Below are 71,838 nucleotides of genomic sequence, written 5' to 3'. Positions count from 1 at the left end.
CATACAAATTGAGGAAGTTGGAACATACGACTTAGACCGTAAAAAAATCAAATTAATATCAAACAAATCATTCAGATATTACAACCTATAGTCATCGATTATCTTTCACCACATTTGTCTATATTTAATATTTTATACTAGTTTTGATTTTGTTTTTTAAAATAATATTTAGCTTACAACTTGTTTTCGAACATTCCTGGAAAATATGAAACTGTCGTCTTCCTTACCAAAAATCCTCGCAACAGGAATAAACGTTTTTATAAGTAACTCTCAGATCATAACAATTAAAACATATTATGAAAAATCGACTATATTTAAATGTGGCGAAAGATAATCGTTGTAATATTTGAATGATTTGTTTGAAATTAAATTGATTTTTTTACGGTCTAAGTCGTATGTTGCAATTTACTCAATTTGTATGGACGCCATGTTATTCGGTATGAGACGTCTTTAACAATTTTCTCCTTATAGACGCAACAGATGGAAGTAAGATTAGAGGCGATCAAAAGCGTTTTTTTATCGCATTAAGCCTATAACCCCTTTCATTTTTCGCGAACACTCCCTTTAATGACTAAGTATTATTTTTAGTAAATCCCTTAAAAGTAAAGATTTTAATGGGAAATCTATAAAGCAAAGATTTCTGATAAAATCTTTCTAAAAATTCTAGAAAAAGTAAAATTTGACCTCCTCTTAGTTTTATAGTAGATATTTCGCTTGCTAGAGTATAGGGTAGGATCACTCCTAAAATATATTTAGCTCATGAATAATTATTTACAATTTACTATTTGAACAGAATATCTATAGAATTTAAAAAAACTAAATCCTTTTTCTAGTTCAAACCAGATTAGTTTGACCCTATATCTAGGGAAGGAGATTTAGACAATGACACACAGATTTAGATGGAGTTAGAACTTTAGCAGTTGCTACAAATGTTTATTTTCGAATCCCTATACTTTTTTAACCTAATGGCGTCAATCTCGGATTATTTAAATCTCACAAAATTCTTATTTTGAAATATAAAATTGCTATGACATCAGATTCAGTTCATTTTCTGTTTTTCTTGACTATGTCCCAACTCTTAAAAGATTTATGATGCATCAAGCAATAATTGTTATCAGTTTGAAAAAATAGTATATCTTTTAGACAACAATTATCAAAAAAAAAAACATTTAAAAGTTTAATGTAGCGTTATTAATAGCATAAAAATTTCGGTAATGGGTATATGTTTCCAAATATTTATTTATTATTCAAATTCTATGCTAGCTTTTTTTAAGTTGTGGCAACATTTTTACGGAAAAGGAAAAATAAATCATTTTAAATAATATTGTTGGCCAGTGCAAAAAAGAAAACTTTAAATCTGAAAAATATCTCAGGTTATCCTGTGGGGCCTCTTAAAAATGCAAAAAAAAACTTAGATTTTTAAACCGTTCATCTCCGCTTAAAAACATGATATTACCTACACCAGCTGAGAAACCATTGATTAACCAGCCGACAAGAAGAATTGAGTAGGAATACCCAAACAACATGATTATACAAGATCCAATATGCAGGACGTGAGCCAGGATCAATCCACGCTTCCTAATCAAATATTATTATACAAGATCCAATAAGCAGGACATTGGCCAGGATCAATCCACGCTTCCTAATCAAATATTATTATACAAGATCCAATATGGCCAGGATCAATCCACGCTTCCTAATCAAATATTATTATACAAGATCCAATATTCAGGACGTGGGCCAGGATCAATCCTCGCTTCCTAATCAAATATCATTATACAAGATCCAATATGCAGGACGTGGGCCAGGATCAATCCTCACTTCCTAATCAAATATTATTATACAAGATCCAGTATGCAGGACGTGAGCCAGGATCAATCCACGCTTCCTGATCAAATATTATTATGCAAGATCCAATATGCAGGACGTGAGCCAGGATCAATTATAGCTTCCTAATCAAACATGATTTTACAAGATCCAATATGGAGAATATGGGCCGGGATCAATTATAGCTTCTTAATCAAACATGATTTTACAAGATCAAATATGGAGGACATGGGCAGGGATCAATTATAGCTTCCTAATCAAACATGATTTTACAAGATCCAATATGGAGAATATGGGATCAATTATAGCTTCTTAATCAAACATGATTTTACAAGATCAAATATGGAGGACATGGGCAGGGATCAATCTGTGCTTCCTGATCAAACATGATTATGACCTTTGTGTTAAAAGAAAAAATTTTATTTTAAGGTTGAATTTGATGGCTAAGCCAGATGATGGCTTTGATATTTAAAACAAACTAAAAACATGAACGTATATTTGTTCTTTTTCCATCCAAGAACAACCATTAGTTATTTACTAACGAGGAAGCATTATAATAAATCGAAAAATAGAAAAATATGAAATAGATTTTTATTCAACAAGGGCAAAGCCATGGCAAAACTGAAAACACTGATTACAATTAACAGACTTTTGACAACCTAAACGTATATAATTGAACTTAAATTTCTGTTTTTTGCTAAAATTTTGCTCAAACGTTACTTGAATTAAAAAAAAGATTTAAAGTTGAGAAACCCACCTTATGTTTCACAAATATGATCCAAAAAAATTATTTTTTACTAAATAAGGGCAATCTTTAATTTAAAAATAAATTACCTTCCTAACCATTCACTAAGAGGACTACTCACAAGAGCTCCCACCAGTATCATCAAAACATTCAAGCTAAAAAACAGAAAAGAAACCGTTGAAAAGATAGTTAAGTATTTACACTTTCTCGATTTTTGGCCCATTTTTTGCTTCTTTTGTTGCTATTTGGCCTTGATTTGATAGAAAACTTTCATGAGACAAAACATTACCCGTATAGAATAACAATATACATTTCATAATAAACATTACTTGACGTAAATATTAAAACATTACCAGTATAGGATACCAATAAACATTTCATAATAAATATTACTTGACGTAAATATTAAAANCTTTGGTTAAAGGAACTATAAGCGTAATTTCAAGTGACCCTCCAGGCACAGATGACAATGCCCGATTTACAACGGTACCCTCAACAGCTTTGTCAGCTCAAGTATCAATTAGATTTGCATGTTTTTGCAAAAGAGACTTGCACATTTCTTGCTCGAGTCAGAAAAGCCGCATTTTTGCTCAAATATAGGTTTGAAGGGTTTCGTTACGAATTGGGCATTGTTGTTTTTGCATAGAGGGAATTTTCAAATTACTCTTAAGATAAAAATTGACAAAAATCTTTTTCTACAAAAAAAAATGTAATGTATAATAAGAATTTGCTGGTTTCAAATGATTTTGAAATATTACCTAATATACCATGTTATTTGATCCTCTGTCATAAGAATATATCCAAAACTTCCAGTCTGAAAACAAAATCTTTTCGAAACTTATTGCTTTTTTAATTTTCTTGATTTTTTTTGTAAAAACCATAGATAAAGATAGATTGCGCATAAGACGTCATTTTTCATCTTTAAAGATATAAATTTACAGAGATGTTTTAAAGATATTCCTATTATATAGATTAACTAGGTCGGTTGTGAACATTGGCTGTTCTTATGTCATTGAGTGCTTGTGGTGTACATGAGTTCTGTAGAGAGAAATTTATGTTAGTTTAGTCCTTCTCATGTCCTTCTTCAGTTCTCGTCAATTTGATATATTGCTCAGTGAAATATTGTTGTTCAAATAGTTTCATTCCCGAAATTATTTTACACTCTATTATGAAATCCATTAAAACACCAAACCACCCCGCTTATTATTAAAGTACACTTTGACCCCTAGAAGTATGAGTTCGGGGACTGTACAATTCTTGGTGATTTTGCGTACATAAGCTAGCTATGTTTATTTATTTATCTATGGTAAGAACAAATAAAGGAATTGAGTCTTTGCCTTTTATCTTTTTAATCCAATGTCATAGACCTTAGAAATTTCAAACTCTGAATTCTTTTGAATTAAAAATACGAAAAAGGGATTAGAAAATTTGAGTTTGTGGAGAAGACTCGATTCCTTTGAAAACTCGAGAAAACTACAAAAAATGTTTATCTGTGCCAAAAGTTAGTGAAAAATTATAACGCTATTTTTTAATTATGCTCATTATAGAAACATTAATTCAGTTTTAAAGTCCAATAAACTTTTAAATAACATGACCGCTGATAAAACCACATCGAACTATAGGCAAAAGGGGAAGATCAAATGATTTGAGCCTTTGCCACAAACTCTGATATTTTAATCTCTATATCTTTGCAACCCAATGTCGTAAACCTTTGTTATTTCAAACTATTGATTGTGTTAGATCAATTAATCATAGTTTTAAATATTAAAGGTTTACATAATTGGATTGAAAAGATAGGTTATAGAAGTTTTGAGCTTGTGACAAAGACTCAATTCCTTTATGAGACCTTAGTGTTACGACTTTGTGGCCTCGTAGCTCCTAGTTTTGATTTTACGTACACGCATGAGAAAAGAACATGTATTCGCGGGGTCACATATTATTCATTCAAAACATATTTGCGCATTAGAGCTCTTTAATAAATTCAATAAAAGAATGAAGAAAAATCTTATAAAATATAAAATTTCAATTTCACTCGGAATTTACTTTAGTTTGACGTGAAATGATGGGTTTATTTATAAACAAAATGTCATGAAAATAATTCAATGATTTGGCGAGCAATAGCTTTGCTTTTTTAAATGGACAAAAAAATACCTGATGATATGGCATGGTGACGCCAGCGTAGACAAAACAGAATCCCAAAAGGAAATTGTGAATACATAAAACTGAAGTTGTGACATATAGTCCAGTATTCTTGGCAGTCGTCTGCAGGTATTGGATACTTTCCATCTTAAACTGATAAGTTCTGAAAATATTAGAAAATCAAATTAATAGGAAAGCTGACAAAAAGCCAAGAAGAAATTCTGAGTTGAAGCATTTTACGAAGTGTCTTCTTTATAAACCAAAAATAATTCATTAAATGGTTTGACACAATCTAAAAATTGGTGAAAAAACTTTTTGAATATCTGTTAAATATTAAAATAAATATTGATAAAAGTCATATTTTATTCTTGATAAAAATTTGAATACATTTTGCTTTATTCAATATCTACACTAGAGACTGGAAAATCTAAAAACTTAAAACTATTTTTTCAAAGGATTCGTACTGCAAAAATAATTTGCATTCTTTGCATCCACATAATTTCTTAATATTGGCTCACGCAATAGGTTCAATTGGTAGAAATATGATTTTTTTGTTTCTGTGACTATGTGCAAGATATAAACTATTGATAAAACCTTACTCTATGGATAGGATTATTATTGAAACTAAATCTTGACAATGTAATAACGGAAATATGCGCAAAAAATGTTGAAAAACTTAGAAATACTCTTTTTGTCGACTTTTTAAAGATCCTACTATTTGTTTGCCCAAGCTTGTCATTCGAGACCTTTAGATTTTTATCGGAATGCCCCTTTCCATCTTAGAAGGAATTTCAAATTTTAGGAATCATAAAATTTAATAAATGACCACCATAATTTGCAAATAAGTTTTTTTCATTCATTCGTGCCGACCAGTCTCGATTACCCAGTGTTTTTCCTTTTCATCTTTAGAAATTATGTATTTTTTAAAGTAAAAGTTGAATCAACCTGAAGGTTCTAGTTCTCTGTGGAAACTGAAGATACTGAAGTTAAAATGAAATGAATTCAGCTCTGCTTAGTCTGTACTGAATCTATTAACATTCTTATCCTTTTATTCGACACCAAAGAAACAATTCAGAGTTTTTTAAGAGAATGCTCATAGATTATTAAACAAAACTCATAATGTTATTGGGTGATCTTTCGAACATAGACATGTAAAAATAATTAAAATTCAAGAATGATTTACAAGCAAAACATCAACTTTATAATAATGTTTTTATATAACATTTTTAATTCTTTAACATGAATTTCTGATTTTAGCGAGATAGAAACTTTAGGTTAGAATAGAGTTAAGCTGCTTTGCTGAGTTTAAAATCTTTAGCTGAAATTTGATAAAATTCTAATAATTGTATGTATGTTTTTGCGGGATTTTGAAAAAATAGGAATAAAGACGACAGTTAGCTTCAAATAGACCATAAAGTGTGCGCTAATTTGAAGTTCGAGCCCCGTATATTAGTTGTCGAACGAATGGGCTGACATTTTATTAAGGGAACCCATGGTAACCCAGGGGGTAACATAAGCTAAAAAAAAATAAGAAATATTTTTTTCTAAATCTATTTTTTTCTACAAAAACCTTTTTTTAAAATTTACTTGTCACTGGTCACAGAACTTTGACCAATAAGAGACAGGTCACATGCAACGGAATAGGTTAAATTCCTATGGGATACACTCTTGGACAAGGGTAAGTAAAAAGGTAGAAATGAACTTTGAAAATTTTGTTATTTTTTATTTTTCCATTGAAAGGTTATATCCTAGCTAATGTGATTATCAAGTCGAAAAAGTCCCTAAATCGATCTGTTTCTTACCTTCTGCTCTTGAAAAAATATGTATTTTTAGACGATTTTCGCCTCAAAATTGAAATAAAAATTTCACTCGAAAAATCATTTTCTTAGTTCCCAAAACCCTTATTTCAATAAGTTGATGACCATATTAATCATCCTTCATAGTTTGCCTCCTTTTTGGCACTTCTTGTTCTATATTGATTTTGGGGTAGTAAGAAGCTTTACATCCGACTTAGAACAAGTTTCCATTCGTCTATTAAAATAATATGTTATTAAAAACAATTAAAAAAATTGAAGACGAAAAGAAGACGTCAATCATTCCAGAATTACTCAGTTGATTCATCATAAACACTCCCTTTATAAAGCTTAACTGCAGTACGGAATATTCTGGATAGTACACAGTTGATTCATAAACACTCCCTTTATAAAGCTGCAGTACAGAATATTCTGGATAGTACACAGTTGATTCATAAACACTCCCTTTATAAAGCTGCAGTACGGAATAAAGTATTTGCTGATGTTTCAAAAAGAATTCAATATCACATAATTAATTCATCAAGTTCTTTAGTTTCAAAATACAGGGTGGATAAGTAAAAATGTTATTTTAGTTTCATAATACAGGGTGGATAAATAAACATGTAAGTTTAGTTTCATAGTACAGGGTGGATCGATAAACATGTTATTTTAGTTTCATAATACAGGGTGAACCAATAAACATGCAAGTTTAGTTTCATAATACAGGGTGGATCGATAAACATGTTATTTTAGTTTCATAATACAGGGTGAACCAATAAACATGCAAGTTTATTTTCATAATACAGGGTGGATCGATAAGCATGTTATGTTAGTTTCATAATACAGGGTGCACCAATTATGAATTTGATTTTGTAACATATGGTGCACCAGAACAGGTCAAACAAGTTTTATTTTTGAGGATTTTTTCACTCAAAAATCATTTTTTTAGCTCACAAAACCCTTATTTCAATATATTTCATGGCCATATTAATCATCCTTCATATTTTGTAATGCATTAACAAGTATTAAATTTGGTCCGTCAATATATTTATAATTCTGAAGATGGTATTTTTTTTACACTGTGTGATCCGAAACGTCGGAAAGTGGGGTCAAAATGTTAAGCTAATAAACATCTTAAAGTTAATAATTAAAATGAAGAAGCCAATTTAGATAATTGTATGAAGTAGTTTGGCTACGTTGACTAAGTTGATCCTCTTTTCAAGAACTTGAACCATCCTCTCAAGAGAATCGGTCACGTCCCACCAGTGAATATCCGAGCTGGGTCAACCATTGCAGTCCTACTTTGGACTGTACCGCCAATTTACAATTTCTAAAGCTGGAGAGGAGTGTGCAGTAAATGTAAATATACTACCTCTTTTTACTCCTTAAATTTGTCCCTGATCAATTAATACATTTTTCGATAAAAAAATCTATGTTACGTAACGTTTTAGATTTAATTTAGTTTACAATTGTTCAAGTGTTTTTTTGAGAAGGCGGGGGCTCAGACTTGTTGGAAGGGAGGGGGGCTCAGACTTTTTTCCTTTTAAATGATTTATTGAAGTTTGAAAGTAAGTTAAGTTTGTACAGAATAAAAATTAGATAAAAAGTACAGATTAACGGAGAATAATTATCCTGTATCAGTCTAAATATATATTGTGTGCACACTAGCATAATATTATTTTTTATTTACATACTTGCATCATAATTACTTAGTGACATAGTTACAAATTTACAAAATTTAAAAGTTACATCATATGACAATTACAATTTTCAACTTTTTTTTTTGTTTTTTAGCCGCTTTAACTTTAATTGTTTAAGTGCAAAACGAGCACGAAAATTATTTACGTAAATTCTGTTAATTTTCTGGATGCGGCCTCCTGGACCCCTTTCAACGATCAAAACTTTATGCAATGATTCCTGAATATAGATTTACATTAAAGTAATAATTTTTGCTCATTTATTATAAATATTTATGTGTTCGAGGTTTCGTGATATAAACATTTATATCTTTGTTAATTCCCACAGAAAGCCCTATTGGAGTTCGACACATTAAGTTAATTTCATCTTTGAAGCAAGATAGATTCGAAGTCACGAAATCACAAGTCTTTTTAACGGATTCAAAATGATAAAAATACTAGCTGTGGATAAATGGATAAAAAGATTCGGTGTTGCAGAATTTCGCTTTATCATTCAAAAGTTACGACCTTATACCTTATATATTTTAAAAATCTACACTCTACACCATTTATATTAAAATCAGCAAACAAATATTTACAGTTAAAAGGAGAAGGAAGGAAGGAGAGTAAGGGAGGGATTGAGAGCAGAGAAGTGTAGGGATTAAGGGATTGAGAGCAGAGAAGTGTAGGGATTAAGGGATTGAGAGCAGAGAAGTGTAGGGATTAAGGGATTGAGAGCAGAGAAGTGTAGGGATTAAGGGATTGAGAGCAGAGAAGTGTAGGGATTAAGGGATTGAGAGCAGAGAAGTGTAGGGATTAAGGGATTGAGAGCAGAGAAGTGTAGGGATTAAGGGATTGAGAGCAGAGAAGTGTAGGGATTAAGGGATTGAGAGCAGAGAAGTGTAGGGATTAAGGGATTGAGAGCAGAGAAGTGTAGGGATTAAGGGATTGAGAGCAGAGAAGTGTAGGGATTAAGGGATTGAGAGCAGAGAAGTGTAGGGATTAAGGGATTGAGAGCAGAGAAGTGTAGGGATTAAGGGATTGAGAGCAGAGAAGTGTAGGGATTAAGGGATTGAGAGCAGAGAAGTGTAGGGATTAAGGGATTGAGAGCAGAGAAGTGTAGGGATTAAGGGATTGAGAGCAGAGAAGTGTAGGGATTAAGGGATTGAGGGATTAAGGAAAGAGAAGAAAGGAATGAAGACAGTAGGAAAAGGTGGGATCGGACAAGGGTGTAATGCAAGGAAAGTTAATTGCGGTCGTGTATACTCTGCGTACATATTGAAACCAGTTCTCTTTTGGCGGAATTTGTAAACAAGAATAGATGCATCAGTGTTCGTTTAGTATACGAGGAGGTTAAAAACATTAAATTTTGATAATTCACATAATAGTTTCCTAGGACCAGAATATTTCATTGATTTTTTTATGTGAAAGATGGATCCCATGTCAGGCTTTGACATCCGTCTTGTGTTTACATTACCGCCCAGAGACAGTACACTGCAGTACAAAAGATGTGTACACATCTGAAATAACTTTCCTTGCATTACATCATTGGGATCGGGGGGGAAGGGGGAGGAGAAGAGGCAGGAAGAAATAGAGGGAGTAGAATCAAAAGAAGAGGTAAAGAGTTCAAAGAGTTGAAAGAGTTGGGGGGGAATAGGAAAATGGGAGGGGGGAAATGGCAACATAATTATAGTGAAAAATACTTATTACGCTTAATTTTAGATCAAATCATAGTTTTCATTTTATTTAATGAAATAAAATGCACTTTTGTTAAAAATAATGGAGGACTTCACCAAGATGTACAAAAAAACCATGGAAAATTACTGTACGGATTTTTAAATTTCTACAATTTATCATGTTATGTTCAAATTCCAAACATCAATTTATGTCAACATTGTAAAGAAAGCCGGGGTTTTAAAGAGAAAGCAATGAAGAAGAAAGCATGGTTTAGCCCCAGCTTTTCTATAATTCTAACAGAACAGTCTACCTCAGTACTGTTCTAGCTGTGACCCAGAACAATCCAGATAAAAGCAACATTTTCTAGGAATTAGAGAATTTTTTTAAAGTTTGTTAAAATCCAAGTTTTGAGCGAGAGAACTAATCTAAATTATAAAATCAATAAAAGGCCGCAGCCTCAATAGCTCTGAGTAGGCCTAGAGTAGGGGTTTAGTAGAGACGAGAGCAGCTGACAGGACGGGTTTAGGAGAGATCAATATCCGGGTCTAATATACAATACGGCAACGGTTCTAGTCCAGGAACCGTAGGTTTCATGTAAACGGGGGAACGAGCTCCTTTTCCAGGAGAAGCGTCTTGGCAATTGAGAATCAGGTGTGATTGTTTCTATCATGCATTGTCTCATTTAATTAGATTTTATTTTTACATTTTTACGTTCTTTGGTGAACAATATGGCTACCATTATTACGTATATATTGTATATATTTTATTAGTTTGGTAATATTCTCTAAGTTCTACAAAGGCTTTGAGTCTTTGCCACAAACTCATATTTTCTAATCCCTATTTCTTTGCAACCAAATGCCGTAGACCTTAGATATTTCAAAATATGAATTCTGGTAGATAAAATAATCTAAGTTTGAAAAATCAAAGGTTTGTACCATCAATTCGCTAAGATATAGGGATTAGAAAATTTGAGTTTGTGACAAAGATTCAATTCCTATGGGATATATTTAAAAAGTAATAATAAAATTTTAACTTTGACAGAAATAACATGTGAAACATGTCAATATTATGAAAACAGTTTTATTCCATTGTATTTTTAAAATTCAAAGTTTAGTTAATCTTATAAGTTCCTTTTCGTAGTATTTATTTCACGGCACACTATATTTATAGGGATATATTATGTTTATTTATACTTGTACAAAATCAGAACAATCTAACAGCGTGCAGTTGAATGTTTATTCGTATTCCTATCTGATAAAGATTAATTAAGGGATCCCAACATTTTATAAAAATTGACAAATCTAAACAAAAATATTTGCAAAAAAAGATTTTTAAAAATCTTCGCGTTGTTTTGAAAATCCTCCAAAATATAAGATAAACAAACATTTATTTGGAAGAAACGTAAAGATGTCAAGGTTTGTCAAGATGTATGGTTTCTGTTTTCGTTTCCTTTAATTTGGACGAAACATCCGGATCTGAGATTAAACACTCTGTTCACGTCAAATCTACTTTTACCAGGGATTTCTTTAAAGACTTTATATTTCTTAAAGGGACTATAAGCGTAATTTATCGTGACTCTCCATGCAAAGATGGCAATGACCGACTTACTGCGATACCATTTAAACCTTTGACTGTTGATCGAGAGAACAGAGATGAGAACTCTGTGTGCATATCTCTCAAATAATATTATAAAAGTCCGTTAATAATAAGTCAACTTAATAGTTAATATCTGCGACTTCTAGCCATGTGTAACTAATTTATTAATTTTATATTATATTATATATTTAAAAACTAAGTGATTAACTGTTGTTAATCAGACAACCCACTCTACAAATGTAGGAACACTTGAAATTACGCCTATACAGACCCATGAAAGGGAGTGTTAGCTGTAAATAATTAGGGGGTATAGTGAACAGGTTGATACTTGTTCATTACATAATTAGATCGCCGATCGTATACTAATAAGTGGAGCTACGAGGTCACAAAGTTGAACCTTAGATTTACCTTTTTCTACTGTCTAGTTTTCAGTTTGCCTTTTCCTTGTTTAAAGATATATTAATGTAAGACTTTATCCAGAGGACCGAAAAATTCAAAATGTTTTATATCAGGTATAAATAATAATTGAATATTAGATATTTAAATCCACCAGGAATAAGTTTTTAATAAATGAATGTTCATATAAACATCAAGAAGCAATAATATTGCTATATTCATATTCGTATGTGCGAACATTCCCTTTAACAGGAATCTCTTAAGATTTAAACAACTGTAGAATATTAAAGATTATCGTTTTTTTACCATTATAGAAAATAACAACATGAATTGATAATTTACAGTTTTTATATATAATTTTTCTCTATCTATAAAATCTTTTACCTGTTACTCTCAATCTGAGGTGTAAGGAATTTAGTCTTTTCCCAAAATCTGATACCTATATCTTTGCAACCTGGTAATGTAAACCTTTGATATTTCAAACTGGATATAACAGAATAACAGAGTTTCTGGCACAAAGACTTTACCCTGACAAGGAACCAACCAACAATTTTGTGACTCATTTTTTCAATTCCTTTTATTTTTTTCGTCTTAAAAGTAGTGTCGGTCTAGACATGGTAGTTAATCAGCTCAACTACCATGTATAGCCAGACACTACCTTTAAATGGATATCGATACAGATACGGATACTGGATACCAGGACCACTTTTTAACTTGTTTTATTCTCTCAGGATGCCGTGGTTAACGAGCTGTTGCTGTGGATTCAGCGTGAAAAGTGGAACCAAAGCTGTTGCTATTCTCAGTCTGGTAAGTAGCCCCGCAACCCCCCTCCCCCACTTATAAACAGTCTGGTAACTAGCCCCCTTCCTCACCTATATAGCCTGGTAAGTAGCCCCGGAAACCCCCTCCCCTCCTTCCCCAACTATATTCAGTCTGGTAAGTAGCCCCCCACCGCACCTATATAAAGTCTGGTAAGTAGTACCCCCTCCCATCCCCCCATATTATTCATTTTATATTCCATGAAATAACGTTAAATTGACGTACTTTCTGTCTTAAATCAGGAAAAATGGTTGAAAAATAGTTTGTTTTTGATTTGTTTTATCATCACGTGTTTCTCTCTAAATTTCTAATCCTGACAAGGATTATAGAAGGAACTCACAACGATCCAGACTACTGCATCAATTTTCAAGACTGGGTGGCTTTGATTTTTCCTTATTACCTTACTTGTTTTTTTTGTATAGTCATATTCTCTACTTCACCGGTCATATCCTGTACTGCACAGGTCATATCCTGTACTTCACCGGTCATATTCTGTACTGTAAAGGTCATACCCTGTACTGGACAGATCATATCCTGTACTTCACCGGTCATATACTGTACTTCACCGGTCATATCCTGTACTGCACAGGTCATTTCCTGTACTTCACCGGTCATATTCTGTACTGTACAGGTCATACCCTGTACTGGACAGATCATATACTGTACTGCACAGGTCATATCCTCTATTGAACTGGTCATATCCTGTACTACACCGGTCATAATCTGTACTGCTCTCTTGGAAAAATACAGTAGTATTTTTCCAATTAATCCTTTCAAACTTAAGCTAGAAACATGTGCAATTTTAAAATGTATATGTCAAGGACCACAAAAATGTATAAGTGAGTTGGTGAGGGAAAACCGAAGGCCAAGGCGTGGCGACAGTTTAAATTTGAGGCGGTCTAAATATTTGGTGAATAACTTTCCGAGTTGTCTAGATAGCAGTGTACTATCTTATTATGTAAAGTTTTGCCTGGTTAAATAATACTTTTTTACTCCAGGTATATTCTGTGTTTGGTTTACTAGCGGTCGGAACATACAACTATGGCAAGGAAATGCTTCATAGGGAATCTTTAGGGATTAACCAGCACAGACGACCTACTGGATATCTAGAGATCCAGGTAGGCAATCATAATGATAAAAATACTTGTAATAATAATAATAATAATAATAATAACAATAATAATAATAATAATAATAATAATGATAATAATAATAATAATAATAATAATAATAATGATAATAATAATAATAATAATAATAATAATAATGATAATATGAGATTATTCGAGATTATTCGAGATTATTCGAGATTATTCGAGATTATTCGAGATTATTCGAGATTATTCGAGATTATTCGAGATTATTCGAGATGCTTTCTGGAGATTCTTCAAGAACAATTTGCCGGGTGTGTTTTTAATCTAGCTTTTGTTGATAATGTTTACTAATATCTTGTCATAAATTTAATTTGTCTGCTTTATTAGTCTGACCCTCTCCCATTTTTTTCAGTTTTCTTGAGAAAAATTCCCTGAATTTTTACTTTGTTAAAACATTGTCCTCACAATATGTCCAACAAATCATTAACATTCTTGAAACTAAAACTTTTAACACTGTTCTCGGGTTTAAAATATGCCGGGCTTCAAGCAGTAATAATCAATCAATGTTGAGCTCTGAGAATTTCTCACTTTCTTTAGATTTATGACAAACATTATAGCCCTTGGGACCACAATATTTTCCTTCCTCATCCTGATTTAATTCATAACACACTTTATTGTCCCAGCTGGTTTTGAACCGGGACAATAAAGTGGATTTCAAATCTTGAACCACTTTATTGTCCTGGCTGACCACTTTATTGTCCTGACTGACCACTTTATTGTCCTGGTTAACCACTTTATTGCCCTGGCTGACCACTTTCTTGTCCTGATTTAAGCATTAATTTTTCCATTTCTAATTAAACGAATGTGAGTGTGGAAATTTATAAATAATAATAAATAGATTTGTATGTATTGACTAGTGAAGTTTTTATGTCTCGATAAATTGGACAGAAAAGTCTGCAATGTGTTTCCATTTAAACTTCAAACATGTTTCTAAAGAAAAACTCATTCCAGATAAAAACTTTTTATCTCACTTTGATCAAAATAAAGTTTATTGATTCTTTTTGTTTTAACTATAAATTTTGCCGCTAGGGGTTGAAGAGCTGATGACCTTGTACGCTGTATCTGTGTCAGTCAACTTCCTTGTCTCACTTTCTCTTCTTCTTGGAGTTAAACTGGTAATATTTACTTTTCCTAAACTTATCCTGAACCTAACATAAACCTGTCTTAAACTTGTTGTAAACTTATTCTAAAGTTGTTTTGAACTTACCCAAAACCTATCATAACCTTATTCTAAACTTATCCCTAACTTATCCTAAACTTATCCTGAACCCAGCACAAACCTGTATTTTTAACTTATCCTAAACTTATCCTTATCTTATCATAAACTTATTCTAAACTTATCCTTAACTTATCCTAAACTTATCATAAACTTATCCTAAAGTTACCCTATGCCAATCCTAAACTTTTTCTAAACTTATCATTAACTTATCCTAAACTTATTCTAAACTTATTTTGAACATTTCATAAACTTATCCTAAACTGCAACTAAATATGTCATTTTTTATCCTAAACTTATCCTAAGCTTATTTTAAACTTATCCTAACCTTTTTTAAAACTTATTTTAAACTTATCTTAAACTTATCCTAAACTTATTTTAAACTTATTTTAAACTTATCTTATGCTTTTCCTAAACTTATCCAAAACTTATTCTAAACTGATCCTAAACTTATCCTAAACTTATCCTAATTAAGCCTATTCTAAACTTATCCTTAACTTATCCTTCAGCTATCCAAAACTTATCCAAATCTAGACTCAATTATGTCCAAACTGAAATTCCAAGAATTGACAACAAAATATCGAATCTAAATAAAAAAATATTTCTACCAATATTTTGAGAGATTTTTTATGTTTACATATCAATAAATCTTTATAATAAATCAATCCATTCAAACTATTTTTTTCCGTCGTCTAGAAAAAAACGTTGTAAAAGCTGTTACATATTAAGTAAAGAGAGGAATACTCATCAACTTAACGGTAACATTGCAGCTGATGCTTCAATTTTGTTGTGTAATTTTAAGAATCATTTCTCATAAACGTTTTAGAAAATAAAACGTTAAAAACTTACAAATATGTTTAAAACTGAACGAAATTTCGTTTTCGACAAATCTCGGTTAATTCCTTACTTTTTTCTGCTATACAAATCTTCAAGATGCTTTCCAGAATTTATAAAATTCTACTTTAATTGTATAAAAGATAACGGTCTACTCGAGATGTACTTTATTTTCCGTTCTTTATAGCACAAATATCTTAATACGCAGCACCGTAGGATGAAAATTGGAAAACCTTAAACACTTGTTAAAATTAATTATATTTTAAATATCTCCATTCAAATATTTCAAGTTTTGGAAATCAAATTAAGCGCAGTAATTTTATAGAAGAATACAGATCAAAATAATAGAATAGAAATGGTCTTCTTTCAAAGAGACTTAAGCGTAATATACTTATACTACTATACTATAAAGAGACTTAAGTGACCCTTAGTAAAAAATGGCTTAATACCCAATTCACAACGGTATCCTTGAAACCTTCATGTTGATCCATATTTAAGAAGAAATTGTCATATGTATGCGCGTGTTTAATTCCTATATATTTTCCTGCAGTAGAAATGTGAAAGTCCCTTTAGAAGAGAAACTACCATGGAAAGCAAACAGTTTTTAAAATTACGAACATTGATATATAATTTATACTTGATCAGACAACGCTATAAGGGTACCGTTGTAAATAGAACATTGCCATCTTTGCATGAAGGATTACCGAACATTACGCTTACAGTCCCTTAAAAACCGAGTTTTACCCCAGGAAAAGTTCTTTTTGTTGAAAAAAAATGTAAATCATTACTGAGTGACCGGCTCAAATTATAAAAGTTTTCGATCTCTCAAGCTGTTCTCAAGCTAGGTCGAAAACAATGAGGATTATATTGTTAGCGAACGGTCCCTTTAATATCAAATAATCTAGGAGAAAAAGCTGCTTCTGGTCCCCTGGGTGGTTTGGACAGCTTTAAACCTTGTAATATCTCAAGCAGTAGTTCTCTACGCTCCTGATAGAGTAAGTATCTATTTTTAAGACTAAAAAATGAATAATTAAAAAAAGTACCCCTGCCCCCCCCCCCCCGCGATTAGATTTAAAAAGTAAAATACAAATGAAGAATGAAAAACCTTCCTCTGGAAGGGAATTTTACAAACATATTTTTAAGTTTTCATTTTCTAGACAACTTCGACGATCCCAGACATCTTCTCTACGGCCATCATGGTGTACTGCATGCTTTGCGTGATCTCTTACTACCAAGTTCTATCCGACCCTCCACCCCATCCTGCCACCCTACTCCTAGATGAGACGGAGAACACCTATCCAACCAGCTTCTCCGCTGACAGGGACTGTGGTAGTTTCCCTAGCTGTCAATCCATTCATCCGCCTCGCAGTCCTCCGCTCAGGGTTGCGCTGCCACCCACTCCGCCGCCAGCCTACTCCTCTGACAACCCTCCAATTTATGATCCGCCTCCGCCATATCCTGGTTCACCAGAGGAGAAAACTATTATGGACGGGTAATTGTTATATTCCACTCAGAACAAATCTTTTTAATACAATTCGATTTGAAAACCGACAAATCCATATCATGAAAACTAGCAGAAAACTCAAAATTGGACAGAATAAGTTTTTGCATTTCCCCTCCCTAGTACTTTTCTAAAGAGTAGAGGCTAGAGAGTTCAAATCAGTCTTTGCCACAAACTCAAATATTTTAAATCCATTTAAATTCTCAATATAATAATGTTAAACTTTGATATTTCAAACTTAGATTATATGGTTTAACAGAATTCAAAGTTTAAAATATCTAAGGTTTCACCATTGGGTTGCAAAGGTAGATATTAGAAACTCCGAGTTTGTGGCAAAGACTCAATTCCGTTATCTATTGAATACCCAGTAAAGTACTGTAAACAGTTTATTCCCAAGTAAAGTACTGTAAACAGTTAATTCCCAAGTAAAGTACTGTAAACAGTTCATTCCCCAGTAAAGTACTGTAAACAGTTCATTCCCCAGTAAAGTACTGTAAACAGTTCATTCCCCAGTAAAGTACTGCAAACATATAATTCCCCAGTAAAGCACTGCAAACAGTTAATTTCCCAGTAAAGTACTGTAAACAGCTAATTCCCCAGTAAAGTACTGTAAACAGTTAATTCCCCAGTAAAGTACTGTAAACAGTTAATTCCTCAGTAAAGTACTGTAAGCAGTTAATTTCCCAGTAAAGTACTGTAAGCAGTTAATTCCTCAGTAAAGTACTGTAAACAGTTAATTACCCAGTAAAGTACTGTAAACAGTTAATTACCCAGTAAAGTACTGTAAACAGCTAATTCCCCAGTAAAGTACTGTAAACAGTTAATTACCCAGTAAAGTACTGTAAGCAGTTATCATGATTGCCAGGGAATAAAGAGAGATCTGAGTTATTGACAATAAAAACTTAATGACAAAAATGTGATAAGCTCTGAGTGAAATTATACAATTATTTTTCCTTTACAATTGTTCAAGTCTAGAAGATTTCGCCATCAAAGGGCATTTATATCACATATTAAAGTCCATCAGTTTTGTAGATACCAAGTAGAGGTGTAGTCAGGGGGGCTATGGGGGCTAAGCCCCCATTGGACCAGTGAAATCTATGGATTTCAGAGAGTTTTCAGGCCCCAACGGGTGCTGAGCCCCCCATGAAAAGAAAGAAGCCCCCCCTGGACGCAAATTCCTGACTACGCCCCTGATAACAAGAATAGAACAGTGAGAACCCGAAAAAGGGGAATTTTCGTCCTCTCCTTTTTTCTTTTAACCATTAAATGTTTTGGAAACTACTTCTAATCAATATTTAATTTTAATTTATGTTTATTGATAAGTTTTCTTTGATTTTCTTGATTTATTTTCTTCATTAATTATCAGCTATAGAAGTCAATGTACTCAAAATGATTGTTTAGGTTTGAAGCTGATGAAATCCTTGAAGTGAACACTGAAGCTGATCCAGAGCTAGGATCTACTCAGCTTAACCCCGACCCTGAGCAGGGTCTGATCAGGATAACGGAGCAGGAAACTGAAACTAGGGCTCCCCTCAACCAGGTCCCGGAGAAAAACTGAATCACTTTTAGGGTCGTATTGTAGATAATTCAGTAAACACGAAAACAGAGATACGAGGATGTAGGAAATAAAAATAAAGAAGTATGAATAGAGGATACAAGGACATGGATACAAGGATACAAGATTACAAGAATACAAGGATACAAGGATGCAAGGATACAAAATTACAAAGATAAAAGGATATACAAGGATAAAGGATACAAGGATTAAAAACGAAATCTAATAATGGTTCAAAAATAGACACAAAAAAATGAAGCAAATGTACATTTAATATAATTACTTAAGGGTGTTAAGGGATGTAGTTATAACAAAACTAGAAAAAGGGGACATGAGGAATTTCGAATGAAGTGATTCAAAGATACAAAAGGATCTACTGATTATAAAGAATCCATTAGTTCAAGGATACAAGGATGTAATCATTCAAGATACAAGGGTTTCAAGTAATTACAAGAACGAGTCTTATCTTTAAGATTGAAACTATATTCTATATTCATATGTAGGTATAGCGCACTCAATTTAATGGATTTCTCCTTATGATCCACAATTTAAGGAATTTCTCCTTTTGCCCCAAAATTTAATGGTTTTCTCCTTATGCTCCACAATTTAATGGTTTTCTCCTTATGCTCCACAATTTAATGGTTTTCTCCTCATGCTTCACAATTTAATGGTTTTCTCCTTATGCTCCACAATTTAATGGTTTTCTCCTTATGCTCTACAATTTAATGGTTTTCTCCTTATGCTTCACAATTTTATGGTTTTCTCCTTATGCTCCATAATTTACTGGTTTTCTCCTTATTATCCACAATTAAATGGTTTTCTCCTTATGCTCCACAATTTAATGGTTTTCTCCTTATGCTCCACAATTTTATGGTTTTCTCGATCCTTTTGCAACACAACTTAATGGTAATCTCCCTATGCTCCATAATTTACTGGTTTTCTCCTTATTATCCACAATTAAATGGTTTTCTCCTTATGCTCCTCAATATGATGGTTTTCTCCTCAAACTCCAACCTTTATGGTTCATATCTTACGCTCCCCAATTTTATTGCTTTCTCCTCCTGCTCCATCCACAATTTAATGGTTTTCTCCTTATGCTCAACAATTTAACGATTTTCTCTTTACGCTCCACAATGTTATTGCTTTCTCCTCAAGCTCCACAGTTTAATGGTTTTCTCCTTACGCTTTACAATTTAATATGTTTCTCCTTATGCTCCACAATAAAAATGTTTTCTGGTTTTCTTCTTATGCTCCAAATTTTAATGGTTTTCTCCTTATGCTCCACATTTTAATGGTTTTCTCCTTATGCTCCACAATTTAATGATTTTCTCCTTATGCTCCACAATTTAATAGGTTTCTCCTCATGCTTCACAATTTAATAGTTTTCTCCTTATGCTCCACAATTAAATGGTCTATATCGATAAAAAAGTAAAGTAAAATCTTCGTTATTATTTTAACTCTTTGATTTCTGAAACTCTCACGTTAAAATAAATTGTAAAGACCAATTTATATTTAGATCATATTTTTTGTCAAATGATATATTTGTGATGGTAATATTATCTGTCAACGCACACATTTATATTCAATTTTGCGCATTTTCACCCTTTCATCTTTAAATATCTCATAGTTTAGCAATTTATCTCTTGAATCTCAAACTTACAAAGTATATAATTCAAAAGACAAAATATTCACCTTTTTGTAAATTACGATTGGTGAACATATGATCAGTTTATAAATATATAAAATGTGAAAATTGAAACTGTTAAACATTACAGTGTATGTATATAAAAACAATGTCGAAACTTAAATTCACTACGAAGTCTAAAACACTGAATGTAAATTTGAGAAAAATTCTTTACATGTTGTCTGACCGATATTTGTTCAAGTACTTGGTCGATCATAGAGATCTAAATATGCAGATCTGCAGTAAACTTTACAGACTATAATGTACTAAACCTACTTGGCCTCATCAGTTTTGTCAAATCTGTTTAAATATTAATCAGCATTTCTGCCCGTTTTTTAAGTTGTTAACATTACTTAAACAATTAACTAACTAAATGATCTTTAACCATTTTCTTTTTTAGTCTCACGTAGGCATTTCTTTCAAATTTTGAAAAACAGAATTTAAAAAAAATTCTAAATCAACTTTTTCTTGACCCCTTGCTCAGTGCTCATGGCATTCCTAAAATTAATCTATCATCAAATCATTTAAAAATCTAAATCTTTTCAATAAAATTGTTTTTACGTAATTTGTTTTTGAATATTGTCAAGTAAAACATTGCCTGGACTTGAAATCAATCTTCCCTTCTGATTAAACCAATTTATCAACTTAATTTTATGTAACTGATTTGTGTTTTGTCATTATTAACAAATATTTCTATATTTTTAATTGTTAATTTCGACAAATAAAATAATGAATGAAGAAAAAATGTGTAAAATATTATTTTTAGAAAGCTTATAGTTGACGGAGTAGATAGACCATGGAGAGGGAATCTTTTTTCGAGTCACCTTAACACGGACTGAAAAACATGCTCTGCAGATAACTCCCTAAATTAGGAATAAGGTTATTGAAAAGTCGTCTTTGCTCAATATTGTGATTGTCTTGGCTTCTCTTCGTTTAAAGAGTTACGAGACGATTTTACATTTCTAAACATTTACGTCTACGTTTCCTTTAAAGGGACTGAAAGCTTAATTTTAAGTAATCCTTAATTTTAAGTAATGTTAAACCTGCAGGATTACCCACAAAGGATGAGACTGTAAAGACGACCTGGAACTCTTAAAATTTGACGACTCTGAGGTTGAATGAAAATTTCTGTCTTGAATCTTTTAATATCTTATGAAATGATTTGGAAAAAGAAAAACAAGTTTACAGTTGCTGGGAATCCCCGAATGTAAACAAACAGACAGATAGTATGGATTCAGTACAGTCAACTCTGAAGTCTCATCCTTTGTGGTTAACCCTGTAATTTAAAATTGTACGCTTAGTAAGTTTGCTTTAATTCCATAATGCAAAATTTTTACTCGGACCAAAGATATCAACCAAAACGATTTTCAAATGATTGTTAAAATTGTTTTGAATGCGTAAAAACGGCTTTAAAAACGGTGTCTATCCCGCTGGCCAAATTATCCCTAGACTATGTTATTTTTATAGTGCACTTCATAGACAAATATTGAAATAATAAACACAGGGAAAAAATGGATAAACTGGTTATTTTTTCTTTTTTCCTTTTTTTCTCAATTAATTCATATATAACTTAATAAAATATAAGATTAATCTAATATTAATATCACATACAAATATTTTTTATTCTCCAATTATGAAGAACAGCCCAATAAACGTTATATTGATACTTCTGCAGGATGTCATTAATTTTTATATCTATAATAATCTATTTTTGTTTCATCTTCCTCTCAATTAACTTTTACAATATATTCCTTTCTCTTAGTATAATTTGAGGTTGTGTTTCTGACCTAAATGAAACCGACTGAAGGTATATCCGACATAATTTTCAAATATTTAAAAAAAATGTGAGAAGTTTTCACTCCCTGCGCGTTTTTACGTAATTAAATCGAATTCCAATTATTCATAGAATATACCTTAGCTAAAACATATTTCAAAGATCAATACAATTTTAGTTCTCAAACACATAAAGTCAGAAAACTCTTAGGTCAGAAAACTCTTAGGTCAGGAAACTCTCAGGTCAGAAAACCCTTAGGTCAGAAAATAAATAGATCAGTTTCCTAAGTATTGTTTCTAACAAAGTAACATTTTCAGTGAGACACACTACAATTCAGAATTTAAATTCCAAAACTTTAATAAACCGTTCAAGTTTTTATGAAAGTAAAACACAAATTTTTAATGAGAGTAGTCTATTTAGTCTAAACATCTTGTTCATTTCGTGTAAACATCTTGATTTAAGTAGTTAGTCTCGTCAATACAATGAAGACGACTTTTTATTTAAGTTTAGATTGTTAACAAGTTTTTTTTAATTAAAAGTTTACAAGTAATTACGAGAAGCTTTTTCACTTGACAGCTTCTCTTGAATTCTACGTTGATGTGTATCCATGCTGTTTAACAGCTTGATATATATCAAAATCGAAATCGAAAGTCGTCTTCATTGTATTGGTATAATCGCCTCGTGTAAACATCCTGATTTAACTAGTTTCGTCTAAACATCTTGATTTAGGTAATTTGTTCCTTCTAAACATTTTGGTTAGGTAGTTTGTCTTGTCTAAACACATTGATTCAAGTAGTTTCGTTTAAACATCTTGATTTAAGTGGCTTATTCCGTCTAAATATCTTGATTTCTGTAGTTTATTTCGTGTAAACATCTTGATTTAAGTAGTTTGTTTCGTCTAAACATCTTTATTTAAGTAGTTTGTTTCGTATTTTGTTTTAAACATCTTGTTTATTTCGTGTAAAAACCTTGATTTAAGTATTTTAATTAGACTAAACATTTTGATATCACTAGTTTTGTCTAAACTTCTTGATTCAGGTATTTTGTTCAGTTCAAACATTTTGATTTAGTTAATTTTGGCAAAAAGTCATGATAAAGGAAGTTTGTTTCGTCAAAACATTTTGATTTAGATAATGTTTTTTTGTTTCTATACATATTGATATAAGTAGTTTGTTTTGTCTAAACATTTTGATTTGAGTATTTTGCTTCGTCTAAACATCTTAATTTATATTTGTATCTTTTCTATACATCTTGGTTCAGGTAGCTTGTTCTGTCTAAACACCTTGATTTACGTAGTTTCGTCTAAACATCCTGATTCAAGTCATTGGGTGGAAACATCTTGATTTAAGTATTTATTTCGTCTAAACATCTGGATTTTAGTAGTATCGTCTAAACTTCTTGATTTAGGTAATTTATTTAGTTTTAAACATCTTGTTTATTTCGTGTAGACATCTTGATTTAAGTAGTATGTCCCGCCTAAACCTCTTGATGAAAGTATTTTTCTTCGTCTAAAAATCTTGATTTATTATTTTTCTTCGTCTAAAAATCTTGATTTATTATTTTCTTCGTCTAAAAAGCTTGATATATGTAGTTTCTTTCGTCCGGATATTAACAGTCCACATTTAGTCAACCTAAAGAAAGATAACTGTCACACAAAGCCTTCATTTTGCATCGAAATATTTTTTAATGAGTTTAATTCAATTTCTTCGGTTTCAAACTGAGGTGCATAGTGCACTAGGAAATTTTTATTTCATGCTTAGGTTTAACTTTTTTACCTTTTTTGGTAGAATAATGCTCGAGAATGAGACGAGGAAGACGACTGAGAGAAAGAGAACGTTTGAAGTGACCCCCGCCAAACCAAATATGAAAGGATAGCTGCTCTGTATATATCCAAACCCGTTCAACTGACTTTCTAAATTCAGAAGAAAATGAAGAAAAATTATGGTTTTTTAAGTTATAAGTTTTCCTTTTTTATCAAAAAGTACCTATTTCAATCTCCACAGAGTGAATCTGAAAAGAAACATTAAAGTCGAAAAACTTTTTATTGAATTACCCTTTAACATGTCTATTCTTTCGCCCAAAATAAAATAAAAAAAAAATTTTTGGTAAAATTTACCATGAGAAATTTGGATTGGAACTCGACAGACAGTTCCTTGATTGGATCAGAATATTCCTCAGAGAAACTTTCGGTTAACATGATACTTTTCCGGTTAACCAGTTCCCTGAACACAACTTTCCGTTAGCAGAGATGAAATTTAAAGAATTTGAGCCGCGGTTTAAATCCGCCAAAACCCGGTTTAAATTTAGCGCCGGCTTAAATCTTGAAACATTTGATACAATTTTAAGTGGAACCAACCATATTTAAGCCGCGGCTTAAATTTAAACCGCCGCTCAAATTCATTAAATTCGGCCACTGGATACTTTTCCGGTTAACCAGTTCCCTGAACATAACTTTCCGTTAGCAGGATACTTTTCCTGTTTACCAGTTCCCTGAACACAACTTTCCGTTAGCAGGATACTTTTCCGGTTAACCAGTTCCCTGAACACAACTTTCTGTTAGCAGGATACTTTTCCGGTTTACCAGTTCCCTGAACACAACTTTCCGTTAGCAGGATACTTTTCCGGTTTACCAGTTCCCTGTACACAATTTTCCGTTAGTGGAATAATATCCGTAAGAAGAATACTTTTCCGGTTTACCAGTTCCCTGAACACAATTTTCCGATAATGGAATATTTTCCGTTAGCAGGATTTTCCGGTTTACTAGTTCCTTAAAAAAAAACAATTTTAAGTTAGCAAGATATTCCTCAGAGAAATGTACTGTACTTAGCAGAATACTTTTCCGGTTAACCAGATCCCTGAAAACAACTTTCCGTTAGTAGAATACTATGCCGTTATTAGAATACTTTCCGTCAACAGGATACTTTTCCGATTTACATTAGCAGGAAACTAAATACCGGTATCCCTAATAACATCTTTTCGTCATAAGTATATATTCTGCTAGAAGAACATTTTTCTGTTTCACCAGATCCATGAAAACAACTTTCCGTTTGTTGGACACTTTTCCGGTTAATTAGATCCCTGAAAACAGCTTTCCGTTAAAATGATACTTTCCGACAGTAGGATATATTCCGTTCCAATTTACCAGGTCCATGAATACAAACTTCCCTTTCCAGGATACTTTCCATGAGCAGGATACCTTTCCGGTTTACCAGCTCCTTAAGTACAGGGTGTCCCACATAACATTACAGTTGAAAGATGGCTTGTATAATAATAAAACATAATCTTTTACTCATATGATTAGTAAAAAATACCATAAATTTCCCCATTTTCCTCTGGCTTTCCCAAAAAAGGACTTTTTTTGTGCTTTTAATATTATTATTGAAATAAAGAGTGTCGTTTTGATTTTCAATTTGAAATCAAAATTGTATTCTTTAGATGTGAACATATGTTAACTAACTGTACGATGGACGAGAATTTATTAATACTACATATAAAAAATATTTTTACCTTATACATAGATAGTCAGTATAAATATTGTAGGATTTCTACCTGTTATACTACGGGTAGTAAATCGGCTTATTTTTAGTTTAATTTACATAGTTATTCATATGCAAACTGCAAACATGTAATATTTGTGAAGTAAACATATACAATACATATATAATTATATTCGTACCTTGATTCCCAGAAATTAAATATGTTCTCCGGGTGCCAGAATTCACTGAAATTACATTCATTAGACCGGATACACATCTACATAATACGGCCTTCGACTGTTTTAAAGAAGCCTTACAAATATATGTTTTAAACGTCTTTTAAATAAAATAGATTTGTTAAAAATCCTTTTAAAATCATTAGTAATTATTTTAGTTCAGTTTTGTGATGTATTAATTTTATTGAGTACATTATATATATTTTAATGAGTCTAGGGCTCCAACAAATTTTATTTAATGAAAACTTGAGTTGATCGATGGAAAATGTGAACAATCTATGGCAATCACTTACAAAGGTTACCAACCTTAAAGCAAAGACTACTTTAAGTCCAATCAGCGTAATGAGAAACCATTATTTAAAAGTTTAGTCTCGGGTTTTTATCTCTTACTGACCCGTTTTGTAGAAGTAAATAATGGGTTTAAAATTAGACACAACTCTTAAGAAAAATAAGTTTTAACATATCTCAAGAATCAAACCTTAGTTTAGTGTCAATGACAGTTTAGTCTTGAGAATAATAAATTGAGCTTTTTCCTCTTAAATTTTCTAACCCCTACATCTTTGCAACCCGATTTCGAAGACATTAGATATTTTAAACTATGAATTCTTTTAGATAAATAATCTTCGTTTGAAATATCAAAAGTTAAACACCATCAGGTTGCAAAGATAAAGAGATTAAAAAATTTGAGTTTTGGGAAAAAAATAATTCTTTTCCTCCGATTTTTCAAATGGCGGCCTATTAATTATTTTAAAGATTAATGTTTTTAACCTTCCAAGAAGAAGAGAGGACTTGCAGGTGATGGTTTTCAACTTATCCGCCCTAGTTCGAGCTCGAAAACATAACAAGAACATCGCGTCATCCTTAATATATATAAATATATAGATATCCGTCCTAGTTCGGGCTCGGAAACATAACAAGAACATCGCGTCATCCTTAATATATATAACATATAGATATCCGTCCTAGTTCGAGTTCGGAAACATAACAAGAACATCGCGTCATCCTTAATATATATATATATAAAAATATATAGATATCCGTCCTAGTTCGAGCTCGGAAACATTACAAGAACATCGCGTCATCCTTAATATATATAAACATATAGATATCCGTCCTTATTCGAGCTCGGAAACATATCAAGAGCATCGCGTCATCCTTAAAGGGACTGTAAGCAAAAGTGAGGAGGAGCATACCCCGATTCACAACGGTACCCTTTCAACCTTTAATATTTAAGGAATATTAATTAATAAATACTTTCTAGATTTTCTAGAAGCTGCAGAAATGGATTTTCAAGAAATGAACGTGACGTCATTCGCGTTGAGACACCCCCCGATTTTACGGCTTTTAACGGCATTCAAAATATTAAAACTGAGGCAATAAGTTTCTGCAAGATTTTAAAAAATTGAATTTTATTATATATACTGGAACATATTTACTACATTTTATGTATGTATATCGGTATACCATGGAACTACAAACCAGCTCGATCAGAAAATCTTAACTCAGGACAAATATTTTTTAAAGAAGGTTTAATTTGCTTGGTCCGAGGTAACAGCTTTTGTAAAGAATTGTTCAGATATAGCATGAACACCATACGAAGACCATTATTTCTTCTGACCGCAGCTTTTTTCGTCTAAGCGTTGCTTCTGTGTTTTCAAATGTATTATTTTATGCAAAATTTATTTTTCCAAATTTAGGCAATGTCATTATATTCAATGTGGTTTAATTGTATTTTAAATGCATTTAAAAAAAAAAAAATTTAAAAAAATTATCTACAACTAAAAGTTTACATTTTTTAGTAGAGAACATAATAATTGGTTTTAACTTGCCTGAGGGATTGTAAAGCAAAGATTTGCATGAATTGTTTTAAGTCTATACTGTACATACCTTCAAAAGATGTTCTTCTTTAAACAAAAAGCAGGATAACATAGTTAAATCCATTATAAACAACATGGCGTGGCTTAAAATTCTAATATTATAATTTAAAGTACTTTAAAAAAAAACGTAAACAATGCAGGACAAAAGAAAGGTGTGGTCGGAAGAAATAATGGTGAGTTGTGACGTAATTTGTGGTCGAACAAATCTGTGATAACAACATTAGAAAACTTTGAATGCTAATATCTCCATTTTTGAAGAGAAGATTAAATCAAACAACTTATCTTAAAAAAGGGGGGGGTGAAAATTCGTCTCGTCATTGCACCCCTCTCTTTGGAGAAAGGGGGTGCACTTGTCCCCTTGCACCACCCCTGGTTACGGGCCTGCCGGACGGAAATAGTTAAATCCATATTGACCTTCAAAATATACAGACAAAAGTTCCTCCCACTTAATATTTGAAAACTAAAAAAGTTGTTGAGTTTAATCTGTCTAAAGGAGTATGCGAAAACTACGCGCAAGTGCAACTTTTTAAATTTAAAAACAAACACTGAACCTGGTATTTAGGTAGAACTATATCCACTGAAACCTTGTATTTCAATCCTCGATTCAGTTCTATCTTCTCCGCATCCATATCTAAACTATTCAGCTTTATTCCTCTATTAATCTTCTCCGCATCCATATCTAAACTATTCAGCTTTATTCCTCTATTAATCTTCTCAGCATCCATATCTAAACTTTAGACGTTATTTTTCTATCTTGAAATATCTATGGTTGCAAAGATATTATACAATTGCTTTGACCTCAATCTTTTCTTTTTGAGAACATGCATACAAACCAAGATAAAAGCAACCTTGTCCAAACCAAAATAAACATTGCAGAGTTTAGTCAAAGAATTAGTTTTACCAAATAGATAACGTTTATTTAAACTCCATGACTAAATCTGATGAACTATGTACTCTGGGTACAGACTAAGTTTGAGGGTTTTCTACAACTTTTCAAAGTTTTCTGACTTTTTTTACTTAGGACTTCTTAATTCTTAATTCTTAAGATTTTGTGATCCAAGAGTTTGCTTTGATTAGGTTTTTAACGGGTTAAAACTCGGGCATCAGATTATAGATCAAAACGAAAAATTATTCGTATTTTTTTCTTTGTCCGACCTACGGATTTTTGTAAAATCAGAGTTTTAGAGAATAAAATTTTTAAATTCAATTATCTAGATTTCTTTTTTAGCAAATGTTTTTTTTTGGGGTTTTGCATCTTAGCGGATAGTTAATTTCTAAAGTTGAATTTTGTAACTCACCTTGCATTAGGGAATGAACAAACTCCGGGTGTTTCTGGACAGCTTTGAAACATTAAATTCATCTCCTTGGAATATTTGTGATGTGGAGAGTAGGCCTGGAATATTAATAGTTTTCCACTCAAGCATAAAGGAATTAAGTCTTTGTAACAAACTCTGATTTGCTAATACCTATATTTTTTCCACCTGATGGTGTAAACCATAGATATTTCAAACTTAGATTTTTTCATCTAACAGAATTTATAGTTTGAAATATCTAAGGTCAACGGCATTGGATTACAAAGCTATAGAGATTAGAAAATCATAGTTTGTGACAAAGACTCAATTCCTTTATGCTTAAATAATTTGATCCTCCTGAGGTCAAACCTCTTGTAATTTAAATCTCTCAATAAAATACCTAGTCTGTTCCCCTTCCGGTTCCCGTCGGCTTAAGTTAAGATTCCATATACATGAATATATACATGAATATATGTAAGAATTTTGACTACTGAGGATCGACATGAAGCGTGAAACATTATGTTTAGTATAATTCTTTTTAATAAAATGTGAAGTTTAAAAACAGAAATATATAAATATATAAATATATATATATATGTAATAGATTTAGACTGCTATGACAAATTGCATCAATTTTCAAGACTGGGTCGACTTTAAAGTGTCGCAACACCTTGGCCTTTGATTCTACCCCACTAAATCAATAATAGTACTTTTGTAGTCGTGTTTTAGCTTTATTTTTTTAAAAAGAAGTTTTCAAAATTCTAATTGATATTTGCGTTAGAGCTTGCAACCATGAATCACTGTGATATATATTCCTAGAATTTAACTTTAAATCCTTTAATCATACATTACACTAGGGATGCCAAGTCGATGTGGCTGAGCGCTATCTCAACCAATATGTTTAGACTCTAAGCTAATAAAACTCCTGAACACCATGAAGACCCACAGTGATCCAAAGTTTGCGAGCCTTAACGAAAACAAATATGAAAATTTCCCCAATTACTTCTTAAAGGGACCGTTCACTTATTTGGGTAATTTCAGGGTCAACTAAACAGCCTATTCGCTCTTGATTGGTAATAGTCTTACTTTTCAAAGACAACTGTGGCCGGAGAAAAAGCCGATTTTTCGTTCAGAATTTGAGCGGAAAGGGACGGTCCCTCTCTATTGACACTATTTGATGTTTTTTTAAGTAACAGCAGCCCAATAACATTTAAATTTATTATATTTTAATGTCATTATGTGTTCGTTATTATGTACTAAAATATGAAAACTTTTGATATTTGAGTTAGCAAGAAATGAACGTTTTTCGTATTAAAACATGTAAAATGTGTATACAAAGACGACGTCTCTACGACAATCAACTAATCATCAATCGTATTTTGGTTCGTAGATTTTGTAGATTTTGTTCCAGCATGTGCACAACTTTTCATTTGTCATGCCGCGTTCAATTCAGCTTTTTACACAGGCAATGCAAAATTTAATGCGATAAAATAGTGTTATTTTAGAAATAGAAAGTTAAAAAACAAAAAAAAATAAAAAAAAAATGACATTTGCAATTAACGATTAGATACTACAGTTTAATTTTATATTCGAAATTTATTTTGATCCACAACATACTGAAAAAAAACATCAAAAAGTGTCTGAGAGGGACCGTCCCTTTCCGCTCAAATTCTGAACGAAAAGTCGGCTTTTTCTCCGGCCACAGTTGTCTTTGAAAAGTAAGACTATTACCAATCAACAGCGAATAGACTGTTTAGTTTACCCTAAAAATACCCAAATAAGTGAACGTTCCCTTTAAAAACTAATGTTAAAACGAGTGCACCATATAGTTCTAAAATATGCATGTAAAGGCTAAAAATAGATAAATGGGAGTAAGTGAGGTAAAACCGAATACCAAAACACTTCAAAGCCAGCCCAGTCTTGAAAATTGATGCAACTTTTGATAGCTGTCTGGGTCCATTGAACTATACATATATATATTTCTTGTCTGGGTCTATATATATACCATGAGTATACCTGAAAGAAGACTGAATATGAAATTATTGAGAGAAGGAGCAGCATCATCATTGTCAGATGGAACATCTAAACAAAACATTTTATGCACTTTTTACATATTGCGTCTTATTCTTTAAAGGATCTGTAAGCATAATTTCAAGTGAACCTCCATGCAAAGATGGCTATTCACGATACACAACGGTACCCTTGAAACCTTTATCTGAGCAATAATGAGGAAGATATTGTTGTTTTTCTAGGTTTAAAAAGTGCTAAATTCTTAAAATCCAAGTATGTTTTCCTGCATTAAAAATGCACTTTTGTAGAGAAACCACAATTGAAAAAAATCAGTTCTGAAAATTAAAAACATTGATATCTATTATCTAATTTATACTTGATCATGATATATATATATATTTATACTTGATCTGAAAAGGTTGCAAGGGTACTATATTGTGGAACTGACATATTGTAGTCTTTGTGTGAAGTGTCACTTATAATTAAGCTTACATTCCCTTTAAAGGGAGTGTTTACGATAGTTCATGGGGAATATGTTGATGAATTCGACAACTAAACCATTGAGAAAGTTTGGTTTTATCCGTTCCACATTTGAACCGGAAAATGTCTCTGTCAATGCTGTCCAATAGGTAAGACCATGGACGTGTATAAGGATTTAATTCTTGGAGGGGGGGGGGGGATGATACAAAAACAGTGATTAGGTTTTAAGTCCCTTAACCACTTCTAAAAGGTTCAAAAATTTGCTTTAAACCCCAGTTTTCCCTATAAAAGTCAACCTAATTAGAACTTTTCAAACAAGCTAGGAATCATCAATGCATAGTTCAAAAATTACAACAAAGAATTTCGAATATTTGATTAACGTGTTGGCAAAATAAGGCATTGGGGTCGGCAAAAGTTCAAAATATTGCAGCCCATTTTTCGGACAATTTTAAAGTTTTAATGTTTTATTTACAGTTTATGGTCACACCATTTACATATTTACCAATATTTTGGCTAGAATCATGATTATCTGTATCTGAGTTCTCCTTCCAGATTATAGTTTCAATTCTGAAGGTTGACAATCTCTTTAGATTTCGGGTTTATCTTTGGTTTACGGATATTAGTTCTGAAGGTATTGAGTTGATCTGGGTTCTGAGTTAAAATTCTAGGCTCTTTGTTGATCAGGGTTGCGTCGGTTTCTCCAGAGAGCTTAGTATTGAGTGTTCTTCACCGGGATTTGTTGAAACTTTATCTTCTTGATACAGGTTTTGAATTCTTTCTCCGGGTTATAGTTTGTGTGCTGATTCTCCAGATCTTTATGTAAGAACCCTCCAACGGAGCTCCTAGATCTCAACTACACCCTGAGCTGAACCCAGTCAAGTTCTACCCTTAGCTCATGTGTCAAGATTAGTGTCAAAGATCAGTATTTGGAATTTAAAGGTTTTCTTTACAAAAGAGTTGCCAACAAAAGTTGTAAATTAAATGGAATTATAAATGGAATAAAGAGTGATTCCCAACGGCAAAACAGGTTTTCCGTCATCTGTGATCATACAGAGGTTTAATATGTACCATTGTGAATCGGACATGCCACTCTATATATGGTGGGTCACATGAAATTACGTCATACAGACACAGTTCCCGAACTGATCACCGGAAACTCTTGAAATATCCCAATATGAAGGTTAAATTCAGTGTTAAGTAATCAGTATTAACAAATTCTTTAAATTTATACTAAAAAATCTGATTTAAAGGGACTGGAAACGAAAATGAAAGGGGGTATAGGCTGAAACCTGAGCATCTCGGGAGTTGATTGAGACCTGTAAGACATCTATCTGATGTTCCTGCCTCGAGAAACGTATATATGTAAGATGTACGTCCATATCATTTGGCCAGAACTCCCTCCAATAGCAGTGCAGTATACTGGTCACGTGATACAGACGGAGACACGTGACAATAATACTGTACAGCCATTGGTTGGAGTTCTGGTCCCAACACCCGGACGTGTAAATAATATTATCAATTACATTTATTAAAAATGAAAAATTATTAAATTAAAATAATAATAGGAGCAAACCTGAGTTTCTCAGGCTCCTCTGGGATATTGTAGTTTTCAGATTGGTTGCGTATTTGTTGAATATCATCTATTTAATGCTACGAATCTTATACAAAATCTTACATATATACGTTTTGGTATAATTTTGACATGGTTTTATATCAATTTTTCGAGACAGAAACATCAGGTCTCAATCAACTCCTGAGAATCTCAAGTTTTAGTCATACCCCCTTTCATTTTTCCTTTACAGTCCCTTTAAGAACAAACAGACATATGTTTTTTGGGGGAAATACGGCAAATTTTGTTGCTTTAAGTACTTACTTAAGAATTTCAGTAATTGTTCATTGTCTGTCTGCAGCTTTAAATAATCTTTCAGATTTAGTTAAAATATTCTAATATTTGTGTTTTTTATGACAACCCTCCCCTTTCCTCACATACTGAATATTTGAGTATTTACATTCTCGCTTTTCTGGAAAATGTCAGGTTCTTTAACTACGGAAGTGTTAAAAAGCAGTTTTGCAGTCCATTGATACTATTTTAAATAAAATGACAGACCTTAATCCAAAATGCTCATTTTCCATCTGATCCTAATTCAACAGTTTTCTTTTATACAGGAACGATCAAAATTCCACCATTCGTCTCGTTCTGACGGAGTTCCTTTTTAGGAGTAAAAATGCAACATTTGTCAGTCAAACGTTCTTTACATTCCAGTGTAATAAATTGGTTAAAATCCCCCTCCCTTCCCCCTCCCTTCTCCCTTCCCCCACAGCCATGTACTGGTTCGCACGGAACCGGTTAAAAAGTATCCAACATCAAGAAAATATACGTACGCGCGTATAGGAGTTTCTACCTGCCTACCGCGCATAGTGCTTCATTCAGTGACAGACCATAGTGCGCTCCTTGAGCAACATCGGAGTGCACGGAGAGAGAACGTTTACGCAAATTGTGTTACGCACGTATAGTGATGGTTCCAGGAAATTCAGTGACGCGTAACGAGTAATCATATGCTTTAAAAGATGAAGGTATAAAATTTACGCATATTAACCAATTTTTGATGATTATTTCGGATAATTTTTTACCCTCTGGGTAAATATTAGAGATTACATAAAAAACCAAATTTGGGGCTAAATCATGCAAAGTATACCGACTTAAAATTTCTATACTTTAAACAGAAATAGTTGTTGCTGTAGTAAGATGGCCATCAGTTGGTAGTTGTCCAGATTTTGTAATTTTATTTTCTGAAAATAAAGAACAATAGTGAAAGAAAATGCTTTAAAAAAAACAGATTCTAAACACATTTTCAAAAAGTCTATTTTTTATAAGTAATTCCTTTTTGTACTTTAAGATAAAAGCTTTATTACTGGTCTAAATCTGAGGATTGTATGCATTATATTTGATTAGAAATCTTGTTGCTTACTCATTCATATTTAATCTTATCAAGGTATTCGGCATATTCTCAGTGAAACCAGATAAAGCAAGGTTGATGCAAGATTATCAACATTATTTTTTTCAACAATCTTGGCTTTTATGCGCACTTAAAAATAAATATTTAAACTTTAGTGGCATGAAAGAAAAAACGAGTTTATACATGAATTTTAGCAAAAGGCGATGAAACCGTCATTTTAATCACATATTTGAGCTAGTTGTAGCCTCATTTGGTTCATGTTTATCTAACAGAAAATTTCTTTAAATACCTGGACCTTACTATGCCTTCTTTTCTGAATAGTTCTTTAAATACCTGGACCTTACTATGCCTTCTTTTCTGAATAGTTCTTCAAAACCTGGACCTTAATATACCTTCTTTTCTGAATAGTTCTTCAACCTTCTTTTCTGAATAGTTCTTCAAAACCTGGACCTTACTATACCTTCTTTTCTGAATAGTTCTCAAAATAATTTTCTTCAAACCTTGATTTTATTTGAAAATTAATTGAAAGACCAGATAAGGAATTGTCAACATAATTTTTAGTGACCATTCGATAAAAAGTAGCAAATGGGACAAAGGCAACGGGAACGGTTTATGAATGATAATGACATGATGCTTAAATGAATGTTCACTTTATTAGAGATTTAAAATTACGTTCAGTTCTTTTTTAAACTCCGCCATTAGATTAAAATGAACTGAATTCTTGTTATATCTATACCATCTGATGTGTTTAGATATAAGGATTAGAAAATCAGAATTTGTAACTAGAACTTTAATATATGTGTATTTAAGTATGAAACCTTACAGTCTGTAGTGAAGAGAACGTGCACTTTTATCCATGTAAAAGGATTAAGATTAAAACTATTATCCTATTCTACCACTCAACTTGAAGTAAGAAAGGTGTGAGAATGATTAAACATTTCTCAGGGATAAAGGCGAAATAGTAATCAGGTTCTTTTCCAGCTGCTGGTACTAATGTTTTGTCCAAGATCCTGGTACTGAGGTTTTGTCCAAGCTCCAGATCCCAAGATTTTGTCTAAAGTCCTGGTACTATGGTTTTTTTCCAAGCTCCTTGTACTAAGGTTTAGTCCCAGCTCTTGGCTCTAAGGTATTGTCCAAGCTCCTAGTACTAAGGTTTAGTCCCAGCTCTTGGCTCTAAGGTATTGTCCAAGCTCCTGGTACTAAGGTTTAGTCCCAGCTTTTGGTTGTAAGGTTTTGTCCAAGCTCCTGGTAATAAGATTTTTGTCCAAGCCTCAGGTCCAAAGGTTTAGTCCAAGCTCCTGGTTCTAAGGGTTTTTTCCAAGCTTCTGGTACTAAGGTTTAGTCCCAGTTCTTGGTTCTAAGGTTTTGTCCAAGCTCCTGGTACTAAGGTTTAGTCCCAGTCTAAGGTTTAGTCCAAGCTCCTGGTACTAAGGTTTTGTCCAAGCTCCTGGTTCTAAGGTTTTGTCCAAGCTCCTGGTACTAAGGTTTAGTCCCAGCTCCTGGTACTAAGGTTTTGTCCAAGCTCCTGGTACTAAGGTTTAGTCCAAGCTCCTGGTACTAAGGTTTTGTCCAAGCTCCTGGTACTAAGGTTTTGCCCAAGCTCCTGGTACTAAGGTTTGTCCGAGCTCCTGGAACTAAGGTTAGTCCAAGCTCCCAGTACTAAGGTTTAGTCCAAGCTCCTGGTACTAAGGTTTTGCCCAAGCTCCTGGTACTAAGGTTTAGTCCAAGCTCCTGGTACTAAGGTTTTGTCCAAGCTCCTGGTATCAAGGTTTTGCCCAAGCTCCTGGTACTAAGGTTTTGCCCAAGCTCCTGGTACTAAGGTTTAGTCCAAGCTCCTGGTACTAAGGTTTTGTCCGAGCTCCCGGTACTAAGGTTTAGTCCAAGCTCCTGGTATCAAGGTTTTGCCCAAGCTCCTGGTACTAAGGTTTGTCCGAGCTCCTGGTACTAAGGTTTTGTCTAAGCTCCTGGTACTAAGGTTTTGTTCAAGCCCCTATAGTACTAGTTTTGTATCAAGCTTCAGTTAAAACTCCAGGTATCTGGGTTCCGTATCCAGGTTCAGTTTTAGCTCCTGGGATCAGGGTTCTGTATCCAGTTTAAGTTCTTGGTCTTTGTAACACGATTTTGTATTATCATCCTGGAGCATAATTGTCGAAGAGCTAGAGAGAATATCTAATAAAGTACCTCCCCCCCCACACAAGATGGGAACCAAGGTGCTTAGTCCACTCTTTAAAGATAAAGTTTCTTAATTTTCCGTGTTCATTTCTTAAAGGGAGTGACTGGCAATGTAGTTTGTTGAGAAATTATTTAGGATTCATTTGAGAAATATAAGACTTTTTAATGATGTTTAATTACTGAGTTTGAGCGAAAATCAATTATTTTGAACATCGATTTTGCCCTAAAACAGAGTAATTATACATCATTAAAACGTTTCATATGTCTCAAATGAATCTACAATCTACAATCTCAGTTCAACTCCCATACATTGCCGGTCATTCCCTTCATACATTATCTTCATAATATAATAGTAGGAGTATAATATCTTTCCATTCTTGGTTTTTAATTAGTGTTGATAAAAAGATTCCGGAAATGGATGATTGATTATTTGAAATCAAATCAAATTAGCAAAACGTCAAAGTGATCATTAATCAAAAACAAAAAAGGAAAAATAAAAGCAATTTTTTATTTTTTGAAAATGAGAATTGTCAATTAATATGAATTATCATATTTTCTGTACAATTGAACTGAGTTTTTGTAACAGTCTCTTATATTTTAATCCCTGTATCTTTGCAACCTTATGTCGTTGCGCTTTGATATTTCAAACGATGTTAAATTAAATAGTCTAAGTTTGAAATATCAAAGGTTTACACTATTAGGTTGCAAATAAAAAATATAAGGATAAAAACATTTCAATTCGGGACAAAAACTCAATTCCTTTTGTTCCTGTAATATTTGCATAGTTACGACAACTGCCTATTTAATGTCAGGCGTTACTGTTAAAGCAAAGAAAATAGATTTTTTAAACCAATATAAATTCCTTAGTTTAAACACATCACACAGTTCTAACCATAGTTTAAACACATCACGCAGTCCTTACCGTAGTTTAAACACATCACACAGTTCAAACCATAGTTTAAACACATCACGCAGTTCTAACCGTAGTTTAAACACATCACACAGTTCTAACCATAGTTTAAACACATCACACAATCCTAACCGTAGTTTAAACACATCACACAGTTCTAACCATAGTTTAAACACATCACACAGTTCTAACCATAGTTTAAACACATCACACAATCCTAACCGTAGTTTAAACACATCACACAGTTCTAACCATAGTTTAAACACATCACGCAGTTCTAACCGTAGTTTAAACACATCACACAGTTCTAACAATAGTTTAAACACATCACACAGTTCAAACCATAGTTTAAAAATATCACGCAGTCCTAACCATAGTTTAAACACATCACGCAGTCCTAACCGTAGTTTAAACACATCACGCAGTTCTAACTGTAGTTTAAACTCATCACACAGTTCTAACCATAGTTTAAACACATCACACAGTTCTAACCGTAGTTTAAACACATCACGTAGTTCTAACCGTAGTTTAAACACGTCACGTAGTTCTAACCTTAGTTTAAACACATCACGTAGTTCTAACCGTAGTTTAAACACATCACACAGTTCTAACTGTAGTTTAAACACATCACGCAGTTCTAACCGTAGTTTAAACACATCACACAGTTCTAACTGTAGTTTAAACACATCACGCAGTTCTAACCGTAGTTTAAACCCATCACACAGTTCTAACTGTAGTTTAAACTCATCACGCAGTTCTAACCGTAGTTTAAACACATCACACAGTTCTAACCGTAGTTTAAACACGTCACACATTTCTAAATAATAATGGTTTAAATACATCAGTTTAGTCAATCTAATCATTAATCTCGGCTGATCTCAGAAACGTTTCTGTTTTTACAGGTTGATTGTTTTCCATGTCTGTGTTTAATGTTTAGTACAAAAAGTACTTACCAAAATAAATTGAAAGATGACAAGTTAAAATGCATCTTATATTCTTAAATTAAAAAATGTTGAAATGCAGTTTTCTTTAAAATCTTACTTGAAATAAAACCAAATAATAGATGCTTTTATGAATATCAATTTAATTAAAATCCATGACAAGACCAGAAACACAATTTAAAATTTTTTCTAAAACCTTTATGAGATTTCGTAAAACAACTTAAAAGATGATAAAAAATATTTCTTTTGAGAAAACATGTGAGTTGAACATTTTTTCTCATCTTTATTTATTTTGTTGTAATAAAGGTGTTGCCTGTAGTTTATGCCCGTCATGGTTCATTTCATTTATTGTGTACTGTTTGTTGATGCTTTGTTTGCACAGTCAGTTGCAAAGAAACACATTTAAAAAGCTAGCAACTTAGTTCATTAATAGATGATAATTAGATCGGTTGGTTGATCATTACAAGATTATCCGCTGAACCCTAGATCGATGATCAGATGATCATCGGGTAATCATAAAAACAGATGATTTTAAGATCCGTTGATCAATGATGATATGAAAATATATTTTTTAAAAGGGTTGTATTTTGGTATATGAGCATTAATTGCAACGAAAATTTGTATGTTTTTTAGACACACTGTATATGTTTTTAAAGTAGTTTAATCCCTGGACTGTGTCTGAAGTTTTAAACCAATCATGATTTCATTTTTAGTTTTTCAAGTTCTTTCTTAAAGATGACTGGTAATAACCCCTGGTAATTCCGTCATGTTAGTTTACTTTTTATATCATCAGTCTACCTTCTACACCTTTTCTTGAAAAAATCATAAACTGAACAAAAAAAAGTTTTTTTTTAGAAAATTGATCGGAATTGACAGGTCGATTTTAGGTTTAAAGTTCGAGCTTAAACTTGTGTTCAGAAGCAATGGTTGGAGAAATTATCAGAATTGAACGCTTTTCAAACCAGAAACCAAGTTATCTTCTACATCATTCATCATATTTAGATATCTAGGGTACAGGTGTGAATCGGACATGTCTCTTTTTTGAAATGTAGGGTTTCGACGAAAGTCTTTTTAAGTAAGTTTTATTTTGCGATTACGAATTTAAATCTTGTTCGTTTTAGCTTTTCTATTATAGAATATGGTCATGCAAATAATCAAGGTTTTTTAGAAACATAAAGATCATTTATTGAATCTCAGAGATAACCTGGAAATTATATAGATCATTTGTTGAATCTCAGAGATAATCTGGAAATTATATATTTCATTTATTGAATCTCAGAGATAATCTGGAAATTATAAAGATCATTTATTGAATCTCACAGATAATCTGGAAATTAGAAAATTAATATTTTTTAAAATAAAAGTTCTCACTTTTTTATAAATTAATAATCATATTAAAATCCCATTTGAAAACTGAAATTACTTATTTTTACATAAATTTTTCTATATTTAGTTTCATTTGTTAGGTTTAAACTATAGGGTTGGGTTTTTTTGGGTCTCAGGTTACAAGGTATTAGACTCAAGGTTTTTTAACTCCGAATTTTTTAAGTCGAAGGTTTTTAAGATTAAAATCAGTTCTGAAAGTCCAATGTAAACATTTCACAATGGGGAGAACTCGAAACTCGAAAGTGGAAACTATAAATTAGAGGTGATAAATAAATCATCATAACTCATATTTTCGTGGCTTCTGGTTGGTCGAACTGTTAGAGATATTCTATGTAATTAACATAATTCGTCTGATAATAGAAGACACGGATTAGTGCTTTATGTAACGATTACCAATCTAAAATGTTGGCCCCGTGTTGTTTTAAATCTTATAACTTCAAGATTAAAATTGATATATTTGCGGGGATCCCACTTTGCACCTCCAGTTTCCTGCAACTAGCGATAGCTGATCTTTTTTATTTTAAAATAAAGAAGTTTTTTGTATTCGTCCAACCGTGACAGAATCTGAACTTCATCTCTCCTCTTCACAAACATCAACACTTAGGATTGGGGGTTTAAAGAGAATGTTCAGGAATTCCGAAAGATTGTATAAGAAGAAAAATTCATTCATTTTAATTTTTCGCGAACCTTCTATCTTGTAAAATCTTTGTAACCGTCATAAGCCAATTTTTATAAACTTCTGTTCTAAATTCCTAAAGAGGAAGGAAATAAGAAGAGAAAGAAAAAGGAAGGAAGGGGAAAGATAAAAGAAGAGAAAGGAAGAGGAAGGATATAAGAAGAGAAAGGAAGAGGAAGGATATATAAAGAGGAAGGAAGAGGAAGGATATAAGAAGATGAAGGATGAGGAAAGATATAAGAAGAGGAAGGAAGAGGAAGGATATAAGAAGGTAAAGGAAAAGGAAGGATATATAAGCCGAGGAAGGAAGAGGAAGGATATAAGAAGAGGAAGGAAGAGGAAGAATATGAGAAGAGGAAGGAAGAGGAAGAATATAAGAAGAGGAAGGAAGAGGAAGGATGTAAGAAGAGAAAGGAATAGGAAGGATATATAAAGAGGAAGGAAGAGGAAGGATAGAAGAAGATGAAGGAAAAAGAAAGATATAAGAAGAGGAAGGAAGAGGGAGGATATAAGAAGGTAAAGGAAGAGGAAGGATATATAAGCAGAGGAAGGAAGAGGAAGGATATAAGAAGAGGAAGGAAGAGGAAGAATATAAGAAGAGGAAGAAAGAGGAAGGATATAAGAAGAGGAAGGAAGAGGAAGAATATAAGAATTTACCACACATCCTATATCTAGAACGAGAACGGAACTGAGTAAGAAGCTATGAAAATTTCAGATCTGATATTATAATGTTATTCATTTATATCTGCATCTATGGAGGCCATTAAACTATTCTGCGGGGGGGTGTATTTTGTAAAATGTTTATTTCCAAACAAAATATCATACATTTTTTATTTATGATGTGTGTGAGCTTGTTTTCAAACCAACCCTTATCTTACCCACTATACTCTTTATACTGATAATATCGAATATTTGTAATTTAAAATTTATTCGAATATTCTATTTTTATAAAATTTCAGTTTAAAAATATTTTCTGTTTTTGATTTCTTCTCAACCTTGATCCAGGAGGAACCTTGAGATTGAAAATCTTATTTACCGGAGATAGTTTATCATTAAACCTTAAAGGGACTTTCGATTTCTATAGTTTATCATTAAACCTTAAAGGGACTTTCGATTTCTATAGTTTATCATCAAACCTTAAAGGGACTTTCGATTTCTATAGTTTATCATCAAACCTTAAAGGGACTTTCGATTTCTAAAGTGGCATATCCGATTCACAGCGTAACAATAAGGAGATGTCGTATCTCAATTAGCTAATCAACTTTACAGATATACCCCAAGTAAAACTAATCAATTTTCAGAGAAAAAAATAGGGATATATCATATATTCTTGATAACATAAGGGCTTAAAGGGTAGCATTTGAGTGGCACTCTATGAATGAAGTAAACTGGTCTGATTTAAGATGTTTCTCTTGTATTATGTATTTAGTAAAAAAAGGACTGATAAATATTACGTAATACGTATCCTCTTAACAAATCAGATTTCGCAACCGTACCATATGGATGATATTTCATAAAAGAAACATTAGATCTTTTCAAGTTTTATAAATAAACATTATATAAAATGTATAAAATTACGTTCGCTTCGTAATACCTCCCCCCCCCTCATCCTAGGACTATGTGTCGTTAACGGGAAGCGATCGTTTGTAATTGCTAATAACGATAAGGATATTCCGTGTTAACGAATAAATCTTAATTGATAAATTAACGAATGCAGTTAAAACTTTTCTTCAAGAAACTAGAACTATCATATAAATTAACAAACATGAACCGACATATTGTTATATAAATAAAACGTTCCATTTATTCTCAGCAACGTTCAACATGTATTAACTCTATACCCCCTTATCAACTGTGAGCATTGTGTATGTGCACAATGCAAAGTATAAAGAAGGGAGGGATCTGTCAAAAAATCATATTATGAAAATCAGCATAATTTACATGCATTGTATGAAGTAGCGTGATAAATTATTTTTTAGTTCAATGTTCACATAACATGTTTATGTGGTGTCAAATACTTAATTTTCCAGGTAATTAGATTCAAGTTAGGAGCAAAAATGAGGGGGATGGATAGTGTATAGAGTCGGATGTACTTCAACAAAAATCCACACTATAAAATGTTGTAATATAAAATAATCATTATACAAAAATCATATATTTTCATGAAAACTATTTTTACTTCTATCATGCGCGAAATATTTCAGTATAAAAAAAGGTTTTGGAACTTTTGAATTTCGGTTCAAATATACTCAGCTAATTCTGTTATCTCTCTGTTTAGAAGTTTAGCTAATGAGAGATAATTCAAATTCATTTGAACCGATTTGAATGTTCTCCGTCAATTTAAGCAGATTATTGAAGCAACAACTTAAATATTTTTTTTGTATTTTTCCCATCTTATGATATATTTATTAAAATAACAATTATCAAAGGTTTAACTGTATAAGAGAGAACAATTCTGTATTTGGAAAATGATTTTTAAAACAAAATGTGAAAAGTCACTCACCCCCCCTGCAACAAATAGTATCCTCCATGGCTTTATATTATTTGATTTAATTATTTTGAAGTCTTTTATTTTGCAAGCTTAAATCTAAAGGACAAATATTTCTGACCATCTGTCTGACATTTAATTCAAAAAGAGAACTAGTTCCCAGGGACTTTAATGCAACAAACACATATATTAATTAATAATAGAATCTTTAAGTATTATTTGTAATACTTATCATAGATAAATTAATTATCTAAAATATATTTAATTTAAAAAAGCAGGAGAAATTGTTATTTTTTATGGGAACTTAAAGAACTATATAAGCTTTTATGGAAACTGAAAGAACTATAAACTTTTATGGAAACTGAAAGAACTATAAGTTTTATGAACACTTGGAAAATGATTGCTAAATCACGTGAAACTAAAGTTAATTAAACGTAAGATCGAATTTAGTTTTGCTTTTAATCAGAACTCCTTTCATTGAAGTGATAATGAGAAAAATAAAAGTATCATGAATATTTTATCTGTAACTGAATTAATTGTTTTTCTCTAAGTTGTGTGTAAAATCAGAACTGGAGAAGCTACGAGTTCACAAAGTCGTACCAACAATGTCGCAATGCTGCCTAGTTTGAAGTGAAATATCTATATTTTACGGAAACTCTAAGAAATACAATTAATACATCTACTTTATAATCGATATATATTATATGTAGATGTAAATAAATGATGGAATACCGTCTATTTATCAAAATTTAAAACTTACACAATCCATCCAATTCCTATTTACATCATTTTTTATAAATCTTAATTAGAATACAGAACTTAACCTTTAAATCTTCAATTAATTGTTCTAATTCAATTATTTGTCTGCCTAATGTATGGCTGTTGAAATAAAAACTATCAATCGGACTCTTGATTCATGAAGTTAAGGTTGCTTAGCCTGGAGCAAACATGGATGCAAAACTATTTATCAAACTAGTTTACAATACATTATATGTATACTGTTATTTAAACCTTATATCTATTGTGGAATTATTTTCACTGTGCGGTGCTTTCGTGTAAAGACAAAGAAATTGAATTTTCTTATCCCTATATCTGTGCAACCTAATGTTAGAGACCTTAAAACTTTGCATAAAATTAAATTACGTCTACAGTCACTCTAACTACTATTCTGTATTTTAGATGATGAGTTGAAAATTGGAGAGAGTAGGGACGGATATCTTGATCTGGTTTCTCTAGATAATAGTTCTCGTATTCTAGATGATATCCTGGAGATTAAAGAGGTTGGGTGTGAGTGTATGGACGGATATACTGATCTGGTTTCTCTAGATAATAGTTCTCGTAGTCTAGATTATATCCTGGAGATTAAAGAGGTTGGGTGTGAGTGTATGGACGAATATCTTGATCTGGTTTCTCTAGATAATAGTTCTTGTATTCTAGATGATATCCTGGAGATTAAAGAGGATGGGTGTGAGTATATGGACGGATATCTTGATCTGGTTTCTTTAAATTATAGCTCTCAAATTCTAGATGATATCCTGGAGATTAAAGAGGTTGGGTGTGAGAGTATGGACGGATATCTTGATCTGGTTTCTCTGGATAATAGTTCTCGTATTCTAGATTATATCCTGGAGATTAAAGAGGTTGGGTGTGAGTATATGAACGGATATACTGATCTGGTTTCTCTGGATAATAGTTCTCGTATTCTAGATTATATCCTGGAGATTAAAGAGGTTGGGTGTGAGTGTATGCACGAATTTACTGATCTGGTTTCTCTGGATAATAGTTCTCGTATTCTAGATTATATCCTGGAGATTAAAGAGGATGGGTGTGAGTATATGAACGGATATCTTGATCTGGTTTCTCTGGATAATAGTTCTCGTATTCTAGATGATATCCTGGAGATTAAAGAGGTTGGGTGTGAGTGTATGGACGGATATACTGATCTGGTTTCTCTAGATAATAGTTCTTGTATTCTAGATGATATCCTGGAGATTAAAGAGGTTGGGTGTGAGTGTATGGACGGATATACTGATCTGGTTTCTCTGGATAGTAGTTCTCGTCTTTTCTATAGCTCTACCCGTATACCTGGGAGTTCATTATTTAGGTAAATATTTTTACTTTTCTCAAATATAAGGGGTGTTACAAAAAAGATGATGATTAAATTATGGCATTACGATCGCCATCAATCTTAATGCTTGACACATGTTGTAGGATATGAAGAACTTTTCAAATTATTGTTTTCTTAATTTACCAAACCGTAAAATCATTGTGAATATATACAAGAAAACTACTGAAGAAGTAACAACTTTAAAGTATAGACACCTTGTTTTTAGTTTGAAATTAGTTTTTCTATAATCTTTCCGACGGCGTGTTGTGAACTATTATTTCTTCTGAACTAAAACTTGATTAAGTTTAGAAAACAAATAATTATAAATGCCAAAAAAATATTCTTAGAAAGTTTGCAAAAGCTATTAACTATGGATACAAAAAATTAAACTTTCTGTTTAAAACAATAAAATTTTTGTTGATTTTAGCAATGCGAGGATGTCAACCCCATATAAACCTAGAGATCCAACCCGAGAGTATCAAAAGCTTTATCACACCTAAACCAGACCCGGAGCTGGACCTGGAAAACGTCCCGGAGATTGAAGAGGACCTGATGACAGGTTTACTTGTTGGTCTGTATCCTCCTGAGGTCGGAGTGAGAATGGGAAATATATCTGGGATGGTTGCTAGACTCCCGAGGACTCTGTATAGACAAGGAACCCAGTTTGTTCAGCGTGAGTTTCAGGACTACTCCGTCAAGGACGTGTCTACTCTCTGCTCCGTTAATGGGAACCAAGGGAAGGGTTTGATATCTCTAGGGTTGGCTGTGTGCAAGGAGAGTTTGAAAAGTGAAGCAGGATTGAAGCTTCAGGGTTGGTTGGATACACTAGAACCAGGAGTAGAGGATGAACTAGTAGGACTAGTGCTTCAAGGAGATCTAGAGCAAACTATTCATATTATACCAAAAATGTTCCCTGGAGCAGGTTAAACAAAATTCTGATATCTTTTCAAAAACTGTTTTTTTTATTAAAAACATTATTTTAAGTTACTTAATGCAAAACATTTGTATGTTGTCATATTTTGGGGATGCATTGATTGCATCTAGGAAATATTGTGATTTCAAAAGGTATGTCGTAACATTTTGATTTTATATTTCAGGTTTAAATGAATCTCACGTTGAGTCAATGCAGCATTTAGTTCGTCCGTTCTCCAGCTCCGAGCTCGTAGGACTCGCAGGAGCATTCCGAGCCGCAAACCTGACCGATAAAGACCTGGCAGTTCTCAACGCGGTCATGGGGGAAGCTTCACAAAGCCTCAGTGATGTTAACAGGTTTATTTTCTATTCTTTAAATCGATTTGTTTTTGTATTTTATTTTTTAAGAAAAAATTGTAACTTGGATAGTGCTGTAAATGTTTGATGGTAATCTTAAAACAAAAGTTACACTCAAACTTACTTCTGGAACAGCCGAAAAAAATATTTTTTAAGGTTGAAATTATTTTTTCTCCCCAAATAACATATATATAATAAAAGATATCTTAGATTTCTCCATGGAAAAGAAAATAGATTTAACAAAATTACTTTAAATACGTTATGCAATGATTTTCAATTGATGTCGCATATTTTTAACTTTTTGTAAAAAAAAGTGTTTTAGTTTAGAATTATTTTGCAACCCAATGTCGTAGACCGTAAATATATCAAATTATGAACTCTGGTATATCAAATACTTTAAGTTTGAAATATCAGATGTTTTTACTATAATGCAGGTTGAAAAGATATAGAAATTTAAAAGTTTAAGTTTGCGGCAAAAAAATAATTCTTGAAAATACACTTGGATTATTGTTATAAAATATTTTTCTTTAGCCATTTGTTTCTGTTTAGTGTTCTGGCAAAGATCAACCCTGCCAACCTACCTGGGATCAATGAGAACCTGGAGAAGTTAGGGATCAAGCTCAGCACGTTCATCTCCGATCCCGGAGTATTTCTTGCTTTCTTCGGAGACCCAGAGAAAAGTAAACTTCTTGTAAACCTTCAGGGTCTTTTACCAAAGTAAGTTTAGTATAAATAGCGTAGAGGAGGAACAAAGTTTTAAACATTGTAATTGTGATTTAGTAAAAAGTATTAATCAAAAGATTCTTAATTATCTAAAACTACGACAATAGTAATTTTTGTTGCTTAAAAGTTAAAATTCTTCTTTTTCTCATTCTCTTTCCACAACACTGGACATTTAGTGCTTTGAATCTCTGCTTCACATTTGTATAATAGTTTTTATGCTGTAAAGGGAAAACCTGTTTAAAAAATTAAATTAAATTTTCAAGTTTTGAATGGGTTATTGCATAACCTTAATATTTTTGCATTTCCAGGTTCCGTCCAACTGATATTGAAGCATTTCTGGTTTTCAGTAAAGAACTTGAAGTTGCGCAGGTTCTTAATAAATAAATATTTTAAAGGGAGTATTCACAACATTTGAAAACGGTTAAATATTTGGTTAGAAATCAACCTATTTGAATTATATGAACCCTTTCTTTGAAATTAAAGAGCTAGATGGAGTTGAAGTATTCACATTGGATATGGAGCTAAAGTATGTACCTTAAACCGTCATTTATTGTAGATTGATAAAGCGTTAAGGGTGGGCCGTTATACGCTCTACTGAATATATGAACATTCAAAATTAAACTTCATACTCTCATGTCATTTTTTCAATTAAAACATGTATGGCTGATTCTATAAAATTTCAATTATGTTAATAAAATGTATCTTTATATAACTACATACAATGGTCGGCGTTTATATCAATACAATAAAGACGACTTTCTATTTAAGTTTTGATTCATAACAAGCTTTTTACAAAATAATAAGTATCTAAATTAATAACAGCTGTTTATTGGCTTCTTCTTTTTGTTTGCATGTTTCCATGTTTATGTGTATCCATGCTGTTGGAAACCTTTGTTTGAAAATTGCAATCAAAAGTAGTCTTCATTGTATTGATATTCGACGACTTCTGCATATGAATATCATTTCTACGGACATGACTAATTCAATATTTGTTCATCATCTTTTTTTACATCGTGCATTTTAAAGTTGTATATTGTTGTTATTGTAGTGAGAAATTCATAAAGTGTAAAAACAACAACAAAAAAAGAAAATAATCATAATTGTGATGACTAAAAGTAAAATGAAATTTTTTAACAAAAAATGTTAAAAACAATATAAATCCCCGTAAACTAATATTAATTGCGATCTCAGGTTAAATATGGAGACCCCGAGGCCCCATCTGTGATGTCCAAATTATTCAGTATACATCTAGACGTTCTACTCGGCGCACTACCAAAGCTTAAACTCAGTGACGAGACTAGGTTTGGTTTGGAGGCGCTGATGCTTCTGATGGAAGACGACAAGTTCCAGGATTTACTGTCAGCTGCTGAGGAGGCGCAGTTGCTGGATTCAGCTGGGCAGCAGGCTTTCCTTCAGCTCTGCACAGATCAAAGGTTCTTTATCAACTGCAGAGATGTAAAGGTACAAATCAATCAAGATAAGGTATAATTTACAACAACGTCAAAAAGTAGGGCAAAAGAATTGAGCATTTTACCAAAAACCTCTGATTTTTTATTATCACAAAGACCTTAGATATTTGAATTCTGATAAATCAAATATTCTAAGTTTGAGATACCAAAGGTTTATATCACCAGGCTGCAAAGATAAAGAGATAAAACACTTCTTTAAAACCTCCTTAAAACATATTCACATCTTGACTAGTAGACCAAAAAGTACATTTTATGAGAACTGTCATTACCTATTATATCTACAGATATCTACAGATATCTACAGATACTGCTAGTGGTATCCTGTCTTGTCCCGCTTCTTGTCCCAGTATATATTATATATATTTAGGACCATTGGTCCAATGGACAGATACTCATAGGGGTATCCTTTCTTGTCCCACTTCGTGTCCCAGTATACATTATATATATTATATATGTTTAGAACCATTGTCCCAATGGACAGATACTGCTATGGGTATCCTGTCTTGTCCCACTTCTTGTCCCGGTATACATTATATATATTATATATATTTAGGACCATTGTCCCAATGGACAGATACTGCTATGGGTATCCTGTCTTGTCCCACTTCTTGTCCCTGGACTTCTCTACGCTCTCTCCACCATCATGCATCATAGGTCAGCTCAAACTAAAATTAACGAGTGTTAAAAATTGCCAAAGAGTGTTTAGTTATATTTTGGAACAGTACTGGAAAATTACAATTATACGGATTCTGAAAATAATTTTGTTGTTTAGCGAATCCACTGAAAATAGAAATTCACTTGGATTTTCTTGTTCATTAAAACCAAAACACTTTTTAAACTCGTTGAAACACCTTTTTGATAATGGACCAATTTTGTTTGGAGTATTTTTTATACACATAATTATTAGAGCTTGAACTTTTTCGGTCTTGGATTTTGTAGAATGCAACTCCTGGATTTCTATCATAAAATAGAAAAAGGAATTGAGTCTTTGTCACAAACTCTGATTTTCTAATCTCTATATCTTTGCAATCCAATTTCGTAGACGTTAGATATTTCAAACTATGAATTCTGTTAGATCAAATAGCCTAAGTTTGAAATATCAAGGGTTTCCACCATTAGGTTGCCAAGATAAAAGGATTAGAAAATTTGAGTTTGTGGCAAAAACTCAATTCCTTTCTTAGTTTAGGAGTTTTATGTCACTATTTCTCATATAAACATCTTACTGAAGCTGATCTATTCTATAATAACGATGACAGTCGATCCTTTTTGAAGGCATAAAATTCTCATCATTTATTTCAGAGGCTACATCATGCAGTGTGGGATAGGAAAACCTTTCAACATGCCGAAATATAGACTAGGTATCACAAGTCTTTTTTTTATAAATAATATTGAAAAATTATTCTTTTAAAATTTTTTTTATGTTTAACTAAAAAATGACGAAATAAAGATTTGTGTTCAGCCTGGGTTCTTCTTCTACCCTTCTACACAATCTTCATGCTACCCTGGACACTCTGTCTAGTGGTTTACAGGTGTGTAGAACAGACTTTAACATTTTTTTCATGATCTCAAATAACATTTCAAAATTAAAAACATTTTATTAGAATTTGAGAATAGAATTTTTAGAAAAATGTTTTAGAGAATAAAATAAAATTTTGTTTTTTATAAACCGGAATATTTTTAATTGATTGAGAATTTTAAAGTCGTCTTTGGCCTTTGAAATGGTATGCAGCTTTCATTAAAGGCAAGCTTTAAGTAATATTTTTTGAAACAATAATCACAAAATATCCCTAGTTCTACCATTTACAACGTGTGGTCTGCCATTTTTTTGCTTTTAAAAATACCAGAGATATTTGATTAAAAATTTTGCTCAAATTTTAAATTATTAATAAAACCAAGAAAATGTCTAATTCTGAACGAAATCATTCTTATCCTTGGTAATTTTGAAATGACAGACCATGGTTATTTTGTTATTATTGTTCCATAAACAAATATTGCTCAAATATGTTCTCGAAATTTTTACATACTTCCTGAATACTGTCATTCCATGTTTCTTTTAACCGTGTCAGGAAGGGGGTGGGGAGCGAATCGCCTTGAATTAGTTTACTATACTGAAAGCATGAATTCTGAGATATATTTTTTATCCCAACAAAAATCTTGCAAACAAACACCAAAAGTTTTCTAATTATTATTTGTTGTAAGGTAATTTTTTTGCCGTTCTTTCTGCCTTTGGTATTAGGATCGAATTAACATGAAGATGAAAATAGGAAAAAAGAAAAAATTCAGATTTTTTTCTTTAGACAAACATTTTGTCTAAGTTCATTTTTATTTTTCATTACAGTAATAATAAAATCTTTAGCGACAAGACAAACTTTTTTTTAGTTATTTACAATATTTCATTTGTTATGACTTTTTTCTATTTGATGTTTCTGAAATTTTTAAAGGTATTAATTTCTCTCAATAGAAATATCTCATTTAAATCAAAATAGGTCCAATCTGAACATTTTTATGATGGATAAAATTGTATACCCCTTCAGTTGTCGCGAACACTTCCTTTAAATTGAATATTTTAGGCAGTCCAAGGTTCTAGCTGGGCTAGCTGATGAGGCGAGGGGTGCAGGTCAACCTCTAGAACCAGACTGTACACATTTCAACAATGCTTCTAGTTTTGGGGTAAATATATTGATACAGGGGAACCTAGAACTTAAAGGTACAGTGGTCCCTAATAAGAACATGTCAATGGAAAATTGAATTATAAATGTATTGAACATTTTCAGATATAAAAGAGGGATGATCACTATTGCTCTGATATTAAGGTTTAAAGAGTACCATTGTAAATCAGATTAATAAATTAAAATTATGCGTACATCCCCTTTAATTGGATTTATAAAAAAAATCATTTTAGCTTCTTCTTGGTGCTGGGCAGGGAGTTCTTCATCTGGGAGTCCAAGCAGTTATCCTAGGGGTGGTACTCCTAGCTGGAGATATACTCCTAGGGATGGATAAGGAGTACTTCACCGCCTCAACCCTTGTCGTCACCGTGATCAGTATCGCCCTGGCCTCGCTTGTCTTGGGCGTGTCTCATCTGTCAAGCCAGGAGGCGTGTCGGCTTTCGGTGGACCTTGCAACGCCCCCTAATTCCAAGGTATACGATTACGAACTAATTTGTCTCTCTTTCTGCAGATTCTTGCAAATTTAAAGTTCAATGACGATGCAGAAAATTTTAAGATGAAAATTTACAGAAGCTAAATTGTATTTTTGCACATAAAATCGCAAATTAAATCAATGAAAGGAGTGTTATCAAAACTCTCCATGAAACAAGCAAAAGTATTAAAGAAATGATTTTGCAAGAATTGAGTTTTGTCTGAACATGACACTGCTAAAGTTCTGAAAATATTTAAAATCTTGAAAGGTTCTGAATCATAAGTATGAAGTTGAGAAATTAATCTTGAAAATTCTCGTTAATGCTTAATCTTAAGAAATTTTCAAATTTGTTAATGAAATTTTACATTACACTGCTCATAGTACTTAGTTAGATACTAAACTACAGGTTGTCCTATTAAACATGACATTTGAAAACAAATTAAAGATCGTCTTTAATTATAAAATAATTTGCTACCATTAATTAATATATAAACCTTCTTTTACAAATAGGATCATTAATATCATATTCATTAAAATTCTGAAGTCCATTTTAGATATATATAAATTCGTTCAATTTATTACAAAAAAAAATTAAATTTGAAAATTGCCCCAATGTCTATTTTAATTGATGTCGTTTTAAATCATTGGAGAAGGACACCTTTTATTTTACGTAAATATCATGAATTCCAATCAGTTTATCATTTACTGCAGTAGATTTCATTAACCCCGTCCCTGTATCTACTTTACACAATATCCGTAATTATATCAGGGCAGGGGTGTATTGTATGTTCAGCTTAGGGATGTGAACTTTTGCTTCACTTCCCTATCGCTCGTTCACCCCCTAAGAAAACCGTATTAAGAAGAAAAAAATCAAGCTTTAAATTCAATATTAACTTGCCTTACTTTCCAACAAATTTTTATCCGACAATTTCATAAAATCTTCAAGTAGGAAGAAAATAAAAACGCAGAAAGCTTTTAGAAATATTTTTTATATCATATTACACATTGTCCTGTATCTAGATCTATCTGTATCTAGATCTATCTGTTCTCCTCCCTGGTCTGGTTGGTTGTCTCCGTGGGGGTAACTGTAGCCTCTACCCTCATCCTCTCTCTCCTAGTCTACGTGGATACGGTGAGAACATTCTTGTGCATTGTTGGTACTCTAAGAAAGATAATCCATAAAGCGTTGGCAAATAAAAACATGAAAATAAGAAATAGAATCAGGAATAATAACTTTCTTGTTGTTTTAAGTCAATATTTCAAAAAAGTATTTGTTAATTTAAATTTTTAAAGCAGTAAAAAAGTTTATAGGGGCACTTATTTTTTTCTTGTCTTTTTCCCTACTAACTCGAAAACCTAAAAATGCTAAAGCCTCTTTATAGGGTTTACGTAATAATTCGTATGCTCAACTTTTTGGTATTTAGAACTTACGTATACTTACATATTTTTACGTATTTATCATACCAAGCAGTTTTTTACATGCTTAGGTTTTCCAGAAACGTATTTTTACGAAAAATTACGTATACTTTTTACCAAATAATTTTTAGATTTCTATTTCATTCTTTTGGTATTTTCTTTACTTAAAAATTATATTTTTTTTAGAGTTTATAAGTTTGATGCAAACCTAAAAATGCGTAATTTTTTGAAGTTTTTAGGTTTTATTTTACGTATTTCGAATATTCGAATGGAACTCATTTTTTTCTCATTTACTAAACTTCGTTCATTTTCTTTAAATCATATACACATTTGTTAAAACAAGAAAACGGAGAGATAAAAAGAAAACTTGAACCCCCGATGTCGTAGACTTTTTAAATTTTAAACTATGAATTCTGTTAGATTTGAAAGTTTGAATGATTAAATGTGGCAAAGATATAGGGATTAGAAAATTAAAGTTTTAGGCAAGTATTCAGTTTCTTTATTTGTTCAGCTTGGTTTCTCTGAATGGCGATGGTCTGGTGTTTGTATAATCCTCCTGCTCCCCCTGCCCTTGATCCAGTGCTTAATCTACCAGCTGTGTGTCCGGACCGGAGCTGAACACAGGTTCGCCTGGGGGATCATGGCGTCGATGATACCGGTCCGGTTCCTAGACATGGAGCGGAGAAGAGCTCGACTGTTCTTGATCCTGAGCCAGCTGGCTTGGCTTCTTACACACTCCTCCGCCTGGATACTCTACGCTATCTTCATGCACGTGACGGAGTTGAACGATGTTATCTGGAGAACCTGGATACCTGTGATCATACCAGTCCTGCTCATCCCTCCTCTTATATCCTTCCTTCACTGGTCCTCCTCCCTCTCCAACCTTTACTCCGCTACACACGCACACCAGGATATGCAGGACGGAGAGAAGAGGAGAAGATCCTTTCCTCCGAACTGGAACCATATGAGTGGGTCAGAGCTCACACCGGAAAATCTATCTCAGGTAGTGTGTCTAACTAAACATGATTTTACGTTTCATGATTTCATAAATTGGTTGATTTCAACAAGAAAAATTAATATAAACTGCAGAGGCCGAATTTAAAGAATTTGAGCCGCGGCTTAAATTTAAGCCACGGCTCAAATTTGGTTGGTTCCACTTAAAATCGTATTCATTGTTTCAAGATTTAAGCGCTCAATTGAAACCGGCTTTTGGCGGATTGAAGACGCGGCTCAAATTCATTAAATTCGGGCACTGATTAAAGTAAACTTGACTAAAAATAAGTATAATACTTAAGTTAGCTTTACCAATTATGATTTTAAATATTTTATGAAACCTAAAAAAACATATTAGAAATAATTGAAAAACAAATTCGTTAAGTTTAAAGAAAATTTTAGTCAAAACTAAATAAAACAATTTTTTAATAATGAAAAATCATTTAATTTGTGTTCTAGGCTGGTTTTTTCTACTCCTGTCGTAGATTAAAGAAAGGAGAGGCAACTTGTTTCTCCTGTGGTCGCCAGGTGTCAGAGTGGGGTTCAAGGAGCGCCCAGGAGGCTCATAGAGATCTTACAAACTCATGCCCTCTCTATACAGACGTGAAGAAGAGACATTTGTTTTACAATGAAAAGAATAAAAAGATTATAAAGAGTAAAAGATATAATCAAACATAAATGATGTCATAAATCGGAGCGAATTAAAAAGATGCTGAAAAATGTCCGTTTTGCGTAAAACCTATAACTTTTCCACAACTATTTTTTATAACATTACAAATAAATCTATCATTTTTATTTCTAAAAGTTGTTAGTTCATCGTCGAAAAATACAAACAGTCCACCTTTAGCTTATATCAAATATAGTGTAAACAAAAATATGTAACTTTCCTTTTCCTTTTATTTCTACTTTTTATATTTTTTTTTAGCTTGGTGGGAAATATTCCCACAAAATCTATTTTTTTGAGGTTTTCAAATATCCTTAAGCACTTAATTTTGTATGTTTTTGTTATATTTCATAAATAAATAATTACTTACTTACTTAATTATTATTAATAGTGTTATTATTTGTAGTAGTAGTAGTATTTTTAGTATTGCTCTTATTATCGATATGTTTATTAGGTTTTTAATATTATCATTGTTATATTTATTAAATATTTCAGGAAAACGATGAGGATGAAAAGTCGTCTTCCTGTGTACCCTCGTTTATTTTCCTGAGTATCAATCTTCTGTTTCGTCTTGGATCCATTGGTTTGTTTCTCTTCGTATTCACGGTAAAGCTTTATTAAGAACTAATTTTTCCAACTTGAATTAAAATACATAAAATAACCTTTTAAGAAAACATCTCAAAATCCTTATCTTCTAAATTTTATTATTAATCGGGATCGTGTAATGTATACACTGTTGAAAAGTTAAATATTTAAAATTGCATTTTTGAAAAAAAAAAAAAAAATTTGATTCTCTGTTGGTCTTCAGATCCAGAGCGGTTATGATAACTATAGACAGATTAAAATAAAGGATTTAATAAATTTTATACTAATTTTAAATCTGTGATGTTTTTTTTTAGCCCAAATTTGAAAACTTTAACAGACAATATATGACAATGAAGCACTATATTTTTTATTTGTTTTTTTTCTAAATATTATGTCAAAGGAAAAACTTTAAAAACATTTTCTTAATCAAATTTCTGTATATAGCCTTAAAAACTTAGATTATGTAAAAAAAGCAATGGTTTCATGAAATAATTAAAAGCTTTCAGTTTACGATTTTCCAAATGATTAGGATTCCTGGTTACTTGTTGCATCCTCCCTGCCAACCCTAGTTCTTATCCCCATCCTATTCCTGATAATCTCCTGGCTGCTGAACCCTGCCTGCTACTACGCCTGTATGACGAAGACCAAGGTGATTTGGAGTCTCGTGTCCCCCCTCCTACCTCAACCTGACTCCAACCTACAGTACATCGCTGTAAACCTGGCAGTCAACATTCTTCTCCACTTCCTGCTCTGGGCGGCCATGTTAGGAACATCACCAACGGTCGTTGAACTCTCCTGGCCTCGGCTGGGAGTAATTTGGCCGATCCTGGTCGCCCTGGCCGGGCTATCGGCCTTGTCTGTTGTACCTTACTGGTGTTTAGCACTGAAATCTAATAGTAAAAGAATACGTCCCGTTGATAAAACTGTTTATGTCGCATCTACTTCACTATAAACTTTACTCAGACATCCTTCAATGGGTTCTTTAAGTTTTTATACATTGTGTATCATAAGAAAGTACTATTATGTTTCTGCATGTCGTTTCAATTTATTAATGTTCCAGGACCGATTCAATTTAAACGCTAACCTACATGTTAGTTATTTGATCTAGATGAAATTTTTAAGACTATTTTTGTTCAATGTTCATATATTTACGTATCCGACTGTGTTCGTACGCCTCATGAACTGTTTACGGACCGCTCACGTCGAAAAGACGACACAAGATGCGTTTAATTGATTAACCGTCCCAAGAACAAATCATAAAACTTTCTAAAATTTGTATACCCTCCCGGTCCAGTCCCCACCTCACAAAAAAAACTTTACATGCATAAACATATTTTTAATCATATTTATCATTTATGCACATATTCATTAAATTCTGTGATTTTTATGTACGTAAGAAAACATATAGTTATAATGTTTTCACATTGAATTTTGTAATCAAATTTAAAAACTTAAGACAAGCGCAATTTTTTAGAAGATTGACGATGCACGACATTGTTCCTAAATTTGATGTTATCAAAGAAAAGTTCATTTCGATTATAAAAACAAAGCAAACGGTACAAAAAAAAACAAAGAAAAAACCCGATTCAAATATCGCAAAAAAATCAGTATTAACCATTTTTTTGTAAAATTAAAATTTACAAGTTAATGCGACGTATTTTCCAAAACTTTAATAACTTAAGCTTCGAATTCGATTAAAGAATTTAATTTTAAATATTAAAATGCAGAAATTATCAAATTAAGTTTAACTGATCACAGTCCCGTGAGGAATCATTAAATAAATACTTTATGTTCAAAATAGCAGTTTACCTCGAAAAAAGAAAATTACTATGTAATATATTTTTCGTTTTACTTAGATCCAAATGCAATTTATAAAAGCGAGTAAACTATGTGTTTGTTATGCTTGGTCACATGTTTCTGTAAATATATAAGTCATAATTTGCATATTATTAAAGTTAAATTCAAAATTTAAAGATTATCCTTTTTATATAAATGTAATATGAAATATACATATTTTATACGCTGTTAAATATTTATTGTTATGCTTTTTTAGACATTTATGTTTTAAAGAGGTGTTATGACGTAGTTTTAAATGAAAAAGTGTGTTTCTTTAGTCAAGTTTTTGTTAAAGGGGTTGCTGACGCAAAGTGAATAAATACTAAAGTGGAACAGACCAAGGCAACGACGACAGGTTGGGCCATAAGGTTTTATTTGGTTTGGAAATAATTGCATGAAAAGATTTCTTTTGGAAAGTAAAGACTAGAAAAAATAGACTAAGGACCCATGTAAAAGTCGTCTTCAGCTAGAACTTCAAAATTTTCATAATCAAAAATAAAAATTTTTCGTATGTTTATATGTGTTTTACATGCAAATACTATATAGTCGCTAAATAAATTCATTGATTTTGCCTGGCAGGCTTGCACTTCTAATTCTATGAGAATTTATCTTTGAAACTGCTTAGTTTTGTTTTGCCACCCCCACCCCCCCTAAAAAGAAAAAGAAATGTAAGCCCTTCCTGGGAAAAAATCTGAATAGGACTCTCTAAACATCTTTAAAGCTAAGTCTAGTTTTCAACTACTCTTAAATCTATCAAAATACAAAAGTGAAGACCAAGAGATACATATATTATTTTTAAATACTTGGGACATAAAATGTCGTCCTCCAACTATGAGTTTGGCCGGCCCGGCCACTTTAGTATTTAATCACTTTGTTGCTGACGTAGTTGTAAAAGTGTGGCATACTTGATTCATAATATTAACTTTAAACCTTAATCCGATGAAACTCGGATGAACTTTACTTCTGTTGCTTCTGGAATTGGACAATTAAACGATCATTTATTTTGCAGACTTTGTATTCAAATTAAGGAACTATCGTCTGAACACGTTAAACTAAAGTAAAGGATTAAAATCTTATTTGTTTCAATCAAACTCGTCTTGTGGAACAGCTGTTGAGGAGAGGAAAACTGTTTTGAAATTCTGCTTTATAACTGGATAAACTTGCTCTCATCATGCTTGAACGTAAAGTCAAAACTAGAAGATCCATGAGTTCACAACGTCGTACCAGTATTATTGCATAATTTCTCCTGTCTAGTTAGGAGGGCACATACCTGTTTTAAATCCTTAAACGTATTTGTTTGTTTGCATGTCTCTAATTGGATTGTTAAAACTGTCGGACAAGTCAATAAAAAAAAAAACGGCTGCTAAACCATTAAGATTTCATAACAATAAAAATGTTTGAAATCCGGCAATGAAAATAGGGAAACTTGTGAATGTATCCTTTGTTGTTATTGATACAAAATGCACGAAAATATATATCATCAAAATTCAACAAGTAAGCTTAAAATTTATTGAAGAAAATAGGGACAAGCCGCACCAAGCGCGTTGATAGAGCCCATATATAGTATTATAGAATTCTTCTAACAAAAAAATAATATGATTCTCGATACAGAAAACTTATTTAATCCAATTACTTAACTCGTCTATATCATTTTCAACTTTAATACTGTAAAACCCATGGATCAGGAAGACGATATATTTAACCAATCTCATTTTATTTCGTTGTAAAGCAATAAGTTTGCTCTGTTTTATGTTCATGCGATTGTTCAACACTATAACTTGAGTCTAATAGTCGTCTTCCCCTTCCAAAATTTGTTGGTATCGCTGTAAATATTTTGTCTTCATCTTTAAGAAACATCGTTACTATTTCAAATCAATCAGACGGCGGTATGATAAAAACATTTTATCCCAAAAAAGTTCCCGATTTGTATGTATTGAAACACTTCCTAAACAAATGCAGATAATAAATAATATTCTTGGAATTGTAAAAATGGGTTTGTATAGTTTAAGATTTAATTACATAAAATAAATAATTAATTTAAAGGACAATATGGCGATCATTGCCGCGCACATTTTTCATTTTCCAGGTCGTCTTTCAGAAATCAGTTTCTGTTGTATCCGGTTCCAAGCCTTGGGGTAGTTGTTCTGCATCTTCGAGATTATCTGTGAAAGAATAATTATTTTTTTAAAACTTTAATTCAGTTCAATGTTGGCGTTTTTCTGCATTTTATTGATGAAAAACACGTTTAGGTTAAAGTACTCAACTACTGATCCATAAGCGTCATAGGAATAATTTTTCCTCAGAAAAAATATATTAAAAAAACCTGTACCTTTCTAATTGCTTGCTTTGTGCATTTATCGCATGGACCAACACAATGCCCACTCAGCACATCTGCACCGATTCCTATTTATTTATTCATTTATCATTTATTTATTTATTTCATTGTAAATGTAATTTCGTGTAGCCCTCCATTTATAGAGAGGCATTTCCTATTTACAACAGTACCATGAAAAGCTTAATTCTATAATCAAGAATGAATAAGAAATTATCTACAGATGTTTCTAACTATGAAAATTACTCATTTTTTTAGACATACTTTTTGCTTTTTTCCCAATAGGGTCACAGGGGCCTTCGTCCAACATACAGGCAATCTGGGCATTCATGAAGGATTTATTCTCTAGCTGCGGAAGTAGAGCTAGTTCCTAAATAAATAAATAAATAAATAGAAAGATAGATAGATAGATACGTAGATAGATAAATAGATGAAAAGACGTATTTTTAGATAGATATATAAATGGATAAATAGAAATAAATAGATAAATAAATCAATAAATTGGTAGATGAGATAGATATGTATATGTATTTATTATATATATACATGTGTGTAAATATATGAATTACATGTATAGAAAGTGTATAGCTTACAAATTTACGCTAGCTGTACAAATACATTTAAAATTGTGATGTGTACGGTGTACGGTTTACCTTGAGCAGGATAGATCAATATCTGGCTGAACACGGTCAGTGTAAAGTGTACGGTGTACGGTGTACCTGCGGTCAGGCTAGATCTATGTGTAACTGTACATGATCAATGTACAGTGAAAAATGTAAAGTGTACGGTGTACCTGGGGTCAGGCTAGATCTATATAAAACTGTTCATGGTCAGTGTAAAGTGTACGGTTTACCTGTGGGCAGGCTAGATCTATATATAACTGTTCATGGTCAGTGTAAAGTATACGGTTTACCTGTGGGCAGGCTAGATCAATCTCTAACTGTGCAAGTGTACAGTGTACAGCGTACGGTTTACCTGTGGGCAGGCTAGATCTATATATAACTGTTCATGGTCAGTGTAAAGTGTACGCTTTACCTGTGGGCAGGCTAGATCAATCTCTAACTGTGCAAGTGTACAGTTTACGGTTTACCTGTGGGCATGCTAGATCAATCTCTAACTGTGCAAGTGTACAGTGTACAGTGTACGGTTTACCTGTGGGCAGGCTAGATCAATCTCTAACTGTAAATTGTACAGTGTACAGTGTACGGTTTACCTGTGGGCAGGCTAGATCAATCTCTAACTGTGAAAGTGTACAGTTTACGGTGTACGGTTTACCTGTGGGCAGGCTAGATCAATCTCTAACTGTGCAAGTGTACAGTGTACGGTGTACCTGTGGGCAGGCTAGATCAATCTCTAACTGTGAAAGTGTACAGTGTACGGTGTACCTGTGGGTAGCTAGATCAATCTCTAACTGTGCAAGTGTACAGGGTACGGTGTACCTGTGGGCAGGCTAGATCAATCTCTAGCTGTGCAAGTGAGGTAGAAAGATAGAAGGAAAGGAGAAGGATCAAACCAAATCTCAGCTTCAACATATTGACCTGAACATTAAACATTAACATTAAATTCATACACTTGGACCATAGATATATAATTACAACAGACAAAACCACAAAACTCTATGTATGAGTGCACTGGAATAAATTGGTTTTGTAAAAAAAACACTAGATTATGCTAAATCTGTGTTGATGGGTTGTAAATATATACTCTCTATGAACAGACGGTCATAGATAAATTAGTATAAGTATCCTTATATCATTTTGGTCAAATTTTTAGCTTTTTGTTAATTCGTCTATTTAATGTTTCTAATTGTTCTTAATAAAGATAAACACCCCCCCCCTCCTCCTCAACAACCATCTCCCTCCAATAACCCTAGATTATGAGTTATTTGGAGTATTTATGGAGTATCCGGGTTCCAGTAGAAATAGATCTATTATCCCATGGATATATTTCGCGACTGTCTGATGATTTGAACAAACAATTTATTATTGTTAGTTAAGATTTATCCGAATGAATTAGATCCTCTTCTTTGAAATTCGCTGCGGGGAAGGTTTATGGATCCCCAGGATTACAAAAAGTTGTCTCAAACATTTTTTCTTGATATTCGTAAAATTTTGAAAATCCACAAAAAAAAAGGGAAATCAACAACATTTTTTATTGTTGTTTTGTCGATGAGAAAATGCTAAAAGAATTAAAAGTTAAAATAGGATAAGGGGCCGGGTGACCGCGCAAAGTACCCAAAAAGCCTAGTAAAAAAGGGATTGGCCTTTACTGTTTCTTAAACACATCTTTCATTGGCCAATGCTCAGAAAATCGACGAGCAGAAAGGTATAAACACTGGTGAACTTCTAGTTGATGCATATTCTTTATCGTTGGACCCATCAACCTATAGTCACCAATATTCCTGTAATTCAAAATCAACATTGTTTATTCAAAGGAAACAAGTCTTTGCAACAAAATCTTATTTTCTAATTTTTATATCTTCTCAACCAAATGGCGTAGACCTTAGATTTTTCAAACTATGAAATCTGTTAGATCGAATAGTCTAAGTTTGAAATATCAAAGGATTACGCTAATAGGTTGAACAGATATAGAGGTTTGAAAATTTGAGTTTGTGGTAAAGACTCAATTCCTTTGACAGAAACTATACAATTTTTTCCATAAAAGTTCTATGTTTAAAACTTTCAAGCACTTTATTAAATGATTAGGCAGACCCCTTTTAGGAAAGCTTCGAAAAAAATATCATAATTTTCAAATCATTGCAGATCTTGGAAAGTATGTCTATTCTGACGTAAGTCTCAAATATATGTTTTTAAAGCGGATGTTCCTAAAAATATGTCCAAGCATGATAAAGTAAACTGCATAAGTTTGTCAGATTGGTAATTACTAAGAGATCAAATCACGACTGCAGTTTAATCCAAGATAAATGCAATAAATGCATCCCTGTTAATTGTCTAGTTTGATGTGCCCTGGATCTATCCATTCCTGAATTCTTGAATATATTTATATCACTATAACTTGAATATAACTGTAAATGTCTAGGCATTATATTTTGTGGATTAAAGCCTATTTATTATCCTAACCTGAGAGTAGATAGTTCCAGAGTGAACAAATATATTTTACAACAATCATAATGGGTCCTGGGCCCTGGAATATATTTTACAACAGTTATAATGGGTACACGGGCCCTGGAATATTTTCTACAACAATCATATTGGGTCCTGGGCCCTGGAATATAGTTTACAACAATTATAATGGGTACATGGGCACTGGAATATATTTTACAACAATTATAATGGGTCCTGGGCCCCGGAATAAATATATCACAACAATCATAATTTGTCTCGGGCCCTGGAATATATTCTACAATAATCATTATGGTTCCTTGGCTCTGGAACTTATTTTTCTACAATTCTACAGGATTAGTATTTCCAGGGCTCAAATATTTAAGTATTAACGCCAGAATTAGTATATCCAGGGCCCAAATATTGAAGTATTGAACCAGGATTAGTATGTTCAGGGCCCAAATATTGAAGTATTGAACCAGGATTAGTATGTTCAGGGCCCTAATATTGAAGTATTCAACCATGATTAGTATGTCAAGGACCCAAATATTGAAGTATTGAACCAGAATTAGTATATCCAGGGCCCCAATATTGAAGTATTGAACAAGGATTAGTATATCCAGGGACCAAATATTGAAGTATTGAACAAGGATTAGCATATCCTGGGCCCAAATATTGAACAAATATTGAAGTAAAGAACCAGGATTAGTATATCCAGGGCTCAAATATTGAAGTATTGAATCAAGATTAGTATATCCAGGGCCCAAATATTGAAGTATTGAACCAGGATTAGTATATCCAGGGCCCAAATATTGAAGTATTGAACCAGGATGCGTGTGTCTATACTCTGTAGTTTCCAAGGTCGCCAGGAAGCATTGGATTGGGTGCAAAACATCTAAACCCTCAATTCTCTGTTTTGCGTGGAAATGCCTAAATGCGTAAAGCATGGGACGAATGGGACCCGAAAATAACACTGTCATTTCCATGACGAACAAACTAAGTGATGTGGGGGGGGGGGCATAAATGTCAAAACATGAGAGTTTGCATAAAGGAGGGAGGGGTTGCTGCTCTCTGGGTTTTGGAGTGCTCTCTGGGTTTTGGAGTGCTCTCAGGGTTTTGGAGTTGCTCTCAGGGTTTTGTAGTTGCTCCCAGGGTTTTGTAGTTGCTCCCAGGGTTTTGGAGTTGCTCCCAGGGTTTTGGAGTAAAATGTGAAAATCTATCCGACCTATTAGGAAAAGTCCTTTAAAAAGGGTACTTAAAAACAGAAAATTGAAAAAAAGGGCTCTACTACCTCTTTTTTACTGTCTTTGTTTAGATATTTGCAGGAAAAAAATCGCAAATTTGAGTCCAAGTAGCCTGTGGCGATAATATAGTTTTTATTAGCCAAACTAACAACATTTATTTTAGCTTATACATTAAACATTATTGGTAAATGTAAAAAAAAACTTTTTTATTTAGACACATAAATGCTACATTCTTTATAAGTTATCTTATTTCCAAGTTTTTTTTCAGAAAAAATAAAAGATAGAAATAAATTTCTTCAAAAATCTATTTATTTAAATCAAGTTTTTTATCAAAAATCGTTTTTTTTTCAAAAATCAAATTGTAAATCCTCAGTGCATTGTCAGGCTTGTCTCTGATGCCTTGTTGAATTATTATTAAAAAGAAGTAGTTAATTTGTAGCTAAATATAGGCTCAGTTACATTTGCTGTAATACTTTTGATACAAAAAAAGGGCATAATTAGACTTGCCATGATTACACTTCCCATAGCATGGCACGTAACAATTGCCATAACTATATTTACAATTACATATGTACATATGTACATATTTATATTACATATGTACATATATTTCTTTTGATTAAAAAACTGCAATTAACTTTTGGGACTACACTTAATCAATCTGAATCAGGGACAGATTATGAGCAATAAGGTTAAGTTACTGCTCTTTTGGAAAAGTATTGTATTGTCATTGATTCTTCACAAAGCTTTTTCTACCAGTATTAGTATTCATTGTTAGAAAAATAAAGTTGGAAATATTCATAAGAAAATTTGGCGCATTTATAAAAAAATAGTTATATTTTATCTTTGTAAGATTTAGCAAATTATGACAAAAGTAATTATGTCAAGTGTAACCATTCTGGCAAGTGTAACTCATGGCAAGTGTTTCTTATGGCAAAAGTATTTATGGAAAGTGTAGTTATGGCAAATTTATTTATGAAAAAAAGTGTTATGGCAAATGTAACTGAGCCTTTCTATGTAAACCACCTGTGAAAAGCCGGATGTAGACTCAGTTTGTATTATCTTTATCATTGAAAATTAGTTATAACATTATATGTAGATGTAAATCCTCTGCATAGTATATATAGTGTATATAGTCTCTCCCCCAGAAAACAGAAGTGGATGATACAACTAGATGTTAACTATTTTTTCTAAACTCCACTTAAACTCGACTTTAACTCCACTTTTGAATTCCAGTCACCAATTGGGTGAAATCTGGGTGCATAAAATCGACTTAAACTCGACTTTTTGAATCCCAGGTTTTATCGAGTCAGGGTGAAAACTGGGAGTTCAAATATCCACTTTAAAACTCCACTTTACCTCGACTTAAACTCCACTTTTGAAATCCACTTATTAACTGGGTGAAATCTGGGTGAATAAACTCGACTTAAACTCGACTTTTTGAATCCAATATATTCCCAGTCATCAACTGGGTGAAATCTGGGTGCAAAAACTCGACTTAAACTCGACTTTTTGAATCCCAGTTTTTACCAAGTCAGGGTGAAAACTAGGAGTTCAAATATCCACTTTAAAACTCCACTTTAACTCGACTTAAACTCCACTGTTGAAATCCACTTATCAACTGGGTGAAATCTGGGTGCATAAACTCAACTTAAGCTCAACTTTTTGAATCCAATATTTTCCCAGTCATCAACTGGGTGAAATCTGAGTGCATTTACTCAACTTAAACTCGACTTTTTGAATCTCAGTTTTTACCAAGTCAGGGTGAAAACTATTAAACTCCACTGTTGAAATCCACTTCTCAACTGGGTGAAATCTGGGTGAATAAACTCGACTTAAACTCGACTTTTTGAATCTCAGTTTTTACCAAGTCAGGGTGAAAACTATTAAACTCCACTGTTGAAATCCACTTCTCAACTGGGTGAAATCTGAGTGCATTTACTCAACTTAAACTCGACTTTTTGAATCTCAGTTTTTACCAAGTCAGGGTGAAAACTATTAAACTCCACTGTTGAAATCCACTTCTCAACTGGGTGAAATCTGGGTGAATAAACTCGACTTAAACTCGACTTTTTGAATCCAATATTTCACAAGTCATCAACTGGGTGAAATCTGGGTGCATAAACTCGACTTAAACTCGACTTTTTGAATCCCAATTTCTGTGTCAATATATTCACGAAACCTCAACTGCACCGAAATGCATTTTTAAGTGAGAATTTAATAATATTTCATGATTTTTGTAAATTTTGTAAGAAATTTTATTCAACTATTATGGTAAATACAATGTTTCATTTTGGAGTAAATCGATGTTTTCAGTAGAATCAATGTCAGTAAATTCTTGATTTTTTTATAAATAGAAGTTCCACTTAGACAGTCTTGTAACAGGTTTAACGGTAAGTTAATACAGTATAACATATATTGAATATGTGATTTTTAAATATGTGTGCTGTATGTATGTATGAGTGTTAATTTAGATTATTACAGATGGAGGAATAATGATGGGGTGAAGAAGAATACTGGATTGGATTGGTGATATCTGGATGATATGTAGGTGATATCATCTCGATGCTATCACCCACATATCATCCAGATATCACCCACATATCGTCCAAATATCATATTTTACAACCCCCCAACTTTGTGAAAAGTCGAGTTTTAACCCTTATATTTCACGACTATTGCCGATGAAAACTCCACTTTTAAACTCAATTAAAACTCCACTCCTCATCATCCAGATATTACCCAAATATCATCCAGAAATTATCCAGAAATCATCCAGAAATCATCCAAAAATCATCCAGATATCATCCAGATACCATCCAGAAATCATACAGATATCATCTTGGTTAAAAGTCGAGTTTTAATCCTTGTATGGCACGACTATAGCCGGTGAAAACTCCACTTTTAAACTCGATTTTTGTTTGCTGGGCGTGTTAAGTTTCAAAGGTGTTGACTAGTTGTAATAATATAATCTAATAAGATAATAATATCATGATTCTTTTATACATGATTCTTTTTGTAATGAAGAGGTGAGAAAACTTTCTAACTAACTAACTTTCTGATTAAAATAGACTGAAGACAGAAGACCCTCCAACTACAAAAAAATAAATGCAATTGTAAATATCTGTAATAAAGTTATTATATATTGCAAACGTAGTTGCAACTGAATGACTTTTCATCTATACATCTATATGAATAAAAGGGAGGGAAAAAAACAAAGCAACAAAAAGGACATAAAAAAAACTAGAGTACTGGAAAACCGAAAAAATGGGAAATGACTTTTCATCTTATTTTTTAGAAAAAATTAAAAACAATTAAAAACAAATCAAAGAAAAAACAAAAAAAAAGACCCAGATATAGACTTTTCATCCAGGAATCGAATAGAGTGAGAGAAAACCGATCAAAAGTATCAAAAATAGCAAAATAGGATAAAAGAAGAAAATATATCGAAACTTCAAAAAATGCTTGTTGGTCTCAAGCTTATAAATCAACAGTATCCAGCTGGCTATAATTCACTGGTTGGTTATTCGGATAACAAGATTTTATAGTGTTTAAGTTTATAAGTTTATATATTCAGGATATCAGAGCTCTCAGTATCATAATTTCCTGAATCACTCAGAGAACATCACTACTTAACATCCTTAGATTCTTTTCTCACGACTGAGCTTTAAACCTTCATTTTTGGATCTGGCCCGACATTCTGTTATTCTGTATAATGCCTTGTAGTATCCAACGCAGGTTTTTCCCATCCTGATCCTAGCATTATCTTCCAAGTGCAACAACATGTCTCTCGGCTTGGTCTCTCTCCATTGACCCCTTCTGTGAGTTAACCATCCTTCCATTAGTGTCCTTGGTCCTGTAAAGTGAGAAGATTTCTTCGTTCATATTCCCCATGTATGAAAACAAGGTGCAAGACGTGTCGGAATAATTGGATGGGTATCAGAGCAGTTGAATTCTTTAATCTTGGTTGTGAGAGAAATCATCAGTTCTTTTCGATTGTTGACTATTTTTCTATGGTCTCTCTTAATCACAGTAATCTTTGGAGGGAAAGGGAGAGTGGCAGCGGCAAAGCTACCTTGATAAATATCTCCTGTTCTAGCTGAGATCGATCTTACTGAGCTTCGGAAATGTTCTATGTCTTCCATGATTTCCGTGTCTGTTGCTCCTCGCAGAATATCATTTAGTCCAGTGACCAGAAGCACATCTACAGGTCTGTGTACATTGCCATATTCAGCCACGAAAGCATGCTCTAGTTCTCTTACTGTTGCTCCAGGGATTGTAATGTAGTCTATATGAATATCATCTCCCTGATAGCCATTCATTGATCGCATTCCTTGCCAATTATTCAGTATTGATGATGAGACGAGAACAGGATATCTTGTGCCAATTTTGTGCGAATGTGGAGTGTTTTTGCAAGTAAAACAGTGATAGTTCCCCCACATATCTGCTGAAGCTGATATTCTATAATCTTTCGAACTGTTGTGAGTATGGCAAACAGTAGAGCTAGCAGTGTCACCTGGCATGATATATTCAGAGCATATCGCACAATATTTCTCCAGGTATGAATTCGCCGCACGAATGGATTCATAGTATATCCTCTTTGCATTTAAGTACATAGCATGTTCTCCTGATTTTCTACTTAGAGAAATATCCTTCATCTGTTCTTCAGCAGGGATATTTCTTGACAGTTTATCAGCATAAGCAGGGTAAAGCATGGATCTATATGAAGGTGGGAGGGGTGGCGGAGGTCTCCTGGTATCTGGTAGACTCCAGATTGTTCTAACAAACTGACAATGACTAAATAAATCAGTTTAAATCGCAACATCCATAAATCCGCGAATCACTTTTAAAGAGAAACCACAATTGAGGAGAAAAAAAACTCAAATTTTGGCTAGAAAAATATGTATCTCACTTATCTTTGACAAAGGTTATGAATAAAGTATTGGCGGCCTACACAAAGGTTTTGTTCTCTATTGTTATTCATCTCGATCATAAACCTTTAAATGGAGAGTAAAAAGCAAAAATCAATCCCAAATATTCTTATTTGTTTTTTTGTGTTTTCTGTTTTTTAAATAGATGTTTGAAAAAAAATTTTCAACTTTGTAATTAAATCGATTAAAGTTTATGCAAGCCCCCTACCTAACCTCTGCAAGTTTGCAGTTTATCATTTAAAAAAGGATGCTGCGACATTTAATGTAATTTAAAGCATATAGATACAATATATTAATTATTTATCACACAATCAGAATTTTCTCTCTCTCTTTCAAACTTTTATTGAACAAAATTACAGTAAAAATCTATATATGTATGATAAAATGTAATCAAAATGTAATCAGAATTTTCAATTCTTAAATGTTGAAACGAGTTTTTCTATTTGTATTTATCTCCTTGTCCATCCAGGGAATCCAGGGAATTCCCTTTATCCCCCCGTAGTATATTCTTTAAAGCAAAAATATCCCTTTATCCCCCCGTAGTATATTCTTTAAAGCAAAAATATCCCTTTATCCCCCTGTAGAAAATGAGTTTAAGGAAAAGTATCTCATTATTCCTCTGTAGAAAATTATCCAAAGGAAATGTATCCTATTATCCCCCTGTAGAATATTATTTAAAGGAAAAGTGTCCTATTATCCCCCTGTAGAATATTACCTAAAAAAAGTATCCTTTTATCCCCGAGAAGAATATTACCTAAAAAAGTATCTTATTATCCCCCTGTAGAATATTACCTAAAGGAAAATTATCCTATTATCGCCCTGTAGAATATTACCTGAAGGAAAATTATCCTATTATCCCCATGTAGAATATTATCTAAAGGAAAATTATCCTATTATCCCCCTGTAGAATATTACCTTAAGGAAAATTATCCTATTATCCCCCTGTAGAATATCCTATTATCCCCCTGTAGAATATTACCTGAAGGAAATTTATCCTATTATCCCCTTGTAGAATATTATCTAAAGGAAAAGCATCCTATTATCGCCCTGAAGAATATTACCTAAAGGAAAACTATCCTATTACCCCCCCTGTAGAATATCATCTAAAGGAAAAGCATCCTATTATCCCCCTGTAGAATATTACCTAAAGGAAATTTATCCTATTATCCCCATGTAGAATATTATCTAAAGAAAAAGTATCTTATTATCCCCCTGTAGAATATTACCTAAAGGAAAATTATCCTATTATCCCCATGTAGAATATTACCTAAAGGAAAATTATCCTATTATCCCCATGTAGAATATTATCTAAAGGAAAATTATCCTATTATCCCCCTGTAGAATATTACCTAAAGGAAATGTATCCTATTATCCCCCTGTAGAATATTACCTAAAGGAAATGTATCCTATTATCCCACTGTAGAATATTATCTAAAGGAAAATCATCCTATTATCCCCCTGTAGAATATTACCTAAAAGAAAAGTATCCTATTATTTCTGTGTAGAAAAAGTCTAGTATCTGTTGTGAAGAAAGGTTTATAAGGTTCCTGTCCTAATTGTGTGTAATAATGCTATTATATGATTGGTATAGATATATGCTCCCCCTCTCCTCTACCCCCTAACCTCCACCCTTAACCCCCCTTCCTCTCCCCTTTTACCAAAATAAATCCTATTAGCGCCTCATCCACACTCTCCGTTCTCAATTATATTCATCCCTTCCATCCTATTCCTTTCACTGCAACATTCTTATTCCATCCAACCCCTTCACTCCAACCATCCATCACATTATTCCTAGAGAAATTCCATCCTACCCCTTCACTCCAACCATCCATCACATTATTCCTAGAGAAATTCCATCCTACCCATTCACTCCAACCATCCATCACATTATTCCTAGAGAAATTCCATCCTCTCCATTCACTCCAACCATATATCACATTATTCCAAGAGAAATTCCATCCTACCCATTCGAACAACCATCCATCACATTATTCCAAGAGAAATTCCATCCTTTCCATTCACTCCAACCATATATCACATTATTCCAAGAGAAATTCCATCCTACCCCTTCACTCCAACCATATATCACATTATTCCTAGAGAAATTCCTTCCTACCCATTCACTCCAACCATATATCATATTATTCCAAGAGAAATTCCATCCTACCCATTCACTCCAACCATCCATCGCATTATTCCTAGGATATTCTTTCCTACCACTATTCAAACCTAGTTGACAATTTTTTTCTAACATCCTATTAACATTTTCTTAGTTCTTTCCTGGAGTTTCTTTCCCTTTTTCAAGTTTAATTAACCTAAAATGTTACCTAAAAATTTACATTAACCTCAATAGTCACTACGATGGGATTTTTTTATGAGTTTCTCTAGGAACGGGTTTACCTTTCCGTCCGACTCCAGGTTAGATATTTTACTGAAATCCTTTATTCCGAGAAGTGTATAATTATCCCAAAGAAAATTAAGATTAAGAACATTCAGGGTAGATATAGCTCCCTGGATAATTAAACGTTTAGATCTTATCTAGAAATGAAAATATTTAAATATTAAGACGAGTATATTTTGACGGAAGAATATATACAAGAAGGAATATTCCATTGTGAATTCTATAGCAATTATGGAAAACTATTGCTATAAACCAGCTAAATCTGTAACCCGTAGTTCTGAGAACAGCAGAACTTGAATTATATTTTTCAGAAATCCTTTTCTCATAAAATCCCTTTTTTTGGGGTTGGTAATAACAATTAAAAATTTAATAGAAACT

General features: G+C 32.6%; 5 protein-coding genes and 1 long non-coding RNA gene across 11 annotated transcripts in view; 3 read left to right on the top strand and 3 right to left on the bottom strand.

The window, feature by feature from the left end:
* LOC111695268 (facilitated trehalose transporter Tret1) overlaps positions 1–5,718 on the bottom strand; it is a 13,678-nt gene extending 7,960 nt beyond the window's left edge. For both annotated transcript variants that reach the window (XR_002763826.1, XM_023464517.1), the window contains exons 1-6: positions 5,657–5,718; positions 4,724–4,874; positions 3,331–3,386; positions 2,662–2,727; positions 1,457–1,578; positions 685–741 (exon numbers count right to left, since the gene is read on the bottom strand). Coding sequence is in view for 1 of the 2 variants with exons in the window: in XM_023464517.1 (XP_023320285.1) it covers positions 685–741; positions 1,457–1,578; positions 2,662–2,727; positions 3,331–3,386; positions 4,724–4,858 (436 nt within the window). In the remaining variant the exon portion in view is untranslated. The remainder of the gene's footprint in view (positions 1–684; positions 742–1,456; positions 1,579–2,661; positions 2,728–3,330; positions 3,387–4,723; positions 4,875–5,656) is intronic.
* A 4,440-nt stretch (positions 5,719–10,158) lies between these two features.
* LOC111695265 (uncharacterized) lies at positions 10,159–13,780 on the top strand. Its single transcript, XR_002763825.1, has 3 exons — positions 10,159–10,508; positions 12,581–12,656; positions 13,667–13,780. It is a non-coding gene; the product is annotated as an uncharacterized LOC111695265 (long non-coding RNA).
* A 1,077-nt stretch (positions 13,781–14,857) lies between these two features.
* LOC111695264 (uncharacterized) lies at positions 14,858–20,214 on the top strand. Its single transcript, XM_023464508.1, has 4 exons — positions 14,858–14,937; positions 16,778–16,867; positions 17,030–17,364; positions 18,775–20,214. The coding sequence occupies exons 1-4, from the start codon at positions 14,866–14,868 to the stop codon at positions 18,929–18,931; spliced, it is 654 nt and encodes a 217-aa protein (XP_023320276.1). The 5' UTR covers positions 14,858–14,865; the 3' UTR covers positions 18,932–20,214.
* Positions 20,215–23,598: 3,384 nt separating this feature from the next.
* LOC111695262 (seipin) lies at positions 23,599–34,917 on the bottom strand. Of its 4 annotated transcripts, none has more exons than XM_023464504.1 (10): positions 34,473–34,917; positions 31,284–31,349; positions 29,274–29,368; positions 28,527–28,611; positions 26,867–26,958; positions 26,063–26,107; positions 24,503–24,608; positions 24,372–24,396; positions 24,162–24,298; positions 23,599–24,017 (listed from the first exon to the last, which is right to left on the bottom strand). In XM_023464504.1, the coding sequence occupies exons 1-10, from the start codon at positions 34,605–34,607 to the stop codon at positions 24,009–24,011; spliced, it is 795 nt and encodes a 264-aa protein (XP_023320272.1). In that variant the 5' UTR covers positions 34,608–34,917; the 3' UTR covers positions 23,599–24,008. The 4 variants fall into 4 exon arrangements, with proteins under 4 accessions (XP_023320272.1, XP_023320274.1, XP_023320273.1 ...); XM_023464506.1 differs by lacking the exon at positions 34,473–34,917 and adding an exon at positions 34,160–34,249; XM_023464505.1 differs by lacking the exon at positions 34,473–34,917 and adding an exon at positions 32,260–33,031.
* LOC111695261 (uncharacterized) lies at positions 34,241–57,223 on the top strand. Of its 2 annotated transcripts, none has more exons than XM_023464503.1 (18): positions 34,241–34,331; positions 44,545–44,603; positions 45,324–45,391; positions 45,822–46,316; positions 46,492–46,663; positions 47,213–47,380; positions 47,695–47,755; positions 48,578–48,847; positions 49,409–49,509; positions 50,155–50,213; positions 50,315–50,384; positions 51,426–51,525; positions 51,758–51,997; positions 53,033–53,128; positions 53,924–54,415; positions 54,865–55,026; positions 55,565–55,675; positions 56,184–57,223. In XM_023464503.1, exons 1-18 carry the CDS (start codon positions 34,326–34,328, stop codon positions 56,604–56,606), a joined length of 3,153 nt encoding a protein of 1,050 aa, XP_023320271.1. In that variant the 5' UTR covers positions 34,241–34,325; the 3' UTR covers positions 56,607–57,223. The 2 variants fall into 2 exon arrangements, with proteins under 2 accessions (XP_023320271.1, XP_023320270.1); XM_023464502.1 differs by having other exon boundaries at positions 50,303–50,384.
* A 1,762-nt stretch (positions 57,224–58,985) lies between these two features.
* On the bottom strand, positions 58,986–61,354 carry LOC111695255 (uncharacterized). The gene is made up of 6 exons (XM_023464493.1): positions 61,262–61,354; positions 61,036–61,046; positions 60,736–60,814; positions 60,087–60,192; positions 59,820–59,893; positions 58,986–59,652 (listed from the first exon to the last, which is right to left on the bottom strand). The coding sequence occupies exons 1-6, from the start codon at positions 61,352–61,354 to the stop codon at positions 59,566–59,568; spliced, it is 450 nt and encodes a 149-aa protein (XP_023320261.1). The 3' UTR covers positions 58,986–59,565.
* Positions 61,355–71,838: the final 10,484 nt, after the last annotated feature.

This window comes from Eurytemora carolleeae, unplaced genomic scaffold, assembly GCF_000591075.1.
Source record: "Eurytemora carolleeae unplaced genomic scaffold, Eaff_2.0 scaffold160, whole genome shotgun sequence".
Lineage (NCBI taxonomy): Eukaryota > Metazoa > Arthropoda > Copepoda > Calanoida > Temoridae > Eurytemora > Eurytemora carolleeae.
Note: the sequence above shows the minus strand (reverse complement) of the source record. Positions and strands in the feature narration are given on the sequence as shown.

Bases quoted from the DNA above. Each gene is read 5' to 3' on its own strand.
- LOC111695262 (XM_023464504.1), bottom strand. From the start codon at position 34,607: ATGTGTTTAGAATCTGTTTTTTTTAAAGCATTTTCTTTCACTATTGTT. The intron at 29,369-31,283 runs GTATACTCATGG...TTAATATTCCAG, and splicing joins CATATTCAGTCTTCTTTCAG to GCCTACTCTCCACATCACAA. The intron at 24,609-26,062 runs GTACGAATATAA...AGTTGTGTTCAG, and splicing joins TTTAATTTCTGGGAATCAAG to GGAACTGGTTAACCGGAAAA.
- LOC111695255 (XM_023464493.1), bottom strand. From the start codon at position 61,354: ATGTTGAAGCTGAGATTTGGTTTGATCCTTCTCCTTTCCTTCTATCTT. The intron at 60,193-60,735 runs GTAAACCGTATA...TTATTTATTTAG, and splicing joins TTGATCTAGCCTGCCCACAG to GAACTAGCTCTACTTCCGCA. The intron at 59,894-60,086 runs GTATGTCTAAAA...ATAAATAAATAG, and splicing joins TATTGGGAAAAAAGCAAAAA to GAATCGGTGCAGATGTGCTG.
- LOC111695261 (XM_023464502.1), top strand. The intron at 49,510-50,154 runs GTCAGCTCAAAC...CATTTATTTCAG, and splicing joins TCCACCATCATGCATCATAG to AGGCTACATCATGCAGTGTG. The intron at 50,214-50,302 runs GTATCACAAGTC...GACGAAATAAAG, and splicing joins CATGCCGAAATATAGACTAG to ATTTGTGTTCAGCCTGGGTT.
- LOC111695264 (XM_023464508.1), top strand. From the start codon at position 14,866: ATGACCTTGTACGCTGTATCTGTGTCAGTCAACTTCCTTGTCTCACTT. The intron at 16,868-17,029 runs GTAAGTATCTAT...TTCATTTTCTAG, and splicing joins TTCTCTACGCTCCTGATAGA to ACAACTTCGACGATCCCAGA. The intron at 17,365-18,774 runs GTAATTGTTATA...ATGATTGTTTAG, and splicing joins GAGAAAACTATTATGGACGG to GTTTGAAGCTGATGAAATCC.